Source organism: Melampsora larici-populina (assembly GCF_000204055.1).
Source record: "Melampsora larici-populina 98AG31 unplaced genomic scaffold MELLAscaffold_50, whole genome shotgun sequence".
Taxonomy (NCBI): Eukaryota; Fungi; Basidiomycota; class Pucciniomycetes; order Pucciniales; family Melampsoraceae; genus Melampsora; species Melampsora laricis-populina.
Genome location: NW_006768814.1, coordinates 200,367 through 269,694, shown reverse-complemented (window position 1 = coordinate 269,694; position 69,328 = coordinate 200,367). Strand labels below are relative to the sequence as shown.

The following is a 69,328-nucleotide window of genomic DNA, read 5'->3' as shown; positions in this document are numbered from 1 at the left end:
CACTGATGATGATTGGTCGTTTTTGAATTCATACTCTCTCCATTTCGAGGGCCAGAAGGAAGTTGTGAAAAAGCTGACGTTGTGGGCGATAAAACCTTTTTAAAACCCTTTGGTGATTCAGTCTCTGCAGTGCGAAAGTTTTGTTTTCTTGGATCGATTTCTCCCTCTGATGTGTCTTCTTCTTCTTCTTTGACTTTGGCAGTGGAGGTTGTGTTTGGAAGAACTAATGGAAGTGAGGATCCTCGAGATTGACTAGTGGTAATTTCAGCGTTCAAGTGATTTGTAGGGATCTCAGACTGTGTTGAAACTTCAGCTGATGGTGAAGCTGGATAAGGTTCGGGAGGAGTACGACTTCGAGAGCGCCGGAAAGGGGAAGAAGATACTACCGTCTTCCTACCCACAGCTTTGGTCACATCAATTTCACCAGGTTGAGGAGAAGAGGGCGGAGCGGGCGATTGCGATAAACCAGCACCTCCCATAAGTAGAGATGGCGAGAAGGGTGGGAAGTACATCGAGTTCTTCCTCAGCTGTTCAACTTTTGGTTCAGCAGACTCACCCGAAACCGCTTTGTTGTCCTTCAGCTGTGTTTCATCTGATACACTATGCAATACGGCGGCAGGAGCAGGAACCAGGAGGGGAACCTTTTCTGCTTCATGATCATCATGATGCTTCTGATCAATGTCCATAATTTCCGGCTCATCAGTCATCATTTTACGCGGCTGATCATCCTTCAACTCGGAGACTTGCACCAGCTTGCGCAAAGGTGAAGTTTGTTGTGCTCGTACTTCAGAAGGACTCTCTGAGTCGATATCCATCGCTTGCGATTGTTGTTGATCAGTGATAGATTGAGTTTCTGAACTCGAGGGTCGAGATTCGGCTAAACGTAGTCGGTATGCTGCAAGTGAAAGTCTAGGACGGCGTGCTTCAGCTCGAGTAGGGACCTCTGGTTCCGGTTCTGCCTTGGCTACTGAGTCTTGAATTGGCTCAAGCGGGATTGAGAATTGTTCCGGAGATTCTAAAAGCCGATCACTCATTGTTGGCTGATCGACCGGTAGATGATTTGACTCATTTGACGTTGAACCCGCTTCTTCGACTGGTTCATGTTTTCCAGTGCTGAGATGATTGGCCTCCTCAGATTGAGCCTGATGGGGTTGTACATGTCAATTAGTATCGGACATGACCCCAAATTTGAAATGTTTGTCAAACCGAAACTTACATGGTGAATGGCTACAGCCTCATTTGACAAAGAGTGTCCATCTTGGAACGCTTCAAACTCTCGATATTCTCCTTCTTCTTCTTCATAAGAACCGGATATCGACATGTTCTCAATTGTACTCCCATCCAAGTCATCTTCTAAGAGTGCAATGTCATGAGGGACTTCAGCTACAGCCTTTGAAAGATTCTCACTCGTGATTAAATCGGCTGTCGGAAGGAAATGATTTCATTAGTTTGTGGCCTCTGATCAAACGAACCAGCGACAAAAAGACATACTTGGTTTCTTCTCCTCCTTTTCCAATTGACTCGTACTATCATTGACACCGAGTTCCGGTGCTTCAAGCGATTTTTGAATCATTTCCATCAAAGGCGTTGATTTCACCTCGTTTGGTACATCGACTTCCATCGAAGGCGCCTCTTCCACTGTTGTTGATACAATCGTGTCCACCAATGTCGTCTTTTCCTCTTTGTGTTCTTCAACTTTTTCTTCTTCTCTCATCCTATCATCCTTTTTGAGAACAGATGCAACTAATTCAAGTTTTCGAGGTGAAAGTGGTAAGAGTGGTTGATTGGGTTGATTATGTGGTAAAAGAGGTGGTAGACTAGAAAGAGGTGGTGGAGGTGGCTGTGAAAGCTTTCGACGTGTAGAATCAATCTCATTCGGTTTTGAGAATTTCAAGATTGGACTAGTTACCGTTCGGTTGCTATTGCTCAAAGGCTCTTGTACTCTTCGTGATCTGTAATCTTTGAGACTAATGCGCTTGGGTGGAGGTGGCTTCGGAACAAATGTCGGTTCCAGTTTGGGCTCTTCTGGTTCCAGTTGGGGCACCGGATTTTGCGCCGGCTCTGAATCTTCCGTGGGCACTGGCACTGGCACAGGTTCTGGTTGCGGTGCTGATAGTGGTTGTGGCGTCAGTTGCATGGGTCCTGGTTTTGATACTGGCACTGGGGCTGCTTCGGATTTCGGTGACACCAAAGGTTGATCTACCTTCCGAGGGACAGCCTCTAGAGAAAAGACCCCCAATCGGATCAGCAATGCTCATCAAAGATTTATCGATCAAGTACAGTCACTCACCAGCAACAAATGTTGAAAGATCGGTTGGTATGGGTATATCAGATTCTGGTGCGGAAAAAGTTACAAAAAAAGCTGCTCAACAGATGTGAACTATATATTGATGAATGGATATGTTCTGTTGCTTACCGATACCAGACATCGACACATCTTCGTGAGCTGGAGCGTCATTGATTTCTAACAAATGGTCAATCAAAACAATCAGCTATAATCACACCCAAGCAGATCACGCGATAACTTACTACCAGACGAATCACCGGTGATGTTTGATGGATTTGACACTGAAGTGGATTTTGTCGTGCGTGATCCGATATTGATGTGTGACTTATTATCATCATCGTCTTCATCTCCCGATTGATTTGACATAGAAGAAGAAGAGGGTGTCGAGGAGATCCTGGGAGCGCTATGGGAATTGGTATTTGTATCTTTCGTGTTTTTATCGTCAGTTGGCGAGGAAGAAGATGCGGAAGAAAGGATTACTCTTCCTTTTCTTCTTTTTACTGGGGGATGGATGATCTTGGGTTCAACAACTACACGACTTGGTGGAGATGGTTTGTTAGCGATCACTTTGGGTGGCTTCGGACGTTTTCCCTTACTCAACGATAACAAATCTTCATCACTTGAGCCCAAGACAATTGTTGAGGCATCTGAAGCTATGCATACTTCAACTTCTGAGCTGGCTTGATCAAACACAATGTCCTCCTCTTCCTCGTCTTCTACTTTTACTTCTGACGAGTGGGCATGTCCATTTTGTTTACCTACTTGAGGGCTTTCACGTGATGACTCCTGAACCACACCAGTCAGATTCTCTCCATCATCATCATCCACGATCATCGCTGGCGACGGTGGCTGTGGCATTGGAGAGGGATCGATGGGAGAAGGATCGATAGGAGCTGCCGAGGCGAGATCTTCCATTGGCAATGGCAAACCTGATGCTGGGGCCTCATCCATGATGATATCGCGCCCTTCGACTTTTTCAGTCACATCGACTTCTTGATCGACGTTCAGGTCCCCGTTGGCTAACACAGGATTCAAGCTGTCGGTCACGGAAATAGTCAAGTCCATCCCATCAGTATCTACAGGATCGGGCTCGCCATGTCTATCGACTACGCTTTCTACCGGTTCTTGTTCCGCTAGGGCCATGACTACATCATCATCGATGATCTCCTCTTTGACTGGCTGATCTGAGCTGATTTCGGTTGACTGCAGACGATCATCTTCTACTCGGAGTTGAGTCGGATCCTCTTGGGGTGATGGTGGCGCCGGTGTTGGAGTTAGCCGAAGGATTGGTGAGTGTGATGTTGCTTGTTCCTCATCAAGGTCACCTTTCGATTCCGGAGGTAGTGCCGGTGGAGGAGAACCTGCAATCATTTCTTGAGATCTAACCATATCACTTGCGACCACCTCATCTTCCGGTTCAAGAACTCGATCTTCGGTTTGATTGTTGCTGCCATTGTTATCATCGACCGAACGCCGGTCACTAATCGTATCACTAACTCTTCTTAGCTTACTGATAGCTGGGATTGAATTATCACTACCGCTCCTAGCACGTTTGTTACCTTTCTCAGTGATTGCCAAATCGATCCCCAATCCCTGCTCTTGAATTGAAGGTTGAAAGTTCCACCAATTCCTTTTGAGACCAAGCAGTGGGCCTAGATCAATCTTGTGTTTCTTGATCCGATTCGGATGAGTGACGTTGAAGTTATAATTTGTGAACGAAGGATAGGGTTGCAATAACCTTCCAGATTTGTTTGTGACACCATTCTGATTGGGTTGTTCAAGGAAAGAGTTAAGTACAATCCTTAGTTTCTCTTCAAACGTGTACGGTTCTGACTTTTCCTTCAAGTTTGACATGCTCAGTAAACTTGACGATCGTTGTTGTTCTTCAACTTCAGATCGAACTGGAAAGATAGGTAGGCCAGCACTCAAGCAACCAATCTTCCACATCAAATTGAGTGCACAGCTTCTTTTTTTCTCACAACCACAGATCGTTAATCCAAACAAGGTAAGTGTGATCGAGGCCATCTTCGAACTCAAAATCTTCAGATCGGAACTGGACCAGGGTAAAAAGTGTGATGCAGTGCTGATGGGTGATCGCTGTGGTGATGATTGTAATTGGCTTTCGAATGTATTGGAATGATTCAACAATCTAGGAAGAAGGTGAATTGTATGATGATCGTCCCAATCCCAAGGCAAAACGATCTCTTCCCGTCTTGAAATATCAGCTGCTGCGAACACCCCAAAAGTGACTTCCCAGGGTAAATGCAAGTCGTGATCTGAATGACAACCACACACTAAGGTTAGTTCTGTAAAGGTGTAGAGCAGAGGAGAGAGACATGAAACTATTAACCTAGTATTTCAGGTATTAAATCGCGTCCGTCAGCCATCTCTACCTTATCAACATGATGATCCGAATGCTGTGAGGGTGAACGATTGGATGGCGTATTCGAGCTGGAGCGGTTTTCTTCTGATACTGAAGGATGAGGGGTCAGGATGATATTGATAAACGCATTGGGATGACAACCGCTCCGGATGAATCGATTTTCATTGCCATACTGTCGACTATCGATCACTAAACCATCATTAGGAGTAGCCGCCATAGAATCCGATCGAGTTGACTTGAAGAACTTCACATGTGGTTTGTTGCACCCTATATTCGAATACTGATTGCAAAGATCTGACGTGTATTTCTTGAAAGTTGTGATAGAGCCTTTGAGACAACCGATGAAAGTTCCTCTGGCAATCGGATGAGTTGAGAAGACGCCATGTGTGATCAAGCGAGGTAAAGCTGACGTGCTGGTAGTTGCAGCAGTGGCCGCAAATGTCGGATAAAAAGGATTCGTAGCAAATGTTGGAGCAAAGTTGGTCGAGGCTAGTGTTATGATCTTGACGTTAAGTTTCAATGGTGAGGGTAACTCAGGCATGGTTACTGGCATAAAATGAGACTGGTCAAAGGCATGGTGGTTAGCTCGAGATCCTTTATGGTTGGGTTCGGCTGACTTGGGAAAAGTGTTGGGAGCAGATGGTGGTACGTTGGACTCTGGTGGGTAAAGTTCAGAGACGAATTCCGTCCCCGTTCTACTGACTTCGGGAGATGCAGTGTCCTCACTCGTAGCAAAGTGATCGCTTCCCTCAGGCTCTAGGGTAGCATCATGCAACGAGTTGCGATGAGATGACATGTGTTGAGCGACAAGTTGGCTGATCAGACTCTTCACATCGGTATCGAAATAACGATCTTTCGCAGTTGGCGTAAATTCATGTCGCCATGCTTCATACCTTTCATCTAAATCAACTTGATTGGACACCGATCCACTAGGAAGTGGGTTATCATAATCTACCCCATTACCGAGACTATTTGCATTCGAGATAGAAATGGGCTCCAATGTAGCCTTGGAGACTTGAGGTCGAGACTGGTTGGATTTGGTGGACCTTCGGCCAGGCTTTCGAGCGGGGATCTCCCGAGGTGCCAGCATAGTGTCCTTTGAAGCATTTTCCATGAGGCCACATAGGCCCAGAGTATTGAGATTTGTCTCAGTTCCAGGCGCCGGTTGCGCAGGTAGTGAAGTAATGCCAGCCGAGGTTAGGGGGATGGTCGGATGACTCTTGCTAGTCTTGCGTGAAGTACTTTGAGCTGTCTTTTCATTTGTGTTCAGATGTTGTGAATCTTTAGCTTTATTTTTGGTACTAGAACTATGTGAGTTGATAGATGTGGCGAGTTCTGCTCGCGAATCGCTGACAGATGTACTACTTGGTGCTCGGCTCATGACCACCGCACTGATAATTGGGGAGGCAACCACTGTTGCGTTCTCGAATACGGTTGTTCGGTAATATCGCTCGTTGATGGTGTCGTCGTCATTGACAGTGACTTGAGAGCCCCGGGAACGATTGGAGGCCTCTCGAATGATCCGCTCTCGCTGCAGGCGTTCAGCCCGATGGGCCATACCAGCCAGTTCTTTCCGGCGATCCAGAGAAGGCTCGCACTGATCGCAGAAGTAGTGCTCCGGGACCTATGCATGATGAATAGAGATATAAGATACGACATCAAATATAGAAAAAGTAAAACTTACCTCTTCGAAAGGGATGCCTACACACACTGCGTGTTGCCATACCTCGCAGGTTTCACATTGTATAGTAAAACCATCATCTGTCGTCACTGAGCAAATGCAACGAATCACACCATCGTCAAAGCTTTCGGTGCTTGACTGTTGTTCTGGTGATGCGGAGGTTTCTGGCCCATCATCTTCTTCAGATTTTCTTCTGGATGAGGAAGGGCGAGGAACGGATGAATCTGCATTGAGATTTGATTCTTCTACCCGGTTTCGATCAGTAGGACAAAGGCGATAATGCGAGGCTGGTGCATGGCCACCACTGGGAAGTTCTGAAGAAGGGTTCTGGATATGACCCGAAAGCGAGGGTTTAACGTCAATTGCTGGCACAGAGTGTGGTGGAGATGGTCGGAGTGGCTGTGAGGCCGGGTGCTCGGTTTCAGGCTCAGGAGAATAAACGGGAGAAAGAGTATGGCGAACGTCCACCGATGTAGGTCGTTGAGGGTAATCCGATGGAGAGTGGGGTGGAGGAAGTTGTCGAGAGACGTGATTGAGCTGAGGCGAGGCAAGCGCTGTAGAACACGAACCGTTAAAAAACATCAGAGAATGAATACATGACATGAGAGCCCACGGAATACTTACGGCTCCGGTGATCCTGCCGAAAGGCGTGAGAGGATGGAGGTGGATGTGGATGATAGGGAGATGTTGCTTCGAATTGATGATATTGTGATTGGCTACGGACAATTTGTGGGGAGAACTCAGCTTGGGATTGTGTCAACTCTTGAGTGATCATGTGAGATAGTTGGGATGATGATGGATGTGAGCGATCATAAGGTTTTTGAATGGGGCGTGGAGGCGGCTCGTGGGAGTTGATTTGATTGTACGAACTGTGACGACGCCCAGGATCAGTGAACGGAGCTGGTTCTTGAGGTGCGTAAGCAGGATTAAGACGATGCTGTTGAGCCTCATAAGTTTGTTGAAGTTCACCCTGACGTCGAATGATATCAGCGTGCTTCTGTGCTGCTTCAGACTGACGGCGATTCTCAGGTGATGGCAATTCTGATTGTTGTGTCATACTGGCCGAGCGAGGGTGTGATTGAGATGCAGAGACTGGGCGAGATGGGTGAGACTGATGAGATTGTTCATTCTGTTGTCGAAGAATGTCTTGCTGAGTTTGATAATGCATTTGTAAATGATGACGTTGGGTGGAAGTGTGTTGGGATGGGGGGACATAGGCTGATGCTGGGTGGATTGGTTGAGTTGAACTGAGTTGCTGTCTCGGGGAATTATGTGGTTGAGATCTAGATTGATGGCGAAGAGCGTCCGTCCTTGGATCGTGAGGTGAGATGCGCTCTTGTTCCTGAAAATATCGAGTTCGGTTATTCTCTTGGAGTTGGGGATGAGATTGAGAATGAGATGGTGGATATTGAGCATATTCTTGTGAAGGCAGTCTTGAGTCTCGCTGGATGGGTGACAAGTCTTGTTCAAATTGAGCATGAGATGAACGAGGGGTGCGATGGTGCTGATGAGGGGCAGATGATAAAATCCCGGTCAGCTGCTGAGGACGTCGAGCAAAAGATTCAGATGGTGTGAGCTCATCATACGAGTAGTGAGCCTGTGAGGAGAAATGATAAGGAGGAACATCTTTCGAAGCTTGTGATAGATGATGTGGATGTGGGCGTACGGATTCAGGAATTTGAGAGTTGATAAGAGAAGGTGAATGAGGATTGTTTCGATCGGGATGATGACGATAAAGATGATTCGACGGCGGCGGAGGATAGAGCTGATTTTGAGCTTGAATGGGAGATGTTTGTAGATGAAGTTCTGAAGGATTGGGTGGTACGCGCCTAGGTTCAGGATGATGCAATCGAGGTAGATTGGATGATGAGCTTGCTACAGGACGATGATGATGATGTTGCTGCTGCTGTTGAGAATGCATTTGACTGGTATTTGAATCATATTGAGGTAGGTCTGGATGAGGGTGATGAAAAGATGGAGATTGAGTGATGTGAAGATGTGGATTGATTGAGGATCGAGATGGATGAGGTGGAGGTTGGGAGGGATAGTTTGAATGAGACGTAATGGGTGGTAATTCGGTTCGATTGAAATGAGTTGAAGGGGATTGAGATGGTAGATGAGGTTGAAGACGATGACGTTGAGTTGAATTCAAAGGTGTACCGGTACTACTACTCCTACTTGATGGTCTTGATTGAATAGAGTAATGTGGAGGAGGAAGAGGTAAAGGAGAAGTAGGACTTGGTTGATAAGCCGCTGGATTGTTAGAGGAGATGATGTTATTAGTTGTTATTATCGGTTGATGATGTGATCGATGATGAGAATGTGAGTGATGGTTGTTACTAAGTTGATGAATGATAGCATTCCTCGTGGTAGTTGTCGAGTTAGGTGGATTAAGTTCAGGATTGTTTCTGATTCTTGTTGTAGTTCTACTGTTATTTTCTTCATTCCTTGAAGCTGAGCCAATGATGGAATGTTGATGACGTTGATGCTGACGATGATCTGAAGGTTCTGACATCGATTCTCTCCTCCAGTGATGATAGTATTGAATGTGAGTCTGATAATCAATTTACTTCTTGAATTGGTTTTTGGTTTTTAATTTTGAAATCGATCGTTGAGTTCCTGATTTCTTAATCCAAAACCACCGTTCTGACGGGTTAATGACAATGATCGATTCTTGAAGTCTTCTTGCTTGGTTTCGTTCATTTCTTGAAATCACATCATCATCATCATCATCATCATCATCATCATCATCATCATCATCCTGTTTGATAAGCTTCTCTTGAGTCTAGACTGAAGTTAAGGTTGGTTTTTTTATTTTGAAAACTTTTGATTTGATTCGATTAGTTCTTGACTGTTTACCAATTGGTTCTGGTCTGTTCGCTAATCAGATTCGATTTGATTCGATTCTCTAATATATACACACCACTTGGCCATCAATTCACCAATCACAATTCACAATTCAAATCAATCAATCTTCGACTCTTCACTCTTCAATCACTTCACTTCTATTTTTCATCAAACAGACAAATCAAATCAAATCAAATCAAATCAAATCAAATCAAATCAAAAGCTCGTAATGTCAAACAAACTCACTGAACAAACCAGCAACGAAAAGAATAACATCATGGGAATCGTCAAATCAGGCTGATTCTATCGTATGTCACCGAATTGAATTTGACCATACAATTCTACTGACAGCTACTCTTCTATGACAAGATACAGTTCATTCAAATCTCAAATTCAACTTTCAACTTTCAGTTCAATCCTATTCAATCACCAAATCCACATTCAATACACATCAACTACAAACTTAGTCTATCACACAGTTTCACTAAAGTTCTTCTTCTTCCTCAATCTTGTTACAATTCACTCTTCTCATCAAAACAAATCATCAGGTCCTACAGTGGGTAAACCCGAGTACGTGTTCCGACCTGCCCTGCAAAATCAAATTTCACCTTTCGGGTCAATGTCGGGGCACTCAATTTGAATGTTTGAGACTGGCACCCAGACCATTGAAAAGGCATTGCTTTGATGAATCTAGGAATATGGTTTTGGAGACCAAAAATATGATTTTACTCTTTTAGAGGTTTGGATTTTCGGACCTAGGCCTCAATTAGGTACCTATCTAGCTACTTAGCGGCGCACTAGGCCTATAATTTAATGAATATGGCTGCTCAAGTGGCAAATAACAACCAAATTTGCTTTTTTTTCAAAAAAAACCAAAAGTTTTGCAGCCTAACACCACCCCTCAACCTTACTCTCCCGCCAAAAAAAGCAGAAAAAATGGCAAAAATTTCTCAAAAATTTCGGACCCAAACCTCTATGCGGACTGGCTTGGAACACGTACTCGGGTTTACCCACTGTATTCACGCTCACACCCGGCGCCTTTTTCGTGGCCGTGGCCGTGGCCAGGGCCATGGCCTGGTGTGGTGTGGCCCAATGTGGCCTTCCCTTTTAACAACTTCAAATTCAGCCTGAGCCCCGACCCGAAAAACGCGGGTAACGGCCTGCCCGCACCCCGAACCGATATCCAGTAGGCTCCCCCGCGCCCGAACCCTACCCGAACCGATCAAAACCCGGCTTCCAGAAGGCCCCCCGACCCCTATCCCGAATGCCTAAAACCCGCGGGAAGCCGGGGGTCCCCGCGGATAAGATCGGGGGTTTGAGGACTAGCCCCCCCCGCCCCCGAACCCTACGGGCCCCCCAATGTACTGGGATCCCAAAAAAGGTGACCGAACCCGCACCCCGAGGGTTCGGGGCTCGGGGAACCCTTGGGGTGTCGGTCTCGGGGCTCAGCCTGACTTCAAATCCCCATTTTAAGCCCCTACTCCCTGCTTAAGGTGATCTTTAGGGGGGCTTCAACTGGATTTGATGCTCTGTGAAGGCCATGAAGGGCTTGGGGTGAGGGCCACGGTGTGGCCTAAGCCCTGGCCCTTGCCACGGCCCCTCCAGGGCGCCTCGTGGCTTCGTGGCTTTGTGGCACCGGGTGTGAGCGTGAGGTCCTATACATACAAGATTCTCAAACAGAACATTGAAAGAGGATGTTAAGCTTGGCTAATTTTCAAAGACTTGAACTGATCAAAACCCAATGTGCAGGTAGAAAGGCCAAGAAAGAAAATGAACCCAAAATTTCAAAACATTAACAAGAGTATCACCACCAGGCAACGTCAAAACCGCATCACCAAAAATAGTGGTGGTGCGGCGGAAGCGATGCGGCACTGCACTACTCAGCCCGTGCTTTTCTTGTAGTGGGTGACTGCGCAGCCCTATTGGAAAAGCCCAGAATCCTATAGTGGTATATTCGCTGTGCTCGAGCTTTTTGATAGCGTGTCCACATGTACAGCGGTACACATAGTGGCCACTAGGTGTATTTGTATTTGGAATATAAATACATACACACCCCAACTAAACACACTGGCTGTTTTGAACCGGTCATCCCGGTCAAGGACACTCCCGTCCCTTTTGAATCAACTCACCTCATACCTGGACTCAATCCACCTCCCCCACCAACCACCTCATCACGCATGCTCACAATTCAGAACACCGACAAGTGGTTGACAAATTTTATAACAAATGAAAACCACAAGTTCAACTTCAAATGGGATCAGACATCAAGTCGGTGAGTATAGAGATTTCAGAAGGTATAAAGGATCAAGCCGATTGCTGATGATACCCTTCCTCTGGTTCTTTTTCATAACTTTGTTTTGATCACAGTGTCCTTCAATCTCATCAATTTAAGTCTTTCATCCACTTTCATTTCCTTTCAATCCAAATCATTAGCCAAATCTTTATGCAACCATCAACATCATCGAATACTGGTCAGAGCACTTCAAAAGTGACTGACCGGCCCATTCAATCAAATTCTCGTATCAGTCTTGCTCCGCCATCAACAGACCCATGTGTAGCTCCCTCAGCACGGTTGCTCCGGCCTAGGACCCCTGTTCGGACTCAGCCAGGATTTGTAATGGTCTCCAGTGACTCACAACGGGCACTTCAAGTGGAACCTCTCTCTCCTGGACTCCCCGACTCAGTCTTTTCTGAAATGAACGCCGCTGTCAAGACCGAGAACGACATACCAGCTTCACCATCGCCATCGAGCCGCAAGAACAACAAGAGGAAGACGACTCAAGATTCATCAGTCAAGACAGGCAAAAGGGCCCGTAAGACCCCTGTAAGCATCTCATCTCCACTTTTTAATCTCTGTCTTTATTCTTCATTTTAATTTTCCACTCAATAATCTATTTCCATCTTCATTTTCAGATTGAGACTGTACCCGATTGTATCAATCTCGATCAAGACTCTGAAGATGAAGTTATCCCCAGCAGGCCTCGTACTGGTATCAGGGCATCACAGCTAGCTCGAGTTCGAGAGCTGCTCAAGTATTTTCACTCTCCGATCTATCCACAAGGCCAGGTCAGATTGTCCTCAGTTTCTTTATTTATTTGTTAGGATTTCGAAATCATTGATTTCTTTTACTTTTCTCATCTTTAGACCTCTGGTGATCCGAGATTGTACAGGTGTAGGTGGTGTCGTGGTCGATTTCTTAAAGGAATGGCCAGCTACTACAACCTATACGGACACCGAGATGGATGTAAAGGTTGTCCAGCATGCCCCAGACAATCAGCAGCCTTGGCTGCTGGGATGGACCTCCCTCCCTCCTGGCAGGAACAGCAGGATGCATTGAATCGATCCTTGTCAGGAACTCTTGATGGATTTGTTTCTAAGGATAAGTTCAGTGTTGACCTCCTGAACCTTGTGTGTGTGATCTGGGTAGTCCGACACGCTTTACCATGGGCTCGTTTTCAAGACATTGCTCTGCGGGCTGCTTTCAGACTCTCAAATGTATCGGCAACTCTTAGATCGCCAGTGTGGGCCGCAAATACCGCCAAGCGTCTCCATTCTGGGATGCAAAACACGGTTCTACAAATGATCAAGGTTAGTCTTACTTTTTATCTCTTTACTATCTGCTTTTTACTCTACTCAATCATCTATATTGTTTTGCTTTTTTTCTCTCTTTTCATTAAAACCCTTCTGTAGAGCAACCGCAGCAAGTTCTGCTTGATTCACGATGGCTGGACAACACGCCGCAGCCGACACGCTTTTATTGGTATGAATGTGACTTTCATTGACAAGAACTGGGAGTTCAAGACGGTTCATCTGGCTCTCAAGTTGGCTGCTTGGAACCACGCCGGTGTTTTACTGGCCCGACCTGTGGCACGTTTCCTCATTAAGCACGGACTACATGATAAGATAAGTGTTCTTATTCAAATCTTTTTCTTCTAATTTTGCATCAAACGATCCTGACTTGTTTTGGTTATCTATACATGTTAGCTCAAACGACCGACTCGGGGTCAAACAACAAAACACTTGCTCTCGAGGTTCAAAAACTTTTCCTGGAGGCCGCCCCTAGCGTTGATTGGGACGCTGATCACTTGCATCTTTGCTGCTATGCTCACAAGCTAGCTTTGATGGTCAAGCATGGTCTTGCTTCTATCGGACTCGATCCCGGTCACACCAAACCTACTACTCAACCATTGTTCAATATCCCCACCCCCTCAATCACCTTGAACAATGGAACCGAAGACGTTGATATGGAGGAATCCGATTCTGAAGATTCGGAACATGGTAGCGAAGCGGAGGTTTGGGATTGTCAATCCAAGAGCAAATTGGAGGGTGGTCAAGATGATTTTTTCAACATTTCAAGTGCTTTACCAGGTACAAGTAGATCAAAGCCTGATCTTGTGGTTCAAGCGGTGAAGAAGGTGGGTTTATTTCATTCATTGCCTACCTGATGTCTGAGCTGACTTGAACTTCTTTAGGTTGATCGAGTCAGCCGCCTGATTGCTCGTCGTCCGTCTCGCCGTCTTGAGTTTTGTACTCGCGCCAAAGAATTGGGCAGGAAGATGCGCTGTCCAATTCTTGGTGTATCTAGCAAGTGGAATGGATTACACCAAAGCCGATTGATCATGGTTGAAGGGGCCGAGGTTAGCTTATTTCATCTTTTTTACAACTGTATCAGTGATTTTGAATTTTAACCATGGTTTTCACTTGCAGGTAATCAACCAGATGTTGGCCAATGATCAAGAGGGCTACTTTGACGAGATATCGATTTCTAAATCGGAATGGTTATGTGTCTCAGCTTTGACTGAGGTTATGGATGTGAGTCCTTTCCATCCATCTGATTCTACTGACTGAGTTTGAACTGATCGACTTTGATTTTCCAGGTCTTTGTTTCTGCTACATCGCGAGTTGAAGGTGATCACCCAACGGCAGCAATTGTTCTGCTGGATTATCATCGTGTCAAAAGTTCCCTCATGAAGTTAAGCGCAAATTCACCTTATACAAGTCTCAAGAAGATGATTTCGGTCATGCTCCATCGTCTGCAAGGATTTGAAGAAGAAGCTCTCCAATGTGATGCCGTCATCATGGCTACTCTCCTCAATCCACGACTTCGACTGAAATTTTTTGAGTTATATCATTCATCACATGTGGCTCGTGTCAAGAGAATCCTAGAAGAACAAGTGCAAAGTTATTCTGAAAAACACCAAGACTCTAACCCTGTCACTGCCACCTCGAATCAGCAAGACGTCACAGTAACCGATGATGATTACAATGTATTTGCTACACTACCCAAGGCTTCCGAGAATGATGCTTTTCAAGAGATTGAGGGTTATATGTCTGGAAAGTTTCCACTGACTGGTGGTCCAATTCTTTCGTGGTGGAGCGTAAGTTCTTCTTTTATTTCTTTTCCACTTCACTATCATCAAGTTTCTCATTCCCTCTTTGGTTTTAGGATAATGAGGGCGCCTTTCCTGTGCTTGCCATCATGGCTCGTGATTTCTTGGCTTGTCCAGCAACCACCTGCTCAGTTGAGAGGGTCTTTTCTGGAGCAGCTGACGTATGTGGGTCGGATCGATCAGCTCTATCAACTAGAACCATTGAGCGCTGCTCTTCATCACGGGAATGGATGAAGTCAGGAATTGAGGTACCTGGCGAATTCTCTCAAGGCTTAGAGTTGGTGCAAAAAATGGAGAACCAATGAAGTAATACTTCATTTTTAGTTTTTTAATCTCTTCATCTCACTTTTTCTTCTTTCCTTATTATCTTCCTTTTTTTTTAAACTTTTCCTTCTCTAGTTAGTGTTCACTTTCACCACTCTCCTTAATACAAGTTTGTCTTCATGTTGGTCTGATATTTGTGTCCTCTGCTTCAATAATCTCGTACTCAACTATTTAATTGTTCTTGTATATGTTTTCCACTTATTTTTTACATGCCTTTTAATAAAATTCTTTGTTCATATTAAAAAAAATACATGTGCACTATCATAGCGTTAGTGAGTCATTATCGCAGCGATTCGTAGTGACTGATACACACCACTACAAGGACTTCATAGCGAGTCTCGCATGTTAGTGGTGCGTAGCGGGCCTCCTAGATAGTGGTAAGTCTCACCACTATCCAGGGTACCTCATATAGCTGTGCATATCGTAGCGATTTCGACCTTGCACCAGGCCATGTAAATAACAAGATAAAGCTCATATTCATGTTGTGTAGGGAAAGATGCAAGCCGGCTGACCTTGTAAAGTGGCTGTATGGGCTACACTCTGGGCAAACCCCCCAATAGCACCAAAAGGGGAAGTATCATCCTAGGACCCAGGAATGCTCCTAGAGGGTTGTAATAGGAGCTTTCAGTCAGAATTTTTTTGCCAAACTTTTTAAAAAACAGACAAGTTTTTCAAATTTACAGTGTTTTTTCTGCAAATATACTGTCAACAGCATCCGTAACACCTTTTTAGGTGTCCTGATTTTTTCAAATTTAGTGTATATCTTGCAACATTGGACAACTTGTTGGACTGTAAAATACCATAAATTTCTTGACTTGAAACCCCCTAATGACAAGTGTTGGAATTTGGGACTGTATTTTACCTATGTTTGTGTCAAAGATGGTTGGAATTTGAGATGTTGGCCAACAGGGTTAGGTGCAATAGGGGGTTTCAAGTCAGAATTTTTTTGTGAAACTTTTTAAAAAACAGACAAGTCTTTTAAATTTTACGGTGGGTTTTTTTCTGCAAATATACAGCCAACAGCATTCGGGATGCCTAAAAAGGTGTCCTGATTTTTTTAAATTTACAGTATATTTTCAACATTTGGACAACTTGTTGGACTGTAAAATACCGTAAATTTCTTGACTTGAACCCCCCTAATATCTGGCAAAAATTTGGCATTTGTGGCCTAAGAGCACCCACTATGGTTGCGGTAACGAGGTGATTTATTGTAGCTTTACCGCTAAGTTACACACAGGTCCACTATGGGCCTGTTTTACACTTGCGGTCCCTACAACTGCATCAAATTTTGTGTTGCGCTTGTTCAAATCTACGAAAGCTTAAACCCTGCTTTATCGTAGGAACCAGGTAAAACAGACAGTAAATCATCCAATAGTGGATTTCATGTGGTTACCATTTTTGGTAAAACACTCATGATCAAATTTTGCGCTCAGGAACGCAAAATTTACGATAGATCACCCTCATGATAGTGGGTGCTCTAAAGGTTGGTTTTTGAATCAATTTTGGTTTGGGGACAGGTCAGCTAGGTCTCACTATGTGGATATAAATTGAAATAATGTGAAAAGAAAAGTTAAGTCATGAGATGTCACCTTAAAACTCTAGGAATATCACAACTGTTGCAATCAGAGTTTTCACAGCCTGGTTTTATTGCTGCTGCACCACCAGTGTATGCTCAAAGGCTATATGTAGCAGGTTTCATAAAGAAATTTTCAGGAACTCCATCTGGTGCTGCATGTTGGCATTGGTGGAAGATGCACATAAAGATCAATTTGGCAGGCTTTATCATGGACACCATCACAGCTCAAGCTTTGAACATGAAGCAATTTGTTGGCAAATTTCTTATCTCAATCGAAAACAAAGTGATTTTCTCCTTTTGCCAATGTTTCATGTGTCTCAGACATTCCATCTTGTACATACAATAGCTGCATATTCTTTCTTAAATCACGCTCTTTGTTGAACCACAGTCTCTATTAAATTACATACTTGGTATGAAAAAATGTTTTGCACAATAACCTCCCAATTTGATGCTTAATGTGAATTCTGATAATCAGCCAATTTGGCTTGTACTAGTAGTATGCCAGACCCAAGCTTGTGCATATCTGGGTCCAGATATGGCTGAATCCTGCCTAAACCATCCACCCCTATGAGGGGAGGTTTTGGTTGTGGTATACTATTACCACAACAGTGAGAAGGTTTCATGATGACCTTCTCCTCATCAAATGAACAGAATAGTTATCATACTATTCAAACTCATTACATAGCATAAAGATAAAAAACCTTTATTAGGTTACTACAACCTCTGCCTCATTTTGTCAAACTTAAATTTCAAGTCTTTGTTTAACTATAGTACAGTCGTTTTCAAAAAGGATGAAAAGACAATCACAAAAACTTGGTCATGTGGTCCGTGCGCGCGGCGGATGTTGCCGGAATGTGGGTGAATCCCAACAGCCATATATTGGCAATATTCTCATACAGTCTACAAATCTCGAACTGTAGCTTTATGATTGTTCGATATAGCCTGACTTTGAGGATCCTTTGAAAAGTTGATATTGTCGAACGGTATGGCAAAGAAGTATTGCAGCGGCTGAGGCGGTTCGAGCCTCGAAAGGGCCTCTGTTTTGCCGAGTTTTGGGGATGGCCTTAGGACAATTGATGTGAATGTGCTAACACCACAATCATCATCTAAAAATGGTTATTTTTGCTATACCTGAGCGGCAATAAACTGATGAAAACTTCCTCACAAGCAAAAACTTATGTCATTTGAAGATATGCCGAGACCGTAAAAGTAAAGACCACGCAGCCGTTTCGAACACGCTTCCCAAGCAGGACACGTTCGTCATGGCAGCGGCTTCTTGCCATAGTGCCATCAACAATATAACTACCAGGTCAAAACACCGAATTGAAGTTGTTTGTAAGGCCAAAAAAGCACTATGGGTGGGCTGTATTGGCGGTATGTGGCTGTCGGGATTCACCCACATTCCGGCAACATCCGCCGCGCGCACGGACCACATGACCAAGTTTTTGTGATTGTCTTTTCATCCTTTTTGAAAACGACTGTACTAACAGGGGTGTGGAGGTAGCCCAGGGATGGGTGCCTGGTTATAGCAATACTAGACTATTCCACTCAATCTGGGTCTGCCTTCTGTGGCAATTGTAATAAACCTGTGGGGTCTTCTCATCCAGGATGTGAGCAGGGAAAAAAGAAAAAGGGAGCTCTAAAAAAAGTTATAGCAATAAAGTCTTGTTTAAAAACAACCTAATTAGTTGGGGGATGTGAGTCTAGAGGTAAGGGAAGATGGGAGTGGCTGAAGTAAAGATTTTCACTTTGATCTCTTACCACAGAATCAAGTTTTGGGTAGTCCCAAACCAGTACCAACATCTGCCACATCTTGCTATCTCTAGTATCAGCAACAGGTCCCTCCCTCTTTAATGGACTGAGGGATATCGTTGTTAGCTTAGGGTCTCCTTTTATTGGATGTGACAAAAAACATCAGAATCTTGTTGTTTTTTGGGATCTGACCAGAGTTGCAAACAAAAACATTGCAATTTACATTATAACCCTCAATAGGGGAATTTCTGGGACATATTGGCCTGCCTTACTCTTGTTTTGGAACAATTATACAAGATATCTCCCTCAATTTCTTTCACCTTCACAAATTGGAAAATCATTGTGTTCAACCTGTGTTCAAACAGCCACAGTCTTTTTGACCTCTGGCTAAATTTTTAATACAGGATATGACCTGTTCAATAGCCAATGTATGTACAGACAACCAAAAGCATCTTATTGCCACACCAATGGTGGAGATGATCTAACATCCATTATTCTTTTACAGATCAAACCCAAAGGATTGGGCTTGGATGGCATAGTTGAGCAGTTATTATTCTCATTCTGACCATGGTACCAATGTACTTGAGGCCCAGCCATCCACCCCCAGACACAACTAAATCACTTGCTCCTTGCAAAGCCTCAAGCAAGGAACTTTCCCCTAAAGAGAGATCCTTGGCCTGAGAAGTGAGCTGTACCATGCCAAAAATCAATGTTCACCTTAATGTTTGAGTGGCTCAATAAAATCCCAATAAAAATGACAATATATGATAGCCAAAACCTACCACATGTGTTTGAAATTCAAGTACCTTCATTGTAGCACTAGTGTGACTACTACTTTTGGGTGATCTGCAGGTGGTCTTTTTCACCTGTTTCTGAGTGGTGACCCCACTTGAAGCCTGTATGTTCTGGAAATGGGTGAAAAGGTCAAATCATGAATCACCCAATGGGAAATACAAGGGAGCTTCAAGCTTGAGCACATAAATGAGATAATGATCCACCAAGGATCAAAGAAATGTACAGTAGTTTTGAAGATGTTTGTCACAATTTTTTGTTACACTAGGGGCCCAAGCTTTATGGTTGAGAATTTTTAACTACAATTGGATGGCAATCTAGAGATTCTCCAAATCAAACTGAGCCAATACAGCATCAACCCTGGATACTGCGTACAGGTAGCATACTTTCCCAATCCCTCCTTACTTTTTTTTGAAGCTGGTTTTGCTTTGTCACCACTTTTGATTGAAAACACCCAACCACCTGGCTTGGGCCCCTGCTTGACAAAACATTTGTGTCAAGCGTTTTTAAACCCACTGTATTGATTTTTGATCAAATACAGTGCACTTCCCATGCCAAATATTTCTTTGAAATATTGACACAATTACAGAATTGATCATACAAAAGCATTAGAGTCCATGAAGTGTACATAACAAGATTTGTGGCTTTAACTCATTTCAATTCCTGATTGCTAGTATAGCACCCTCAGACCCTTCAATCCACTTAGAGAAAATACCAAGCTTTCAAAGTTTCCAGATCTTACAATCTTGTGAAACCATGCAGAACAGGATAACTAGGTATGTCACATGCACACAAGATGCACAAAGACAAAGGCTTTCCCATAGCACACATCTTGGTGCCATATCTGGTTTCAACAGAAGTGCAAAATTGTGTTTGATTTCAAAGTCCAAGAGCTTCTGAACTCTATATTGGGGTGTGTTTGGGAGTCACATACAGATATCTCAGTCATTGAAGATGGTATGACAACAAAATTTTGTGTGTTTAAAAGCACTGGCAATCATGTACCTTTTGTGATGCAGAAAACTGTTTTAACCTGCCTTAACACATGGTAAATTCTCAAAGTAAAAGGCTGGAGCTGGTATGGTTGCATGTATGTAGATAGCTTGTCTTCGCGCTTCAGACATACCTCATTTGTTGGTACAAAAAATATGTACACTTGACAATGTGGCTGTAAAGCCTTTTAAATACCCTAGGATGAAACATAGATTGAAATATGATAAAGCTGAAACTTTGGCAGGTTAGGAGAAGTCACTCCATTGTTTGTTGTTGATCACATCCCAGCCCACGCAAGGATTCATTCCAAAATTTAAGCAAGATAACATGGCCCTCAGTATATCAGTATACACACAAGCCTCAATCTGAATGATTGGCTTCCCCTTTCCTGTGGTCATCACTTACCCAGCCAGCCTGATAGTTGGCTTGATGACCAATCCACACATCAAATCTCTGGAGTCTGAGTACCCAATGTCATTCATATCCTCCTTAGTAATTTTACTTCCTTATCAAGGTTTGATTTTTGAAACTAGTGATTGGAAGTCTGATTTTACCATAGGTCTCTGGGTGTTTCAAAAGTATTACTTGGCGGAAGAAGTCACTCCATCCAGGTTGGTAATGGTACACCAGAGGCTCCACATATTGCATCATGTTTGCCAAAAGGAGTGTCAATTTCATGGATGACTCCAACTTACAAAGATGGGCAATCTACAAGTGCTTGGAAATTGGACTCCTAGTTTCACAGGATGCAAAGAATAACCAAGGGACATTCATGTCATTTACAAATTTGACACTGCAGTGAAACAAATCAAATTCACTACTTGTAGGAAACCTCCTGTCTTCTGTTTGGAACATGATAGTCTATGCAGTGATTGTTTTATAAGGGAGAGATCTGTAACTCTATTCAAATCATTTTTCAATAATTGGTCTTGAACAGAAGCAGACCAAATTAATTGTTTTATAGGATTGCATTGTGTCTTCTACTTTGAAATTATGGGTCACCCCTTCTGATAGGGACCATGCATCTTGAAATGTATCATAACTGGTCGTGACGTAACCTCCGCACTCGGGATTGGAGAAACAGTTTGCCGCTTTAAAATCCCACCCTACGTCCCTTGTGAGATGGAAACGGCTGGTAACGAGGCAGCTGCTTGGTTTCTCGATAAAATAGGCATACCTTCTTTGTACCTCAAAGAGTCCAAACCGCCTGCTTGCTCTGGCACGTTCGACGTAGAGTCTCGCTCGATGTCTACTTGACGTAGGAAAGCTATCGCCTCTTGATTGCCGCCATTAACCAAACCTGCGAGTATTTCCCTGACTTCGTCTGAATGTTCAGAACCACCTTCTATCATCAGAGTTTCCAATTCGATCTGCCGGAGAAGTTTCATTTCTTCGGAACTCAGTCTGGTGTCGTGTAGAGGGCGTGCGGCCACACGAGTAGCGTGTTCGATAAGAGCTCTGCGCTGTAGATTGATTTCTTGAAGTGTTTTGTATTCGGAAACTTTGAGCTTCTGTGGGTAGAATTTGGGTCCAATCCAGGCTGATCCTCCGGCCTTCGCTATGAAGTCTGTAGTGAGCTGTTTTATGCTAGTCCATTCTCCGAGTATTGGCCTATTGAGGCCTCTCAGATACTCGAGGTGGTTCTTCTCTGCTTCAAATTGATCTGGTGGAAATATTTGATCAAGAAACTAAGCTGCTTGAATTCTTGCTAACTTTTGAACGCGAGTCATAAAGTAAAGAATGAGAGAAAATCAACAAAAATCAATCTTACAATTAATCTTGGCCCAGATCCTTTCGGAGTTTGGTGCTTTTGGTGCTTGTTCTCGAAGTCTGGTGAAAGCCGAGAAAGAAAGGCGAGGCGGGATCTTCGCAGTTGATAAGGTCTCAGGGATCTCCGTTTCTGGCGTAGGCGCGTGTTGCTCGTTCAGGGAGGACAGCTTGCGTTCTAGGGGGTCGAGATACGGTCCCAGTTCTGGGTCTCCAAGTTCCAATTTGAACAAATGGTTCAAAATCGCAATTTTAGAGTCGATGTCTCTTTTTAGTCCTCCATTCTCTGAGAGGTGGTCCAATTCCTCTTGGAGGGTGCTTTGGAGTTTTTGGTACAACTGCGGAAGCCTTTCTTGCGAGATATAGTTTTTCACCTCTGGACTCAGTCCAAGGATGTTTGTGGAGCGTTGTCTTGTGGTGCTCATATCGGCCAGTGTCGCGGCCAGACCCTCAGTGTCTACCCAATCAGCTTTCCACCTGACAGCCCCAGCGAGGACCTCTTCATAAGCCGCATATGCTGATGATAAACAAATACAATACTAAGTAAGCTTTAAGGGCAAGAGCATCTTCCAACTTGTGATGGTTCTGCCTTTTGCAATAGAGTTGATCAAGAGGGCTCACCAAGATTCCAATCGTCTCTTATTTTTGGAAAGAAGCCCATCAGAGCTTTTCCTTCCAAGCGGCGCAAGTTGAGCGCTGCGGAGGTCTTCCATGACTTGGGTGGTGCTAAAGTTTGAGTGATTCTGGATTCTTCGGAAGTTCGACTAGCATCAGATGCTGGTGACGTTCCAGTTGAGGGCATGTGATGACCGGTAGCAAGAAGGCAGCCATCCATACTTCGCCGACAAGGCTGAGGATGTGAGAATCTTGCTCCAGATGTCTCTATCGTAGACGTCACAGCGCTCACATCTCGGGTCCCAGCAATCCCTGAGGAGCTATCATAGGCGGAATCAAAAACGGCTCCAGGCGAAGGTGCAATGGTTGTATGAAGTGAAAAAAGCCACATAGAGCTATATATCATAGAGCGCAGGAGCACATTGGTGCTGGTGATCATGGTGATGAGTAAATGAGCGTGTAATGAATGATTGTGAGATGTTAAACAGTTAAGAGACTTCGAACTTCAAAAGGAGCGATCAGAAACTACGGCAAGTTTAGGACGGTCAAGAGGATTTTATGTCTCACCTGGACCGCCTGGAAATCGAGCTTTGGCCGTTCTTAACGAGAAATATGTTTTTCCGAGCATCCCTTGACGGAACTTGAAGTTAAACGTTTCGGCTTGTGTTGGTCCCCGACAAGTCCTGCCTGAGGGCGGAGACTCATGTAACCGGGAAGAGATGAGACCTTTGGAAAACATAGCGTGTGGGGCGGAGGGCTCCACAGCGGACACTGAAGGTTATCATACCATTCAACTGATGTAGGTGATATTTTTTAAGATCAACTTCGCGCGATACGGCCAAAGGTCTGACCTTCAAAGGAAAAAGGAGAATGTCGATTGCCAATGCGGGCATGAAACACCTAGCATAAGAGAAAAGGTGAAAGCAACAAGTAGTCAGACTTTCCTTCATTCTTGAGATCACAAAGGCTCGTTGAAACAGCTGTCTGGAGCAAACAACAGACATGTCTTCCCATTATCTCTACACTTTCAAAACCATCTTGATTCCACACTGCAGTTCCTGCGCCCACCCTGTTTGTTCATTTACGCTGAATCTGTCATAGCTAAGAGGGAGCTTCTTTGATGCATGTGAGACCATATAATTAGACAAAAGATTGATGAAAAGTTTTATGTATCAGATGATGTTGAAACACACTCAGATAGTCTGTTGATGCACAAGTGACTATTTGGAAAGAGTGTGGAGTTTTTTAGACGCATGGTGCAACTGCAGAGATGAGTTGCCGGTCACATGTTTGCACACACACATGGTCAGAGACATCTTGAATGATTAGTTGTTACAGAAGGGGTACGTTTCGAGTTTTTCTGGGTGACATAGTCAGCTCGAGCTTTAGCTTCTGGTCATATGAGGAATGTGCTAAACCACTTGATACCAGTGCATCATGGACTGATGGGACTAAAATCAGGGAACAAATCTTTCATGTTTTGAATGATGGACGGAGCTTGCCCGTCGAATTATTGGATCCTGAATATATCAAGAAGAATATCTTTTTGAGAGTTTTATAGTTGCACAGATTGTTTGATTCAAAGGATATGTTCTTCCAAGCCCTATCGTCTATGGTCATGATATGCCCATTGCTCTGGAACTTTGAATTGGTCAGAAAAAAGGTAGACGAATCAAATAAAAGTCAGCAAAAACTATCATAGACGCAACTTGAGAAAGAGAGAAAAAGAAAGCAAGAAGAGGTGTAAGTATCAGAACGTTTGAGAAGCAAAACCATTAAGATTTTGTATGACCGGTTTTTTTAGTCAAGAAGCATTCAAACAGAAATTGTTTCAAGTTTAATGCGTTCATCTGGCCCCGGCAGTAGCATCATTAAGGGACTGGAAAGGTTAGGGAAGGCAAGAAAGCTGTTTCTTACCAAGTTCGTATGGTCAATTCCAGGTTGATCAATGGAACTTCGCAATTTGTCAGATCAGATGAGATTGCAGAGGTCACGGCAGGTGCTTTGCGCAAATCGCGAGGTGAAAGAGGTTGGTACTCGGTACAAGCATATGTGCTGTCATGATCCCTATACCGGGTACCCACTCCGAACTTGTGCACAAAGGTTTGAGAAAAATCACCAAGACTGAAACAAACAAAACGCGATTGCGAAGCAACTCGATCGATCATGCCCCCTGCTGCAAGACCTCATTCTCATCTTACTCATAGACACATCGGACCAGCATCGACACCATTCATCGATGCCTCTCTATCACGTTCCGCTTCTCCAGACCGAACTGCTCAAAAACGACTATCATCCGGAGACAACCTCACACTTCAGCCTGACGAGATATATGACAAGACTGAGGGTCCTCCTAGGTCTGGTGATATCCATCAAGAACAAGTATCTAACGAACCCTCACAGGCTGCACCACTCCCCTCGATGATGACTGTGGGGATCTTATTACTAATCACCTCTGCGACTCTATGGATTTTCGGATTCTGCATACTTTTAACTCCTCCTAACGGCCGATCATCTTCATCTTCATCATCTACATCAAACTGGATCGAAAAATTCTCGACTGATAATCATTACAAATATCTTTTCCCACTTCAGTTTACACTTGGATTGGTATTTGTGATTGTTAATTGGGGCGGGTTGAAGATCTTTCGTCATTCTTGATTGCGGATCTGGTCTCAAAAATCTGGAACAAAGCTTGATCTTCGATAAGCCTCTGAGAATCCGAGATGAAGGGATTGGATACCCGTCTTTTTCCGGATTACTAAAATGTATTCATATCCTTAGTATGGTTACCCGCAATGTGTGTAAACTGAATTTTGTTTTTATTGAATTCCCGGCTTTATCACAGTAAATATTTTTGATGTGTAATTTTTTCCCATCCAGCCCTCATCTTGGAGTGCTCTGTCAGTAGTCATCTCCCCGAAAAGTTGTCGTATCCTTTACGGATCATCACGTTCTTTTGAAGTGCAATCAACGCAGGTAGATAATGCAATTTGGATCCTCTATATCAATCTCTCTCCGCCTTGAAATCCATTGCAGCTTACATGATGTTATGTGACTTTTCCCCACATCCCAAGGCTTATCATATAATTATTCCACCCCCTGTGATCTTTCAAGCCAATCATACAATCTTGGAAAAAAGTCTTCCTGAAAACCTTGAGTAGAGGACGTTTGTTTTTTGAAGGTTGGAAGTCAGGGTAGAGTGTGGATGCAATTGTGAGAGTAAATTCATGAAAGTAAGTTTCCATTGATTGATGTTTTACCTTGATCTCTGTTTCCTCCCATCAAAGATCTACCTATGCGTTTTCAGAATAAGATGCCCAGAAATTGAATATCTTGCAACAGCATCATAATTGTCAGCAGATACATTGATGAGTGGTGATTGTTCGGTAAACTCATGGGTAGTTGAGATCTTGGGGGCCACTGTGCTCAATTGACCTCACATCTTGATGCCAAAAGTGCAGTCAACTTTTATTTTTGTCAAGTTACTTCTAGACTCTCACATCTTCATGCCTGGTTTTCACCTGCCTTGACATCAATACATTGTTGAATTTCATGAAGGAGTAAGTGACCCCAGGTCTTTGGAAATAAAACTTTCACCTTGACTTAGAAATGAATGCATCTTCATGGTCTTACCATGAGCAATATGATCTAAGGCAAATTGCAACACAGGCCACCAGCAGCTGATGGCCTCAATTCAGCCTTATGCAACATTCTTGTTCTCTTTGACTTCATATACTTTTACAGATGAGATCTGGTGTGATGTCAGAGTGAAATAAGATAGTATCAACCACATATGTCTACAATGCAGTTAACACATGTCTGGTAACCAAATTTTCTGAAGAGCAAAGCTTACATTCAAAACTTGAGGGTTGAAATGTCACAAATGTATGCGCGTTAAACTTGTTTAGATCCGAATTTGACCGATCTGTACCGATCAACCCGATCAGTTTGTGATTGGGGATAGCTTTCGGGTAGTGGCAAGCTATCTGATTCGAGTATTTTGTAAATCGATTGAGGAGAGAGTCAACTGAAGTGAAAAAGGCTCATTGACCGATCAACAACTCAAGAACACTTCAAACTCAAACATAACTTCCCTTTTCTCATCATGGCACCTACTGCAGCGGTCAATGTGAGTCAATCTTACTTTCGAATCTCACTCTAGAAAATATGACTGGATCAAGCTCCCTAAAGTCATTTTTGAGCTCAACTCATCATGAAGAACGAAAGCTTACTCTCATTCGAAAACCTTCGTAATGAAATCCGTGATTATTCTTGGTACTGCGACTAACCCTACAACTTGTTTGTTTTTTCTTGGATTTCTTGTAGGTGTTTCGGTATTCGGCTTTGACTTTTGGAGTACTTTATGGAATCCTACATCGAAGAACTTTACAATCTAGAGAAAACAGTCATCGATACTCAGAGGAAGTTCATAAAAGGGAAGCATGGGTAGATCAAGCTAAACAAGCTTGGCAACGACGTCAACTACAAACTTCTGGTCAATCAAGTGGTAAGTCTTCTATTGGATCTGTCTCTGTTCTGTGCATAAGAAACTCATTTTGATCATTCCGATCATAGCCGTCACAGATCCCGATAGTCCATTGTTCGACCTTGAAGTCTTCTTAACTCAGCTATCTACAACTAATCCATGAAACAAAACACCTTAAAACAACTCAAATAAGAAAAAAGACTGAAAACTTTTTTTTAATCACCTAAACTTTTTTTCTTTGACTTGTGTTTTATTCTTCTTTGATTCACTCGAATTTACCAAGTTCAAACTTATATAAACTATTTCGTAGAAAAAATTGCTTTCGTTGCAATACGCTGGTACCTTCTTGTTTTTGTATTCCTGGCTTTAAGCTCGATCATAAACAACTGCTGCGCTTCGATCGTCATGTATAGAGCAACAAGAATGAATGAATCAAGCAAAGAAAACACCGCTATCACCTACCGGTCACGATTATTTTTGGTTTCTTAAATGACGAAGATTCATTTCTCATTAAAAAGAGCCTCGGGGTTGAGGAATAGCACATTCCCTGCTGACGGAGAGGGTTCGAATTGTGAACATATGCCAACGAAATCGAAAAAGTTTTCATTCGGTGAGCGTAATTCCAACAAGCCAAACGCTGCAGAGTCCAACAGCAAAAGCCACTGTTGAGAAGTTCATGAGCGTGTTCTGAATGTCCAGTCTCATTAGCAGCTTCTTGAAGTAATTTACAAGCTTGGTAGTGGTAGGCCATGAGTGGTTCAGCCTCAGGGGCCTGCATTGTCCCCACCATTTTCCAAGTCCACCCTTTCTCAATTTGCCTCATGCGCTAGCACATTCACCTGACCAGGCCGTATGGATTTTTTTTGGTTATATAAACCGATGAAGGAACATCTCGTACGTGGCGCTATTTCCACTTTGCAGAATCCTGAGTCAACTTTGTAAGGTGGCAAGTATGTATACTCCGTATTGCTTGGATGATGTGTATGATTGTTTACCTGGCTCAGCTTGATTAAAGACAATCATGGTCATGCATGGACACGGATTGTATGCGATCACTGAGCTTCATCATTTAAGAGAAGCATGAAGCAAGGATGTATGTTGCTTCAGGCCATTTCATCTGAAATCAGAGACCTCCCTAGGGAAGAAAAAATGTTCTTCGTGAATTCAAGGGGGCCATCATCACAGGAATATTGTACATTTGCAACGCTTGCTTCAAAATACAATGCCATATTAACAAACACGCTGCTCTGCAAAAACACACAAATGAACAAATCAACAAATCAAGTAATCACCAAATTTAAACTCTTCCAAGACACAAAGCCAAATCAAGGATGTGTCGATACTGCCGCTAAAGGTACATCCACACCGCAAGATTCATCTTGCTCCTCCGCTTCGTCATTATCAGCTCCAAAGTAAAAATCCCACATTGCTTCCAACTTTGTCCATTTAGCCTTCGTCTCACCCGACTCAACAACCTGCTGCTGTTGCTGCATTTCCTCTGCCTTGATTATCCCGATCCCATCGATACAAAGGTCACCTTCATTGTTTGGGATGCTCTCTAACTCCAGTTCCAGAGCATCCTCGTCGATCGTAGGGGCGAGTGAGAGTAAGTTGGATACATCAGATCGTTTAAGCGTCTGGCCCATTGCTGCAAAGCGCACATATTCTCGAAAGAGAAGCTCTTTTAAGTATAGGAATGGTTTAGGTAAGACCCGTAATCGAGAACAAAGGGCCAATTCCGAACAATGTAACAGTTGCTGTGATGCAGACGTTGCCAGACTCAAAGGAAGAGGAGCTAAACAAATAATGGTGGGTAGTGAGATGAGCAAAGTCTGCTCATCGTGAGGGGCACTCTTGGGGATTGAGGAGATAGCTTACTGAGTTTTTTGTAAGTTTTGCTGGTGAATCCGGGCGTTCCTTCACGACTTCCTGACGCGAGCTCGTCATAGAAGGGTGCAGACCCGCTCGCTCTGTTTTTGGTGCGACCGTTTGAGCGCTCTACCCCACCAAATTCTCGGATTTTGTTCGAGATCTGTAATGAAGGTCGCCCATGGTTTACATATTTCGTAATCAAACTCCTCTGGAATGTTGGATAAGGTGAACATACCCTAGATTGTTTCTCCTTGTCGAACCTCTCTGCCTCTGCGAGGGTCGTGATGCCCATCCGCCGATATTCTTGCAGTTCAGCTATTCGCTTCCGAAGTGACATCTCGTCTGATAAAGCGCATCCCATTAGTCTTACGCCCAACTTTCGACACGTATCGTTCGGGAAAGAAGAAATGACTAAGGGAACATACATATCAGTCCCTCTTGAAACCTTTCGTGATCGAGAGCAGTCTGTAACCGAGCAAACGGCTTAATTCTTGTTACCAAATCTCTAACATCTCTAGCCATTTTCTTTTCTGTAGCTTGAATCTGGTCGTGTGAAAGATTGTGTGATTCAGTCTCATTGAAAAGTCATGTTGTTTGATCAAATGTCTTACCTTTTTGGTTTCCAAAAGATTTCGATCAAACACAACCGCTTTTGCTTCTAATCGTTTATCATATCTTTCATTATAGATATCCAGTATTGTCAACTTTAGCTCCAAGTCATCATCATTCTCATCGTGTATGGGCGGTGCGGCTTCTTCCTCAGTTTCAGTTTCTTCTTCGACTTTCTTCACTTCCTTTTCTTTTCCTTTGGGTTTAGGTTGTGGGCCAGATGGGGTGGGTTGGGTGGCTTCCTCGGATGATGAATGCATTGTGGACTCTATGGGAGGTAAAACGGTAGCTTCAAGATTGGACTCATCCCCAACAGTCTCTACGATGTCTTCCAAGGGGTTCACAGTTTCGTCCTTTCTCTGAGTTACTTTGCCTGCTCCCGTTCCAAGTCCTCTTTTCTGCTTGACATCAGCTGAGCCGCCTCCTTCTGTCGTAGAATGGCATTCCGAAGCGCTGTTGATACCCTCAACGGGAGCAGATTCATCATCGAGTCCTCCTGGGTCTTGAACAGGATCTGGGGCTCTCTCTGGTTGCGAATCGCCACCGAAGCGGTAAACCCTACCGAAAGATAGGTCTTTGATCGAATTTTCAGCGTCGTTTTCCCATTCTGTCTCAAAGTCGAGGCGACCAGGCATGAAACCAGCGATCTCGTGGTTGGAAGGACCCGATGCCAAAGGTTTCGGTGGCGGCGGCTCTATTGCATAGGTGTCAACTCTCTCGCCTGGCGTTTCCTCGTCAAAAAGCCAAAAGGCTGATCCAGCCAAACTCACGAAAAGGACGAGCTTGTACTTCTTCTAGCCTCTGTTTTTTTCGCGCTTGAAACTCGTCTTGATCGATGTTAATCCTGGCATCCATGAGCTGACAATCACGAAGGTTATTAATCATCTCGGAGTCGAAATATCAAATCTCGCCTCTTCGTTCAATGAAATAGGACTTACCGGAAGAGGATAGTCATCGCAGTCGATGAAGACCTCGATATAGTGCTTTTCGACTTCTTCCTTCGTGCGACCATTCCCAACATGATCTGCGATATCAGCCCAATTTCCTAGACCGTATGTTTGACAAGCTTCTATGAGTAATAGCTCCCTGAAAAGCAGATGATTCGTTCGTTGTGATTGATTATCGCAAAATCGAATTGAAAGTTTAGAGTCTTAATGTAGCATGTCATTTTTGTTTGATCGGTTTGCTTACTCGTCCGCGCCCCAATCTTCAGTAAAGATGGGTGTTGAATATTGTTCCTGTAAGTAAATAAGATTCGAGGATTAGCCAACCCATTTCTTAAGCATGATTTGAATCTATTGTAGTTCATATATCTCTTTTTGAAGCTTACCACTACTCGATAATCATGCCAAGCTTTATGTCGCCCAACTTCTTTACCTTCACAAAAACATTGAGCGCAAAGATCGAAATTTTCACAAACTAAAGTTGAAGTGACTTGATTTTGACCTGAAATAGTATTAGTTTGAGTTTGTTGTTGATGTGCACATCGAATCTTAACGCTATGAGAAATATCGGCTGAACAACCGTCACAAGTGTATTTGACACCAGCCGTATCATCTAGCCTCACGTATCCGTTTTTGGTTTGATAAATGACCGTTGTGGTATAATTAGCAAATCGATGGGTCCAGGCAATGTTGAACGCGTAGTGATCACCCACTTGAGTTTGTCTCGTTTTCTCGACTTGATGCTTTACGCTTTGTGACAGTCATCTTGAGGAAGGATTGGAACTCTTATGTTGTAATTATTGAGCATCAAGCTTATCTGATCGACTCTTCAGATGGCCTGACGGTTTAGATAAAGACTTCATCGAGGGACAATTCTTCCCGCTTCACCACTCACTCATCGGTACCGATAATGACAAAGTACCGTTCTACTCACCCTAGCCCGGCTCTTGAACACTCGAGTCGGGTCGTGTATAAAGAGCCATGAGCTCACTGCTCAGCCAGGCTCAGCCAGGCCCAGAAATGATTGGGCATGGACTCTGGAATCTTGAAGAGAACTTCTTTCCATGTAGTCCATGTATCAGCAGGGGATATGAACTCACAAAGGATGGGAAATATGGAGCTTAATCCCTTTCTCTGAGCACCGGTGCTTTGAGAGCCCTCTATGTCTTCCTCTGCAAAGCTTCTGAAGAGCAACAACCTGTCGTCATTAAGTCCATGATCCACGGGCAGTTTTCCCACCAATCTACGTTTTAAAGGCAACTTATTTGAGTTGTAGACCCATATTCCTTACACTACGTCGGCTGAACTTGGCCCTAGCGCTAATTGAAAACGACTTGAGATTTGAGAAAAAATGGTAGCGTTGTCCATAGCGAAGGCTGGAAGGCAACCTTGGGATCGGTCGTAATAGAAATGAAACGAGGTTGGTGAGAATGAATGCTCCATGTTAGTGTTAAAGCTCTATGTAACCAGGTAAAGTCAGTTTTGAGAACCTTGCCGTCCTCGGATCCTATAACTCTCTAGGGTCTCTATGCATATAGTTAGGCAACAAGACATCAAAGTGCTCTGGAATCAGGAGGGTGTTTACGTTTGTCTGAATAAATAGGGAACTTATCCTATCAAGATGAAGAAAGGTTGAACAATTGGTACTATAATAAACGTTCAATACTACTAAGCACTAGGGGCTCATCTCTTTGCATCTGTTTCAAAGTTTCCTTTGTGAACTGTTCGCTTAGATCTCGAGGATCTTTTATACAACTAAAGTTGAGCGTCATTTTGCGTGATCCACTTGTAAGACTTTTCCTATGAATATCCTTCTCCACAATCATCCTGTGGGCTTCGTAGGTTTCATTGAAGACCATCAAGCTCTTGTGCGTCTGTCCCTTCTAGCATCCAATTGATAGACATATCCTCAAATTATTCCACCTTCTCCAAAGAAATTTCGAAAATCACCTCCAGACTCGGATCGTCAGTTCAAGATTGTAGGACCGACTTCAAGATTACCACGAGATAGCCAGATTGCTTGAATTTGATAGGAACTTGTGAATAGCATGTCGAGATCTATCAGGATCAAGTGCTTGCTCGTGATCGATGTAGCCTTCTTCTTGGTCGAGCTCATCGGTCAGTCTCTGACTTTGCTTTTGGCTATATTCCATTTGCTCATGTCCCTTCTCAACCTTTTTTGCCAGTTGGTCATTGGGTCGGAAGTTTAGCTCTCGTTGCAGATAGCTTTCACGTACGTCTCTCGCCAATCCTGATAGATCCCTCGTATACTGATATTTTTCCACCTTACTCACCGCCACAGATGCTCAATGATGGTGAGTTTCAATCATCATTCAAATCTGCCTAAACCTCTAAGCCCAATCAGAGTTGCTTTTTTGCAGTCTTTTCTCTTCTCGTGGCATTATATACTATCAAACTCGCTCGACGAATGAAAAGTGAAAAATACTCATATGGTTGGCAGCGCGCCGAGATATTAGGTGAGCTTCTTTGAATCTCAAATTCGAGACCATCCGTTCATAATCATTGACGTGAAATTATGGCTGTTTCAAGGTGCACTTGTCAATAGTGTCTTCCTTCTGGCGCTTGCATTTTCAATTTTGCTTCAAGCTATCCAAAAGGCAATCGAACCTGCTGGTATGTAGTTTTTGAAATGGAGTAATTGAATATTGAGGTAACTGACAATCTCTTATTTATTTTCATTCACTCAGAGGTTCAAAATCCCAAATTAGTTGTGATTGTTGGGAGCTTGGGATTGGCTTTCAATATCCTTGGACTCGCTTTATTCCACGGTACGCCTTTTGATCTCAGCTTTTAGTCTTCATCAACATTTTTGTTGATCTTTCCCTACGTCATTATATCAGAGCATGGCCATTCTCACGGAGGTGCTGGTCATACCCATTCATATCCACCTATCAAGGAAAAGGCTGTTACCGACGGCGAAACTTTCCAGGTAGACTCTCCTGTTGAAATTACCGGGCAGTCTTCAAGGATTGTTGCTACATCACCCACGCCCGTAACATCGTCATCCGACATGGCATCCCGGCCGCAATTGTCCGCTCCTGAAGAGACCTTAAGGGAACAATCGAGCTCAAATACCCCGCTAGACGAAGTTGGTATCCATTCTTCACATGCAGAAAATAATCCTATCCGGGCAACTGATTTACCAGAATTCCAGTCAGAGTACCCTCATATCCAAACCCCAACTTCTAGTCAACCTATTCACACAGAACTGAATCAGCATGAATCTCATCCGAATTCTACTATGGATCAACATCAGACTCATACCTCTCATTCACATATGAATATGCATGCTGTCTTTCTACACGTTCTTGGTGATGCTCTAGGGAATGTTGGAGTGATATTAAGTGGATTACTCATTTGGTTCGTACCGGTGGTACATGAATCTGGAAGAATAACTCACAATCGTTGGGTGCTCTATGTGGATCCGGTTGTTACATTGATCATCTCAATCTTCATCTTCTGTTCGGCCCTTCCTTTAGGTGAGCAATTCATAACAACAAATCCTTTCCCTACTTTTACAAGCGGGCAAACACAACCTAATGGAATGTGCGATTGGGATTCTTAGTCAGATCTGCGAGCTTCATTTTATTACAAGGTACACCAACGAATGTGGACACGAGTGAAGTCCGGAAATCAATACAATCTATCGATGGAGTACTACAAGTTCATGGTCAATTCTGTCTCTTCTTCATGTAGCCTGTTTTTCTACCCTGACAGATTGATTTACTGTTCGTAGAGCTCCATATTTGGAGCTTATCCGAATCTAAATCAGTCGCATCTGTTCACGTCTTGATAAAAAGTCATGATGAATTCACTCGAGTTAGTTCTCAAATTAGAAAACGTCTTCACAAATTTGGAATTCATTCAAGGTAAACATTGAAGAGATCCTTTATAATATCACAATCGTCCATTCCATACATATATCTGTCGTTTTCATTTACTGAACATTCCCTTGTTTCCGTGGCCTTGAGCAGTACAATTCAGCCAGAGGTCTTGTTGGATGATCAAATCGAGACTTTACGTACCAAGCTCTCACCTAAAACACCTACCTTTGATAATGTTTCCCCGTCCAGTTTCAAACAAAAATTCAAATCAATCTTCCCTTCCCAAAAGGAGTCTAAAGAGATCAAATCAAGTTCTGTGATTGATGTGAGTCTCAGGGTACGTTTTCTTATATGTTCTCCAGTAGCTGATTGTGAGACGTTTGATTTAGATAAATGAAGATGATGGGTGTCTAATTCAATGTGAAGAGTCGTGTGAACAAGAGGCCTGCTGTCCACCCGGGACAACCTTGCCAGCAGCACTCAACGTTTAGTACTGTCAGATCAAAACACTCTTGTTTCAAAATTGATTGTAGCGGGTCTCCAATCCCTTTTATTCATTTTAATCAGAATTGCATCGTTATTTTTGAGGGTTAATGATTGTTGAATCCATCCTATGTTTATTTGATGACTCTTTCTTGTGTTACAGTCCTAGTTTGGTTTTCCTAAGCGTGTATCAGTATGTTGAATTCGATGAATTGTTTGTCTCATGCGAGAACAGGAATGTAGTAGTCAAAATACACGACCAAGTCAAAAGTTTATAAATAGTTCATCCTTATGAATCTTGACCAGCTTGCAATCAACATTTTTTTGGCCGAGTGACTTAAAGTAGCTGCAACACCACCCATCAAGAAACAAAGTGAATTGTGGTTTGGTTCGAAAGCCAAAGGTCTTGATTGTTGCGATGTACTTGAATGAATGATGTGGGATTCTTGCAATTGCCCGCATTGCAATGGTATAATTTTTTTTCTGCCCATCTGGTAATGAGAAAGTTGTTTTTTGATGAGACGCTAGATTTCGGTCACATCTCCATCGTTCCTGGAAACAATCCAATGAGTTTAGTTTTGAGTCTTTGTTGATGTTAATCAACCAAGACTTGATCATTTGATAAGGTCTGAGCACAATGTCGAGCAGAATTCTTGATTAACTTTTAGCCATCTTTGAGCTGCCGTTATTTGCAGGACTATCATTTGAGTCCGGTTCATGCGCTACAAAGCCAAAAGTTCACCGTGCATCAGAAAAGACTTATGCGCGTATTAATGAATTCGACCGGTGAAGGTCATGCAAACGTGTCCTCAATCACTCAAAAGGACCTCTGCCTGGTGATGAAGGATAACAGACTCATCCTTCAAACCTCACACCTTGGCTTGTGCACCTTTCGTACACTCACAAACTTCTTGCTCGGCGTCTTTGCGCTCTTACTTTTGCACTCTCACCTCGAACCATTTCCTCCAATATCTGCTCTTCGCAACGCTCTAAAAATCTTTTCCTGCGCTACTTCATCCCTTAAGCCCTGAAAACATACCTCTCATCCCCATCACCAGCCGAACGTTCACCGCTCAAAGATGTCCTTTAATGCACAATTTAATCCGGATATGTTCCTTGAACCCCAGTACCACCAACCGTAAGTTGTCCGTCCCTTGTTACCTGACCATGATCAGCCAATCTTTCATCTGAAGGGAGGAGAAGAGGCATGACTTGAATTCCCGTAACACGAGTTGTATTTTCACCGTCCCCCGTCACTCACAACACAATCACTGAGGTCGTGTTAAGTTATTGATATATTGTCTTCTTTTCTTCTGGGCTCTTAGTCTTCTGAGTGGGCTGTCTGATCACACGCAATCTCAGCGTTCTTCCATTGGAAGTCAAGGTTCATCAGAGTTGGCCACCTTGGATTATTTACCTTTGTCCGACTACATGCTAGCATCGCCATCTCAAAATCTCTACCCAACCCAGCCTACTCAGTCTAATTGGGAACCTTCAACTTCCGACAATCTCTTGAACACCGAGGCTTGGACCAATTCCTTCAACTTGATTGGCTTCAATCCATCGGACCTTATGGAAAGCACTTTTCAGGATTTAAACAATCCTGTTGGACCTCTAGAGGTTGAGCATCATCAACTTCCGTCAGTCGAAGATTATTCGAATACTGTGTCATTGCCAACCGAACAAGTAAAAGAAAGCCCGGCCCCTACGAGTGTGAAACGGAAAAGGTCTGCGAGCTACGAAAGCGCCGACGAGAGATCGCCAAACTCGCCAAATGCTGCCAAGATATTCGCATGCGTACTAGATGCTGAATGTTTTGAGAAATTCAGTCGTGTCGAACACCTGGCTCGACATGAGAGGTGTGTTATCTTGTTTGCAATGTGACCTTGCATACGTTCTGAATTTGTTTGGTTCATCTTTTATAGGAAGCATACAAAGGAGAAACCATTTGAATGCCATTGCCTCAAGGCATTCACTCGCTTAGACAATTGGAGGTGAGAGCTATTTAACTTGTAGACGTGATCACAAGTTCTTTCCTTTACTGATGAAGTCTTCATTCTTTTCTAATTAGGCAACACAAGAACACTGTCCATAAACATCTTGTTGTGGAAAATGCCAAGACTGAAAAAAGTCTAGTAGAGGTTCAAAAAGAATTGAGAAGGATGAACAAGTTGAGAAAAGCAACGATAATGGCTGCAACCAAACAAGCGAAACTGGATGCCATGAAGCAAGCTGAACGCGAACACGAATGTCAACCCAAAGCTAAGAAGCCTTCTCTGGCACCTCTAGTCTTCAGCGGTCCATCAACAGAACGGGTTCAGGAAAAGTCTCCTGTTACAATCCAATCAACTCCTTTGGTACCATCGGCTGTCGGAGGAAACCAATCGTCAACGTTAAACAATTCGAATACCACTACTGATTACTCTAGTATCTTTACCGGTTCAACGATGCCATCTTCCGACGTTGGTTTCAGGAATTCAGACTTTACACCTCATCACGCCAACTCTTCTTCTCTAAGTGACTTTTCGACTAGTCCATTCACAACTCCAATGGACATAAGTCGTGTGATTCCATTTGGGGATATGTCACAATCTCTTTCACATTCTGCTCCTCCGTTTACCAATTTCCAAACTTTATTAGAACCCTTCAGTTTCTTCTCCAATTCACCAGACCCTACTTCTTTTCCTCCTTTAGTTCAACCTTTTCTATCTCAAAGTTCTATGATGCCTTTGACCGGAGATGAGCTGCCTAATGTAGCTTACCAATCAACTTCAAACTCTGGACTTTTGAATCAATTTCAGCTTGTGGAATATAATTATCCTTATGATACAATAAACTTGAATACTCCACTTTATCCTTCATCTTTATCATCTTTTCCTAGTTTACCTGTAAGTTATTTAAATCAAGGATCTAATTTGTAAATGAGTTTCTCTCCTATCAGCTTTATTTTAGTCACTTCTGAAACTATTATCATTATTTTGTATAATTCTCAATTAAATCATTTATGATCTTGGATCCAAGTAAAGCAATCCTTGGTTTTCTCTGTTTTCTTGTTTTTTTTCGTCATTCATAAATCTCTTGTATTACGCAATCAAAGTTATCACTTTCTGTTCATGGTATGTTGTCACAGACTGCATTGACCCAATAAATGAAAGACATTCAGAATCTTATTCATGAAGGGTGATTATTTTGAAGAGTCTTTGAATTTCTTTGAGCGAGTTGTTGCGATATGTTCAGAATCTTTCAGAATACATTGCTTCTGTTTACACTAAGATGTATGCGGCGTGAGTTTTGGAAAATTACCCGATTCGAGTTGGTGGAATGTCAATGGAGATGCTATATTGTGTGTTTTGGATGAGAGAGTGAAGGAAGGTTCTTCCAGTACCCCTCGCTGGATCACGATTTGCCTTTCTTCATCCCTTTTTACATACTGATTCTCACAAGTCTTTGATTGTCTGGACAGCTTGGCAGAACGTTAGAAGGTACCTGAACATTGGCATCGTACCGAGCTCAAGAGTCAAGAGCTCAGCATCAGATTCAGTACACACAAGTCCCACCTCAAATACACAAGTCGCGATTTGAACCAATTGACTATCATCCTACAGTCATGCCACCAGCTACGAGTCATTCTCTCTCACAATTGATAACCTTTGAACTTCAAAAACCGTGTGGAACGCGTCAGTAAACTTCACTTTGACTTTCATCGACTCTTTTCGTAATCTGATTCGATGATGGTTTGTTTGAATATGTATGAATAGCCACAGAACCAGTGGTCTGCTTGATTTGTTTGGATAAGTTCAAGTTGAAGGTCGAATGTATCGTTCTTCCATGCGCTCATCTCTTTCATGCTGAATGTATCTTTAAATGGTTTAATCGAAATGATGCTTGTCCTAATTGGTGAGTCAGAGTGGTACTGCATGAAAAGTACTTTGATCAACATTTTTACAATCCACGGTCAATTCTAACTCTTTTTTTCATGTTTCTTGCGATTTTATCGAATCATCAGTCGGCACCGACTACCACGAGGCTCATCTTCTTCCTCTTCAATCTCTCGAGAGCCCTTGTCAACAGCAGGACGCGTAGCCAATAATCCGAATGGGTCATTATCAGAGGAGGTTCCGAACCGTTTTACAAGTGAAGATACCGACTCGGAGGATGAATCATCTTCATCCTCTTCTTCAAGCTCTTCATCATCAAGCTCTTTGCAATCATCAAATTCATCATCCTCTAGGTCATTATCAGTCAGACGCTCGACATCGTCCTTAAGTTTGACATCTTCTTCAGGGCCATCATCGTCCTCAAGCTCATCATCAGTCCGACACTCAACATCGTCCTCAAGTTCGAGATCGCTTTCAGGCTCATCATCGTCCTCGAGGTCATCATCTATCTCACGCGGGGCATCTTCCTCACGTTCGAGATCGCCTTCAGGCTCATCATTATCCTCAAGTTCATCATCATTCTCAAATTCATCATTATCCTCAAGCTCTGCGTTTTCCTCAAGCTCTGCATTTTCATCAAGCTCCGGGTCGTCATGATGTTAACTTCTTCTGTTCATACGATTTCATAGCTCAACATCAAGATCAGCCCGTTCTTCGAATAGGAATACTGCTGCGACACGAGCAAGGTGTTTAAGGCAAAGCTTGACATTTCAAAGACTAAAAACATCGTCAGTCATATTAATGACCGAGGAAGGGATACAGGATCTTCCACCCTACTCAACTTTGTCCGCAAGCTTCTAAGCAATACCCCTAACTGGGTTTGAAATTCGGATTTATTTCTGCACCAAGGAAAAACTGAGAAATTGGATTTTATCTTGCCCACGTGAAGCGATACCTGGTTGTTCATAATAAGTATGTAGCATTGAGATGATTTAGAAACTGTAATCAGATCTTGTATGTATGCTTGGTTCTATCTTATAGCTGGAATTGAAATATGTAATCATCTTATCTTTGAGAGTTGAGTGCTTGGTACTTTGATTACATTTGAGAACGATCAGCATAGAGTGAGCTTGAAATATTGTAACTTGAATGTTTTTTATTTGAAGAACTGAAACTTGAGGAGAACATAGAGTGAGATATGGGAGATTGAGATTGTCAAGTGTGAAGCTTACTGCTTGGGTTTGTGAAGTGTGTGTGTGTGTAGCAGTAGTAGTAAGATCGGTTTGAAGTTCTTGATTTGATTTTTGATTTTAACATTTTCTCAATTCTTCAAGACTACTACATAACTATTTCATCCCAAGACCTTCATTCCGATTCATGATTCAAAGGTGAATGTCAATCAATCAAATCATTCAAAGATGGATCGATCCATGGCACCAAGGCCTATTGAGGTCATCTTACTAGACTTGAAATCAAAGTGAGTACCAACTTGCCCTCAAATCCTTATCGAACTACAATATAATCTAATCATCCTGTTCTATTCTTGATCAGATCCGATGAGACTCGTTCTAGAGCTGCTTACGAGGTTCAGCAATTCGTATGCCACGGTCATTACTCAACACCATCAAACTGGGAACTGATTCGGATGAAATCGTTGATTACTTCAAATCTCTCTTCTATTAGGTCCTTACCTCCTCAAGAGGTGTTACCGGAGATTCTTTTACAAAGGTCTACAATGAAGTTAGCGGGAGAATTCAAATCGCAGTCTCCTCAAATGATATGAACGAAAAATTAGGGGCACTTCAAGCCATGGGTACTTCCGTAATATCAATCATCAAGCCTAAAGTCATCATTACTTATGCTTTCATCTTTTGCTTTCATCTTTTGAACGATTGAAATTTATAGATAGACTCATTGATATCATGGGAGATGACACCTCAAGAGCCTATAAGCTAGTATCCTATGTTCAAAAAGTGCTTCCGTGCGCTGATCCGTTAGTGATGACCTACGCAGCCAAGATTTTCGGCACGTTCTTCAACGCCTCAGCTCAATTAGATCGCTCTACTGATCTTCTATCACATATTAAAAAAGGACAAAACAAAACTAACCATCTTCTTGGCTCGGTCTTGTGCTATTTGTTTGTTTAGCTCGGTTATGTACCAAGGGTGGAAGTCTGATGCTTGATATTATTCGCAAACAATTGGTTCGGGTCATCGAATGGCTACAAGGAGAACGAAAAGAAGAACGACGTTATGCAGCTGTCTTACTGCTTCGATGCTTAGTCCGAGGTGTCGCTAGCAGTGTGATATACGATGCTTTGCCTGATTTGCTAGATAACCTTTGGACGGCAATGCGTGACCCAAAAGTAGCCATTCGGGAGATCTCATCTGACGCTCTGGCTGGATTACTTTATTGCGCTTCATCTCGCGAAAGTACAACACGGGATGAGTGCTATCTTATGGTCTTACAACAAGTTCAAAAGGGCTTCAAGCAAGGAACATCCGACTCCATACATGGCAGTCTGCTAGGAGTAAAAGAGTTGGTCGTCGAGGCTGGACCTGTGAGTAGGATCTTCAACTTTGAATATACAGTGGCATGCATTGAGAAAATCAACCTGGACAGTTCATGCGATCGCGGTATCAAGAAGTCTGTGATCAAGTTTTGACTTACCGCGAACATCGAGAGGCGTTGGTCCGACGGGCAGTGGTGGAACTGATCCCAACTCTAGCATCTTACAACGTCACTGAATTCACTTCTTCCTATCTCCATAAATGTATGGTTTATTTGATCGAACAATTGCGCAAAGATCGAGATCGGACGACTTCATTTTATGCGATTGGTCATGTAGCTTTGGCAGTCAAGCATCACATGCAATTGTATCTAGAGGCAATCTTGGCCTCAATCAAAGAAGCTCTTGTGAACCGAGGAAAGAAGAATAGTCCTTCAGAGGGTTCCATCTTTCAGTGTATCAGTATGTGTGCATCCGCCGTTGGACAAGCCATGACAAAACATATGCACGAATTGTTGGAATTGATGTTTGCCAACGGACTGACTGATGCTTTGAGAGAAGCCTTAGTGGACTTGGCCCATCATATACCGCCTCTTTTGCCAATCATACAAGGTTTGATACATGCGTTAACTTTTTTTACCTCATCATACGGTCTCTAACATGATTGATTGGGGCAATATAGATAAGTTGTTAGACTTGATCGCCCTCACACTTTCGGGCGAGAAATTCAAGCCGCCTGGAACACCGATGAACTGGAGGGCTACGAACGTAACTGATCTTAGCGTACGTGATCGCTCTCGTTGAACTTTCAAAGGATTTTGCTCACATGGTTGAAAACTTGTGTTACAGGCTATTGAACCAGACCGACCTACAGTAACACTGGCTCTGAACACGTTAGGTTCCTTCCCTTTCCAAGGCCATCGATTGAACGAGTTTGTCAGAGATATTGTGATCCGATACGTGGACGATGAATCTGCAGATGTTCGACAAGCCGCGTCGGCGGCCTGCGCTCAACTACTTGCTCGGGATCCAATCATTCACCAAACATCTGCGCATGCCTTCAAGCTAGTCTCAGATGTACTTACGAAATTATTATCAGTGGTCATTGCGGACCCAGTACCTTCGATTAGACAGTCAACCTTACAGGCATTGGAGCAGAAGTTTGATCGTTTTTTGGCCCAACCGAACAATATCAAACAGCTTTTTATTGCTATGAATGACGAGGTACACGTGATTCGTGAATCGGCGATCAAAACGATTGGTAGATTGACAAAGCGAAATCCAGCTTATATCATGCCCAACCTACGTAAAACTCTCATCCTACTCTTGACTGATTTAGAATATTCGAATGATATTCGAAGGAAAGAGGAAAGCTCGACACTTTTAGCACATCTGATCAGTTGCTCAAAGAGCCTCACAAAACCGTACGTTGCGCCAATCCTAAAGGTCCTGTTACCCAAGGCTCGAGATCCCAATCCAGCGGTCGCTTCTGCGATCATGATTGCACTTGGAGAGTTAGCCCGTGTCGGAGGGTCGGATGTCATTACCCAGTCTCCCACTATCATGGAACTCATTATGGACACACTACGCGACCTCTCATCTTCTGGGAAACGAGAAGCAGCCCTCAGAACTTTAGGACAGCTTTGCTCAAATACGGGTTATGTTATTGATCCCTATTTCGATCAACCGACCTTACTTCCTATCATCACATCCATTTTGAAGAGCGAGGGTTCGAGTCATGTCCGTAGGGAAGCCCTGCGAGTCTTGGGCATCCTAGGCGCTCTGGATCCATATCGAAATAACAGTGATGTTGAACAGCTCGGGGCCAGTGGTCTCGGAATCGGCTCCCCTGTTGATGCTGCACCTATTCTCACGGATCCCTCCCATCCCGATCAAATCAACTCTTCGAATGAGCACTACTACCCCACTGTTGCATTCTCAGCTCTCCTCTCGATTCTCAGCAATTCCAGCTTAGCCCACCATCATGCCGCTGTTGTACAAGCCATCATTTACATCTTTCGATCATTACGTTTAAAGTGTGTAGGCTTTTTACCCAAAGTGATACCTGCTTATTTGAGTGCTATGCGACTCTGTAGCGTTGCCCTTCAGGAATACTACTTCCAGCAACTTGGTTACCTCATTCATATGGTCAAGCATCATATCCGTTCACATTTACCGGACATCATGTCATTGATCCACGACTTTTGGCACTTGAATACCACCACCACTACTACGGCAAGTGCCTTGATCGGGGCGACTGCCACTGTTGGTACAAGTAATAGCAGCCTCAACGTTAGTAGTGCAGCTGTAGCTAATGGTATCAGCGGCGCTGGTACCGTGGTTGTCAACGAAAATGGAATTGTGACCGTCACCCGGCCCAGTGGATCTACTTTGCAAACCGTGATTGTTGAACTGATTGATTCAATCGCTATTGCTCTTGAGAGTGAATTTAGAACATATCTACCTACTCTGCTTCCACTTCTGATCGATTCGTTTGACTACAGTAATACAGGAAGTATCATGAGCTCTATCGCATTGGCAGGTACGGTCGGACCTGCATCGGAATCAGCGTCCAATTATTTAGAGAAGAAATACCAGACCTTGCATCACATCTTGAAGGCTTTTCAAACCTTTGGAAATAATTTGGAAGACTACGTTCAACTTGTACTGCCGTGTTTAATTAAGACGATTGAAAAACCCGAATTACCTCTGAGTCTACGCAAAACGGCAATTGTCACTTTGAATATGCTCAGTAAGAAGATCAATTTAATCGATCAGGTTTCAAGAGTCATTCATCCACTCATACGAGTGATCAATGTTGGGAATAATGAGTTACGGGCGGCTGCGATGGATGCAGTCAGCAGCGTGATGATCCAAATAGGCCCGGACTTTGTCATATTCCTGTCGACTATCAACCATGTACGTAAGACTTCTTTTGCTCGACGTGTTTACCAACCATGCCCCATGACTATCTTTCTGAAGATCAATTAAGCTTTGCCTCAAATTCTTAGGCTTTGGTTCAAGCTCGATACACACATCCACTCTATGAGTCACTGGTCGTCAAGCTTTTGAAGGGCGAAGCATTGCCAGATCCTAGTTTCACGGAGCCTTCCCAGATCCCCAGTGACGAGTCCGTGATTGCAGCAGATGCAGGGCAGAATAAATTCCAGGTCAATCAACAAAACCTCAAATCCGCCTGGGAAACATCAACCGTCAAGAAGCCAAAAGCTGAAGATTGGAAGGAATGGATCAAGAGACTATCAGTACAGCTTTTGCAATCGTCACCAAGTCATAGCTTGAGGGCATGTGCCAATCTGTCTGGGGTCTATCATCCACTTGCGAGAGAGTTATTTAATGCGGCATTTGTGTCATGTTGGACTGAGCTATACTCACAATACCAGGTCGGTGTTTCTGTCCCATTGAATGATGTACAGCGTTCTGATATTCAGCTTTGTCTCCCGGGTGAAACTTTTAGGAGGAGCTAGTGAATGCCATCCAAACCGCTCTATCGTCCCCTACCATTCCCCCCGAGATCACTCAGACTCTGCTCAATCTCGCGGAGTTCATGGAGCATGACGAGAAGGTTCTACCCATTCGTATCAGCACGTTGGGGATGTATGCGCAAAAGTGCCACGCGTTTGCCAAAGCGCTACATTACAAGGAGATCGAGGCTTTCACGGAACCGACAGCTGACACTCTTGACAGCTTGATTCTCATCAATCAACATCTACAACAGCCTGATTCGGCACAAGGTGTCTTGACAATGGCCCAACAGCGGTTTGGGATGGAGATTAGGGAAGAATGGTTTGAAGAGCTTGAGCGATGGGAAGACGCTCTAAATAGTTATACTCGACGACTTGAAGAAGATCCGAAATCAATTGACTCGATCTTGGGTGGGATGCGATGCTTACATGCTCTAGGTGAATGGGAATCACTGTCAGAGATGGCACAGGAGCATTGGGAAAACTCGAGTAATGAGATTAAACGAACGATGGCACCTTTGGCTGCAGCTGCTGCATGGGGTCTAGCACAATGGGATAACATGGATAATTATATCAACGTACTCAAGTCGGACTCGGCAGAAAAAGCTTGGTTCAAGTCTATTTTGTCGATTCACCGAGGACAACATTCAGTAGCACAACGACTCATCAATAAAGCCCGTGATACCTTGGACACTGAAGTGTCTACCTTACTCGGTGAAAGTTACAGTAGAGCATATGTGTAAGTTTTCATACGACGAATTACACAGACACGCTTCTGTTCATCTTGCCTCTGATCTGACACTGTTCTTCCATGCGCTTCACGAAGCTTGGTGGTGCGAGTCCAGATGCTTTCGGAGTTGGAAGAGATCATTGCTTATAAAGAGTGCAAAGACGACGACCCAACCAAACAGTTACAAATTCAACAAACTTGGATGAAACGACTCAAAGGTTGTCAAAGGGATGTTGAAGTTTGGCAACGAATTCTCAAAGTTCGAGCATTAGTTTTAACACCTAGAGAGGATGTTGGGATGTGGATCAAGTTTGCGGGTCTTTGTCGTAAGTCGGGCCGATTAGGATTGGCGGAGAAGACATTGAATTCATTGATGAGTGAAGATACGAGTAATGGATTGGAATCTGTGAGTCTGTTTTGAGATTAGGTTTTGTGATTCAATTTAGTTCTGAACCTATTCCGTGTCTGTATTTTGTTTAGCGAGGTCCACCGCTTGTGATCTACTCGCATATCAAATACATGTGGGGATCAGGTGCTAAACAAGACAGCTTGATGTATCTGAAGGACTTCACCTTCCGATTAGGTGAAGACGTATTTGATCATAATCGTGCTATGGCACAAAGTGGAAATGATGACTTTGAGCAACAGACTAGAATGATCGAACATAAGCGATTGTTGTCGAGATGTCACCTCAAGTTGGGTGAATGGCAATCACAATTACAAGAAGATTGGAGTTCGGTGAGTCGATTGTTTCCCCCACTGACATCCATCGTAGACCCTCATTGATGATTCATTTGTGAACTTGTAGTCCGCCGTGGTCGACATCCTCGAATCTTATAAGCTATCTTCAGAGCTTGATCCGGAGTGGTACAAAGCTTGGCACGCGTGGGCCTTGGCTAATTCAAAGGTTGCTTCGCATTATGAACGGAATCAGGATGCTAGTTCGGTACCGGTCGAGATTGTGCAGTATCATCTCGTACCTGCTGTCCATGGTAGGTCAAAGTCATATAAACATATCGTATTTCGTTCATCGATGACTGACTTCTCTGGATTCAATTATCCAGCATTTTTCAAGTCAATTGCGCTCTCGCCTGGCAATGCTCTTCAAGACATCCTACGTTTGTTGGGGATCTGGTTCAAGTATGGTGATCACCAAGTAGTGGCCAATGCTATTCAAGATGGATTTGGAAATGTGTCCATCGATACATGGCTTGAGGTGGTGCCGCAGGTATGCTCTCAACTTCTTTTGATCAATCTTAGCAGTCTATTCTAATGCTTTTTTGTGTATGATTTAGTTGATCGCTCGAATACACGCACCAAGTGCAAACGTTCGACGGCTTATTCACAACATTCTTTGCGAAGTTGGTAAAGCTCACCCTCAAGCATTGGTATACCCTCTTGTAGTGGCTTCTAAATACCCCAATGAACCAAGACGTAGGGCAGCAATTGACATCATCGCTAAGATGAAGATGCATAGTGCACTTCTCATCGAACAGGTAAGGCGTTTCTCCATAATCAACATCTTGGATATTCATGACTCTCTTGAGTTGACGTTTCAACATTCATCTTAGGCACTTCTTGTCAGTAGCGAGCTCGTACGTGCGGCTATTCTTTGGCCTGAGATGTGGTCTGAAGGACTAGAAGAAGCTTCGAGGCTATTCTACGGTGATCACAACATCGATGCTATGTTTGCTACATTAGAGCCATTGCATGATATGTTGGAAAAGGTCGGTTTTTGAAATGGTGCACGACTCTTGACGGTGAGATCCTAATTTTATATTTCTAAACACTAGGGTCCCGAAACCATTCGCGAGTCTCATTTTGCAGCAACCTATGGGCATGATTTGATGGAAGCTCGAGCGTGTTGTAGGCGTTATCGTGAACGCGGTGATGTGAATGATCTCAATCAAGCTTGGGATCTGTACTATCAGGTAAGTGTTGAATGTATTGGATCAGTTGATCATGAGGAAATGCTTTGCTCACCATTCCTCCTACCGTCTGGTTCATGAAGGTCTTCCGAAGAATATCCAAATTGCTTTCAGCAACGCATATGTTGGATATGCAAACTGTATCCCCACCACTTTTGGAGGCTCGGGATCTGGAGATCGCTGTACCAGGTCAGTAAGGTGTAACCCAACTTCTCGACGTAGCCTACGTTATTTATGTGGCCCATATCACATAGGTACATATCGAAGCGGAAAACCGGTCATCACAATATCACACATTGCACCGATATGTAAGATCATGGGCTCCAAACAAAGACCAAGAGAGTTATCAATCGTCGGTAGCGAGGGACGATGTTATAGGTTCTTATTGAAAGGTCATGAAGATCTACGTCAGGATGAGCGTGTGATGCAACTGTTTGGATTGATCAATACCCTTTTATCAAAAGACCCCGAGACGTTCAAGCGTCATTTGAATATCCGTCGATATGCTGTGATTCCCTTGGCTCCTAATTCTGGTTTACTAGCTTGGATTGAGAATACAGATACGTTACATGTGTTGATCAAGTTGAGTCAATCGTTTGTACAATTTGGACTTCATTGGCTTTTTACTCAAAACGTGTATCTCTTTTCGTGCCGCTTGACAGGAGTTATCGAGAGGGACGTAAAATCCTTCTCAATATAGAAGCTAGACTGATGCAACAGATGGCGATTGATCATGAACGGCTATGTTTGACTCAGAAAGTTGAAGTATTTGAGTATGCGATGGATAATACCACTGGTCAAGATCTTTATCGAGTGTTATGGCTAAAGAGTCGAAATTCAGAAGCTTGGTTGGATCGTCGGATCAATTATTCACGATCATTGGCTGTAATGTCGATGGTGGGACGTGAGCACAACTGCCTTTTTGTGATTTGAAGGTCCTTTGATAACTGATCATGATTGTGATGATAGACGTACTTGGGCTTGGAGATCGACATCCTTCGAATCTGTTGCTGGATAGACTTACAGGGATGATCATTCATGTCGATTTTGGTGATTGTTTCGAAGTGGCGATGACACGAGAAGTCTGTTTCCCCTAGATTTTGATTCACGTTTGATCTTCATTGACTGACAGCCCTTCATGATCGGTATTGCAATCTTTGAGTAGAAATGGCCCGAAAGGATACCGTTTAGGTTGACTCGAATGTTAGTACAAGCGATGGAAATCAGTGGGGTTGAAGGTACTTACCGAATCACAAGTGAGAACACAATGAGAGTGATGAGATCAAATAAGGAGAGTATTATGGCTGTACTGGAGGCTTTTGTACATGATCCATTGATCAATTGGAGATTGGTCAAGGGTGGTCGACAATTAGATGAACGAGAGGGTGGTGCTAACACAGGTACGAGCTTTCAGATGTTTCTTGATCAAATCTTCTTCCTTGAAGCCTATTGATTGATGTTAACCATCGATTTTGATATGGTGTAGAGGGTGGGCCACGGATGCGAAGGCCAAGAGAAGTGGAAACCAATCTGTATGATACTGTTCAGGCCGAAGTATTGAATGATAAAGCCCTAATGGTCGTCAACCGAGTAGAGCAAAAACTAACAGGTAAGTTAGATGATTCCTCTTACATCGCACACGCCTTTCTCGTCGTGAAAGATAAGGTGATTGATGATATGACTATGATTTCTTTGTGGCGTGTGGTTATCAGGCCGGGATTTCAAGCCTAACGAAGAGTTGAGTGTCGCTGATCAAGTCAATAAGTTGATTCAAAAAGCTGTATCAGCCGAGAACCTGGCACAATGCTTTACTGGATGGTGTCCATTCTGGGTGAGTATTGAGAATCCTACTCGGCTTTTGATGCTATGTTGCAAGTATTGATGAGATGTATCTTTTTTGATGGGATATAGTGAACAATGTGAACTCAGGATTGAGATTCATCTTGCACTAATAAATATGTGAATCATTGCTCAACTGTCTATGACAATCTCTTTGTTGATGTATTATATTCTTCTACTGTATACATAATTGTCTTTGTCAACTCAGTATATCGTTTCTGATTTCAATATGAGATATCCTACGCAACTACAATATAAACAAATCAATATATATATGTTCCTTTTGGGGGTTAATGAGTTTGAACAAGTTGATTGGGGTTGGTTGAGCTTGGGTTTGTATGTAAATTGTTTATATCCTTTGAAAGTTTGGTCATAGGATCATTGTGATAGGAAATCTATTTTTGTTTTGTTTTCGATTAATCTTGTTTTAGGAATTGCATGACGAAATGATTCGGAGTACACATGTTTATTTTCTCCATTGCGTCCAATTGGTATTGAGTTACGGATCAAAACTTATTCTTGTCACTGTCCAATGTTGAGTTATCCTGAAGATACCATCAAGCACCCAGCGTCATTGAAGCAAAATAGTGACTTCTAAAGTGGGCAAAAGGTAAAAAGAAATGCCTCAACAGTGAGTCGAACACTGGACCTTTTGCTGCCATACTAGGCAAACGCTCTACCACTGAGCTACTAAGGCAGGTTGTCAAGCAGACCGAATGTGTGGCTTCGTACGTATACAGAGCGCTAAATAATCTCGTTTTCCCTGTGCTAATCCTATATGTCAGCTATCATCTTTGGCATTCCATATACATAAATGTTAACCTTTCATTCTTTATATACATGACAGCTCCACATTTACGATAGCTCCTTAGAGATTCTTAGGACTAACCATCCCAGATACTTCTTGGAAGCCATCTCACTCTGTAATTGAAGTCTGATAACCATTGGTTCAAGAAACTCACCAAACAAAGTTTTTGTACCACTCATACAGTCGTTCTCAGAAATGTTGGAAAAATGCAAAATCTCGAGCTGAGCTCGGGGTCCGTGCGCTGAGCAGTGACACGCAGATACAAACACTGACAAAAACTTTGATTTTGACAGGTATCTCAAGATGAAAATTTGTTTACTTTCCATCATACCTCGATGACCACACACCTATCTTGCCAATGGCCAGGCTAACGGACCAATCTCTTCAGAAAAATGGTGAAAACATATGATTTCATGGTTAAGGGATTGTAACACGAGCTGAGGATCAGAGGAAGGATGGCATGGAGAGGACACAAGGGAGTTGAGGTTGGTGAAAGGGACACTGATCTCCACTCGACAGCTGCCATGACTTTTCCGTGACACATGTCATGAAAAAGTCACCTCCTCGGGACCACGACCTCAGCTCAAGATGTTGGATTTTTCCAACATTTCTGAGAACAACTGTACCTTAGTCCGAAAAAAAGCCACAAGACCTGTCTTGAGGGTCTTGGAGTCTTACAGGGGGAGCACGGTGTGAAGCCGAGAGAAAATACTTGATTTTCCTCGGGTACTTTTCCAGGGGTCTAGTAGCCACAGGTGTGGATAAGTACACATAGATTTACAAATAAACTTTTGTTTTTTGTTTGCCTCAACTTGCGCCATATAGTGCAATAGTGCACTACCTTAGCAGTTTAGCGCGCTATATAGCGGTTGCCTCTATAGTGCACTATATGGCGGATATCGGAGCAATTTTCTTGCTCCGATACCTTGTGAGATAATTTTCCATAGCGGGTAGCAATTGAATTGCGCTGTGTTGGATAGCTCAAACTCCGCATCGCACTGAAAATAGGTCAAATTTCAGTGCATTGCGGAGTGGTTCTGGTATTGCTCTGGTTTCCTGGATTTTTGTTAAGCTTAACAAAGCCCCTCAAGTAGACCAGGTATTGAGCTATTGAATTCCAATTCATAGTTGTGATAATTGACTGAACATTGTTGGTCTTTGTGGAAAAAGAATATTTAGCTTTGATCAGAGGTCTTTTAGACACTGTTGGATCTGAGATTGATCCAATTATATTGATTCAAGGAATCCAAAACAGATTGGAGATTGAAGGTTTGAAAAAATCCATCATCAAAATGCTTCATGATTTTAATTTACAGGTCTTTTTGTTTTACTTTTCTACTACCTTCTTGATCATTTCTGGATCTTTGCAGTGGCTGATTTTGGGATGCGTTGCTCAGATCTCATTTATTGAAGAGTGTTGATCAATTCTGGTGGATGATTGTCTACATTTATCCAGGTGTTTTCCTTGTTATAATGAAAAGCTTGAATATCATACTTAGCTTGAATTTTTTCTTTCTTCACATCGCACAACCGTGCAGGAGTGTGAATAGTGTGGATTATAGTAAGATGAATCAGTTGGAGAAACACAATTATTGAATGAAACCTCAGTCATGTTTTTTGTAGACACATTCCATGCTTGGTGTGCATTTGAAAAAGAAACAACGATGGCAGCATTAGTAGAAGGTAGGATGAGAAAAGGTATGATCAAGTCTGAATTTGAACAAACTGTTACCTCAATGTCTGAAGATGATGTAGGTTGTTGGATTTGTGGTAAACCTTTGGAGAAGAAAAAGACCGGAAATGTTTTGCTCTGAAGTTTGGATTGTGGTTTTCTTTTTTGATGGGTTCTTGCTTTGAATCATTGTGTGAAGTTGGTTTTGTTTGTATTGAGTTGAGTTGTGAGATCAGGAGGAGGTATATATTTGGTAGTTCTTAACTTGTGAGATGACCATTTGCTAATTGATTCATTTGAAGTACCTTCCTATGAGGGATACATGTAAAGTGCACAACTTGAGTGAAAGATGAGATACAGCCATTGTGAGAACTATTGGTAAGTTTTGAGGTGATGGGCGTCGCCAAGTTTTAACTAGAGTTTAATATTTGGTCCAAAACTCAGTTTTTTTCGATCTCACAGGCCTAAACCTTGTTTTGGCCCCAGCAATATGCTTCTATCTCACGGTACTCATGGTCCAAAAAGATTTTTTTCTAGTTTTTGCCAGTTTTGAACTAAATCTCGACACAACACAAAATAAAAAAAGTTACCGTTAGTTCTCACAACGGCTGTACTCGTGGGTAGCTTGAGAAACTACATAGTGATATGGCTTGACTTTTGTAAGAGGATGCTGAAGCCTTTGGAGTAATGGCGTTTGGAGATTTCTTATAGATGAATGATCACACTTTGACATTCATCACCCAAACATAATGCTTGAGGGAGATGTATGGACGACTCAATGACAAGACTGTCCATATAAATCTTTACTAGCATCAAGAATGATTGGTAGATATGATTGTAGGAATTGATAGTTTAGAGATAACTAATCACTTGCCGGCTAAAATCTAACAAAATATGCTTATCCAGCGAGTTATTCTGCATAACAATGAGCCCTATTTCATGCCGATCAAGTCTGCATAGTTTTTGCTCCATAGTTTTTGAGATACATAGGTCGCCAAAGGAATTTCAATTTGCAGGCGAATAAGAGCTTACCAAGAAGTCTTTCCTACGGTTCTATGGGCAAAGGCAAAGGAAGGAATTGGAAAACTAATAGTGAAATCGTCGTTGACGTACTCAGATTCAGACAACTTTAGTCAAAGACCATCAATTGATGTGATTCAGAAGCTCCCGGCCAGAAGAGACCGTCCGACAAGTATGTAGTCAGAATCCATGATGACAATTGTCTGCGAACACCACCAGTTGTATAGAGTTGTAATATGTGAAAGAAACTGGCATGAGAGCCACAGCTGCCATATGCATCATCGTATTCAGACAGGCATATACAAACAAAAAAGAACAAGTATTCGCAGTACGTGATAGGCGGAGTTCTTACATCCTGATCGCAGGCGAGCCTCTAAGAAAGCTACCGTTGGCTATAAGTTCGATTAACATGATGTTGTGACATTCGTACTGTCTATCAACATCTTTGACCTGAGCTCTTTTTGCCCTTGAACAGGGATCCAAGCTCTATCGATCTGATAAGCCATGATGTCAGGGCTCAAGTTTTGGGACGTATTGATTGTTTGATATACGTGATAAACTATAAACTCACTCCGTGACATTGATTGAGGAGAAACTTGTAGACCGCTTCTACGCTCGCTACAGGGCTGATTTAATTGGAGATGATGTGAACGCTGGGTGAGGACACGCTTATAAGATATTGCCTGGTGATCAACTGGAATTGACTTACGTGGGTACAAAGCTACCTCCTTCTTCACCAGAATACAACTCAACCTGTATGAAACACACATCACCGTGGATCAGCACATACTTCAGTACCACGGCGTGATTTACCACTCACCAAACAGCCACCACATTGATGAATTTCTTTCTCGCCTTGAAACGCGTAGGTATTTCCCGATTTTGACAGTTGGTTATATGCTCTACATGTGTAACGTAGCATTGAATTTGAGGTTAAAGAAAAGGACAAAACAAGAGTCCAATATTAAAACTAGCATGATGATCGGGGTCTATGAGGACCCCGGTATGCTCATATAAGGGGTAGTCTACTCAAAATATATCTTTTGAGCTGCCGCGGGGTTGCGCTTCATGGGTTTATACAAAGCTCACATGGATTCTGCCCAAATCTTATGTCCGTTATCACCTTTATTGCCTACCTTTCCAGCATTTGACAGGTGCTTGTAAAGGCTTGTACAGGCTTGTACATTGTGTAATGGCAGCTGCAACTTGGACTCTGGAGAGCGAGGCCATGCGAAATGCTAAAGTTCATCCCACTAGAGGAGTAGAGGCTGGAGAAAGCTAGCTTGACAAGGGATTAAAACTATCTGAAAGGCATGCCCATATTCTTACTTTCTTGTTAACCAGTACATTCCTCGCGCTTGAATCGAACGATGTCAACACCGGCACATGGAACCTCTACCGTTTCAACATCGCAAACTCCTCGCCCTCGCACTGCCAAAGAAAAATTGTCTGCTGAGCGAGCTGCCAAGAAAGATGCAAAAAAGCGAGGAGCTTGCCCTTTGAAAACAGACGATGGTCAAATCTGCCCAGAATGTGTCTTTAACAAGGATGGACCCGACCAACGGTTACAATGCCACTGCGGAAAACTGGTCAAGATGATGCGAGGCAGGATTCAGGATGCCAAATCACATTGGGACTCGGGTAGGTGATCAGTTGATAGAGCATGAGATCGACTTTGTCTAGCTTTTCTAGATTTTCCTTCATTGTCGCTTCAATAATACCAACATTCTTGTCCATTTGTTTTTATCATCTCCCAATAGAAATTTGTAAGGAAGCGACAGCAAGACTTCGCCGGGCTGTAGATCGACCAACAACCTTGAACGGTTTGGCTGATCAGCCACAGATTTTCGAGGTCCGGTGTGCAGGCCTGACTGATGAGACATGGCGGCGACCAGGTCATCAACCTATATCGACTTGTATCAAGCACTCTTGCACGGCGTATCATGGATACCCACCAAGATTTACTGTTAGTCTCCGACTGTTCAACACCTCACTAGAGAGCGCTCTGTCAGATAGCCAGAAAAATCAGCTGCAAGAAGAGCTTTTGTCGCTATCGACATGGATCATTAGACGCGATGGACATCAGGGTTCAATTCATTCGACCAAATGTACACAAAGAGTTTTGACTCTCGATTCCGGGGCCGTCGAGGTCTGCAACCCTTGCGAGCAGATCAAAAAGTTACCATCATTGAGCAAAGCAATTAGTCGTGGCTACGCAACAGAAGATACTCTCAGATTTGTTTCGCAAATGTTCATGAATGGGGGTTCATTTCATGACCTTCTTTTAAAATATACCGAGTTAAGAATGTTATTCCAGTCCCTTGAACGAGCAACACGAGCTGGCGACCTAGAATTTTGGACAATGTTCTCTGTGCATGCCCGGGCTGGACTATTCAAGGATCTGCCAGTGTTTCGAGGGGTAGCAGAGGGTGTTAGTATTCGTGCTGAACGGGAATCCCACGGCCGAAGCACACGTGGAATGCCTTTCAATGAGTACCTTGATAATATGCTTACAACTGCTGGCGCATACTCCAAAGGGGCTCTTGAACTATTTCGGGCCAATCTCTGTGGACGCTCATCTCGCGGCTTCCGGTTACTACGTCAGCGTATTGGTGCACGGATGCTGGACAAATTTCACATTAACAATGTTCTCCCTGTCGTCACTTGGCTTGAGCGATACGGATACAGTGGGCCACTCTCAGCCGGGACAGACCAGACAGTATGCGTGAAGGCTCTGCGTTACAATGATGGCTGCTTGGTGGGTCTTGAAGGCGGCGATATTGAGGTTGTTGATCTTGAACACCTGAAAAATTTAGTAGAAGAAGCAGCTGAAGGAGATCATCTGTGCAAAAAGGTCAGCCTTCCGTCATTTGTATCTTTCATTGTACAATCTCTAAAAACCCAACTTGCTTCTTAGATTCGAGCATACACATTACAAGTCCCACTTCCAAATGTCCCTACCTTTGTGGTAGCTTTAATATCTAGTCGCGAGGACGAGTCCGCCGAAGACATCAAGGCTCAGCACCTCGAGTTCATCAATCTACTTGACACCGTTGGAATTCCACTCATCTCATTAGGATCTGATGGCGCTGCATCAGAAGTTTTAGCACAAGAGCTACTTGTTGATTCGGCCACAGAATATTTGGAGTTCTCAGCTCCCAATCATAAAGTCGAAATACATGTTCCACTTCTAGGGGCCTCCAAACGTCCGGTTGTATTAGTGCAAGATCCTAAGCATGCTCGGAAGACAGCTTCAAACCAACTACTTTCTGGGGCTCGTTTCTTAGCATTTGGACGTTTCAATGTTAATCTCGACCAGCTTCTCATCTTACTTAAAACTGAAGAGTGCCCGCTGGGCTACAAGGATGTATTAAACACAGACAAGCAAGATGATGGCCGTGCTTACCGAACCTTCAATGAGCATACTTTCAAGGCTGCTTGTGCAGTTCCAGAATGCATTGGTCTAGTATTGTACCTCTACATATTTGGAGAGCTTGTTGATTCTTGGTTGAATCAGACCATGCCACACCGAGATAGAATTGTTTCATGTTACACTGCTGTCTTTTTTGTTCGCAAGTGGAAGGCATATCTACTTAGACGTCAGAAGGAACCTGGAAGCTTCATGAATCTAGCCTCCAACTGTATCTCACATCAAAGCATCCGAATTTTTGAACAGCTTGGCGAAAGTCTCTTGGGACTCATCATTTCTCACCGCGACCGATACCCTACTCACCCATTAATGCCGTGGAAACATGGAACTGAATGCTGTGAGCATATATTTGGTTGGATGCGAGTGATTTCACCTACTTTCACTGTATTGGACGCAAGGCAGATGATGCCAAAGATATTTGCTGTCATAAAGAGTGTCATGAGTGGGCATATCACACTGCCCAGCAGTGAGAATCTGCATTCAGGCAAGTATTTCATCAGATCTTCTTGTATCATGATCTTTGATGAAGCTGATCAGGGATTCAAAATAGGCTATGATGATGATTTCTCATATGACAACACACACGATTATAGTTTTATTCTCAGTCAGTATCCAACCAACGACGACATACACGAGCTTCTTGGGGTTGCAGAATCTCGGGCACAAGAATTAGCTGCCTTTGCTGGCATGACTACAGAAAATATGGTGGTACCAGTTGGTGAAGACATGTCAAAGCAGACCTTTGGAGAACACGAGCTTGATATATCTGTATCAATACACAAACGATCTCACTTAAGCTACCCCTTTGAAAAAGAAACAATCAGTGTCGAAGAGGCATTAGAAACTGCCGCCGGATTGATGGTGAGTTCAGACAAGGCACACAGTTTGGACACTTGTCTACGGGGTGGAGTATGAGCGAAAGGTGTGAGTGAAAGCGTACAGAATACATAAGGACATAACCGTTATGTATTCGAACCAAGAGAAGCTTGAGTTCCCAATACAGGAAAATCTTCAAGCTTCTCAGTACGCGACTCAAACCTTGTAGCTCATAGACTCGATTTGATCACACTCAGAATTTCGACAATTCAAACGGCATAAAATTCATTTATTTCAAACTAGAAGACGAAGAAACAAAGCAAAACAGAGTAGATCAAATGGCGTCAAACAGCAACAACAAGCTTTTTCCGGAAACCGACGACCCGAGAAAGAAGTTAAGAGCCTTCAGTAGACAACCGACAGCTCCGCCAGAAAATCAACAGCAACAAGAGAAACAGATGAGCAAGAAGAAACATGAGAAGATGCAACCAGTTATAGAACAGAATCCCAAACGGATTATAGTGAAAGGCTATGGTGGAAGTGGAAATCAAAAGGAAGGTCAGAAGACAGGAAATCAACAAGGTAGAAACAAGAAGGACGGTCAACAAGAAGAACCAATGACGAACTCATTGAACACCGACCAGACTACTTTGACAGGACTGACTACGATAGCGGAAAATCCACCTACCGGGCAAAGCCAAAACACAACTAATGAAGCAAACCGAACAATTGATCAACAAGATCTAGAAAGTGATAGCTCGTTAGAATACGTAGGAAGTTATCAACATCCAGAAGAGTCAAGTGATGAAGAAACCTCATGGGTGAAAATGAAGGAGGTAAAGAGAGAGCCGGAAAGTAGTCCTAAGGAAGGAAGGAAGTTACTCACCGGATTAGTATCCAGCCCTTCAATGAGAAAAGGTGAGATAAGAAACCCAAAATTTAAAACTATCCTATACCTTTCTCCATTATTCTTTCCCTTTCCCTTTGGAGTATGAGCTGCTGTGGTTTCTCTTGAAGTTATGCTATTAGCAGACAGGGCAACCTTATCCCAATTCGTAATCTTCATATACGCGCGAAGCAAGCTTCATATTCTTCATAGCCACGCGAAGACACGCTGTAACCTGACAAAAGTAAAACAGAGTCAGAGGCCCTATAAAGGCTAGTCAAAATATGACAATTAAAACCCTCACCCTATACCGGTGGGAAGGCCCCAAACGCAATAATATAAAGTCCCAATAAAGGACTAGGGCACGAAGAGTCTTCCACGTTTACCACGTTATACCCAACAGACCTTCTTGTATTTTGATAAACCAATCAGTAAACTTGGGAAAGCAAGAAGAGATACTTACCAAGCCCTCCTGTAACACTTTCTTCAGGGAAGCAACGAGAAACCAGACAACCGACACCTGGGCCTTCGAGAAGCCAAGCGGCTGCCCTGTTAGAAATAAGGGAGGCACTCGACAAAGAAGACTACGGGAAACATGCCGAACTAATGACAGCGTACCTGTTACGGTATAATCCGGAGAAGATTCAAGTCCTTGCAAGCGAAACAGAGCAAGCACCTCAACTGAGAGAGGCACCTACAGCCCGAGCCGCCAATCCTAACCCCCAAACCGCACAACCTAGTGCACAAGTTCCCTTAAAAACAAACCCAACGGTACATCCTTTGCCGAAGACCTCTTCAAAGTCAGAAAAGGCAAAACCTTCCAGCGCAGTGAAGAACATACCCAAGGGTAGACCGATGTCGGACGAAGAAGACGAAGTAGAGTGTCAAAAGGAAGGAAGAGGAGGAGGATTTGTCAAGAACGGAATAGAGTTTGTGGATGGTCAAGTCCCTAGTCACCACATGGCACAACTGACAGTGTTCTGGGACAATCGAATCCGAAAGTTTAAAGGATACGTGCCGGTGTCGATGTTCAATCAGGCCTGGTTATATGCCAATGCGCAAGTAGAAGGCAAGAAAGCATCAAAGAAGAAAAAGAAGGATAACGACTCCGACTCGGAAGAAGAGACTTACGAAGGACTGGTCTACCCAAACGAACTACGTCTATCGTACGGCGACTGGATAACTTGCTTTAATCTTATGCTAGATTACCTAAGACGATGGTTTGACTTCAAAAAGCTCGCCAATAAGTTTGAAGGCCATAAGCGCAACGTCGAAAATATCAAAGCAGAAAATGACGATAATTGGATGATTGCATTACGGTACGACATCTTGCTAAGGCGACAGATATGGACAATCAGAGTAGAAGGTGGAAAAGTAGGAGATCCATCAGTACAACAGAAAAAGCTAGAAGAACAAGCCAGACGTACTGTCGATAAGTTCCGGGAGTGGGATTGCCACGACAACCCATATGCAAAATGAGGAAGAAGACAGGATCAGATTCCGAAACTAGCTAAAACGGCGGAAAAAGAGAGAGGTGAATTCGAGAAACAAGAAACAAAGGAAGATTCGTCAAAATCGATGAAAGAAGAAAGTTCTTACTCCAATTCAAGAGGAAATGGTAGAGGAGGATTCCGCGGCAGAAGAGGCAGAGGCCGGGGAAGAGGTAATGGCCGACATTCGAATTACTACCCAGATCATGACCGAGACAATGATAGAGAGTTGAGCTACTGATTCCGAGGTGGAGGAGACAGGTGGTCTCCAGGAAGAGATGACCGGTCAAAGTCACCAGTGAGACGGGCACGATCTCCAAGACGTTACGAACGAGATGACCAAAGAGACTGCGAAGAACTAAAGAAACTCGAGTCACCAAATGGTGATTCTTAGAATGCCAGTAATTGGGCGTTAGTCTTAACGGTTCTGAACACCGAAGACAAAAAATAATCACACCTTAGAATGCCAGTAATCGGGCGTTAGTCTTAACGGTTCTGAACACCAAAGAAGAAAAATAATCACACCTAACAGAGGTGAAAGAAAACAACAAAGGTACGCCACTTTGTTCCTCAGTGAACTGATAAGATATTATTTCATATAATGATGTTCTAACCTTAGAATGCCAGTAATCGGGCGTTAGTCTTAACGGTTCTGAACACCGAAGACAAAAAATAATCACACCTAACAGAGGTGAAAGAAAACAACAAAGGTCTGAAGAGAAAAGAGAGAGATAGATATAAAAATAGATCAACAACTGTTCATTCGGATTTGAAGAAGAAATCAGTATGAATCCACTTACACGCCACTTTGTTCCTCAGTGAACTGATGAGGAGAAAGTGGCGATCGTGGATGAATGGGACTATTTAAATGTGATACAGGGATTGGTTAGGTTTGAGTTTAAGTTTAAGTTTGAGATTTAAGTTTTGAATTCAGTATGTGATCTTAAATAAGTTGTAAGTAGTTTGGCGGGTTTGACTACATAGGTTGTATTCTAACAGAGACGATCACAGAGGTGATAGAAGAGATGATTATCGGAACGGCGGTAGAATGCCCTCAAACCATTCGAAGTCTCATAATAAAGGAGACGCTACGAGCTCTAAGCGGAAGTGAGTTTCAAACAGAATAAGTTTCGTCATGCTCGAAATAAAAAGCCACAAAGGCACAATTCTTGTCCTCCTTGACCCAAACCAAGTGACTGGGTCGGTCTGAACCTAAAGACACAAAGAACAAGACCGTACCGTGAGAATGTGAGAACTTACAAATGCCTACGCCTCTTGCCCTTGCCACAGTGATTACAGAGATATGTATCAATTCCAAACTAGCCGCTACTCTTCAAGCGTAGAGTCCAGATGCCCTAGCTTGTCGAGCGAAGAATGGTCTTCAGCGGATGAGGATTATCTAAGCACGAGAAGTGACGACTATGAGATGAAAGAATATGTGTCAAGTTCAGAGAGCGAACACGGAGAAGAAAAAATCCGCGTAGATGACAAGTCACTAGAAGAAGTAGAGGCACGGAAAAGAAGTCTGCATGTCAGAAAGATTCACCGTCCAGAAGACCAGAGACCTTGGCCTTGTAGGGTGAGGTGCGAGATGAATGTGAGGGAATGGAGGAAACAACTTCAGTCAGCTGGAATCTTGAAGAAGTACCTCGACGTGATAGATGGTTTTGAGTTTGGATTTCCCCAAGGGATCCCGGATCACAGGATCAAGAAACTACGATGGTACACTCCGGACAATCACGAATCGGCTTCAGAAGTCAAACAGAAGATAAGAAATACGCTTGAGAAAGAAAGACATGAAGGACGAATATATGGACCGTTCACTCACGATCAAGTGTCAAGATGGTTCCCCTTCTTCCGCTCGAGCCCAATGGGTAGCACCATCAATGGGGATGGAACATTCAGGGTAATCCACGATCTGTCGTATCCAAAAGGAAAAAAAGAAGAAAATCCCATCAGTCAATTCATTTGTGAATAAAAAGCACTTCAAGACAACTTGGGACGATTTCCAAACTGTGGTTAGATTCTTCAAGGAACACCCAGGAGAATGGCTTTTGGCGATTTTCGATTGGGAGAAGGCTTACCGCCAAATCCCAACAGATCCAGATCAGTGGCCGTACTTAATCCTGAAAGACTTCGAAGGGGGATTGTGGATTGATACTAGAGTCGCGTTTGGAGGGGTAGCAGGATGTGGAATTTTCGGACGTCCGGCAGATGCATGGAAGGAGCTGGTCGAAATAAAATTGTCAATACCCAAAGTATTCCGCTGGGTGGACGATAATTTGCTACTAAAAAGGCCGGAATCCAAAGTCATGATGAAGCAAGTGGTGGACCTTAGCAATTGGCTAGGAGTGAAGACAAACGAAACAAAGTATCATGATTTCAATGAAGAACAAAAATTTGTAGGATTTATATGGAACGGAAGGACGCACACCGTAAGGTTACCACCTGAAAAACTAGAAGCCAGAAGAGAAGCAACAAAGAAAATGTTACAGACTTTGGAACCGATAACCTTTAAAGAGTTCGAATGCTTTGTTGGACAACTATGCCACCTGATCCTCATACTGCCGCACATGAAACCGTATATGAGATCCTTACATCATTACAAGAAATCGTGGGGAAATCACTGGATCAAGAAAAGATTGTCAGAAGAAGTCAAAGAAGATTTGGAGCACTGGGTCAGAACGTTACACACCTTTGATAACCTTAGAATGTTACCGGACAAGACACCAATTGAAGTAAAATGGTATGGAGATGCGTCGACTTCTTTCGGCCTTGGTTTGAAAGTAGGATCGTCATGGGCTATGTTTCGACTTCTAGAAGGTTGGGAAACGTACCAATTGAAGCCTACAGAAACCGCGAGAAAGATCGCATGGGCTGAAACAGTAATCATTCGGTTAGGACTGATAATGGTGAAGGAGAAATACGAAACAGAAGGGAAAAGGTTTATCGTACATACGGATAACACTACGACCGAAGGGGTAGTTCAAAACAGAAAGTCCAAAGATCGAACGGTAAATGAGGAGTGGAAAATCATTCAAAATCTACTCACCGTTTACCAGTGCAACATAAAAGAAAGAAGAGTTACCTCAGAAGACAATCCTGCCGACGCTCTTTCAAGAGGAGACAACTCGGACGAGAACCTAAATAACCAACTCTACGTTCCCCTTCCTAGTGATCTACACGGCTTACTGTACCAAGAATTCGGTAGATATGGACCGAGAAACCGGAAAGACTAAACATCCAAAAGTCAAGAAACCCCCGAACCTAGACGAGTTAAAAAGAGGTCCAAGAGGGGTAATATCAGTGTCAGAAGAAAAAAATATAGAGCATGTGATGGGGGGAGGATGGACAGAAGATACAATGAAATTATACAATGCGGGAATTAAAAAGTTTGTGAAATTTAATGAGAGCGAAGGAAGGAGACGAGAGCAATGCCTACCAGCAACAAAGAAGATGGTTTACGATTTCGTTATATGGGCGAGCGAAAGGAAAGAACCTGAGGAAACTTCAGAACATGCGATTAAATCCGATACAATCAGGAAGTACCTGGTAGGCCTAAAAACTTGGCACAAGATACACCAGCAAGACTTTCCAAAAATAGATGAAGACATGTTGAAAGTGATACTGAGAGCATCAAAAAAGTACGAATCAGAAAACAAAAAGCATAAGTCAGAAGGAAAAGAAAGTAGTCAAACCTCAAACGAGAAACAACCAGTCCTAGTATCACATCTAGAACAAGTAATAGAAGAGATGAAAGACAGTGGAAATAGAGCAACAGCTATCGTAGCAGTCGTCCTTGTAGCATTTTGGGGCCTAGCCCGGCTAGGGGAACTAGTATCGGATAAACCAGAAAAGGAGTACCAAAGTTGAGAGACTTACAGATGGTAAAAGAAAGTGATAATTTAGAGTTAGCAATACATGAAGCGAAGACAGCAAAAGTAAATGAAGTGCAATACCTGGTACTGAAGAAACAGCCAACTTTATTAGATCCCGTGAAAGCCTTGAGGACTAACGTCAAAGTGAACAGAATCACAGAGGATGACCCACTATTTTCATATGTGAGAGATGGTCAAAGATGGCTACTGTCAAAATCTGAAGTAATGAAAACAGTGACGGATATATGGAGAAGAAAAGGTTCCGAAGGCCCAACAGGCCACTCCTTCAGGGTCGGAGGAGCGTCCTTACTAAGTTTTCACGGATCGTCAGTAGACGCTATAAAGGCTCAGGGTAGATGGGTCGGGAATTTGTATAAACGCTACATAAAGCCGTATGACAAGAATATGAAGAAAGAGACCATCAAAACGTTACGTAGATTGAGAAATTCAATTGAACCTTAAAACATGATGTACATACATGATTTACATTGAATTTGATCGCAGCACATAATTTACATTAAAGATGATCCACAGGTCGAGTCGAATAAATTATTGCATGAATGAATGTGTAAGACCTACGGTCATTACACAGACATAACTCACCAATCACTTAAATATTAACACTTATACTTAAAATGATTTCTCATATATATTATTGTTCTCAATTCTACGCTTGGTTCCTTAGCGATTCGGGACTGACTTCCCACCCCTTATCCTTCGGAACCAGGTAAGCGTTCATATTCTTTCTAGTGTTATCATTCTTTTCTTTTGATGCTTGTAGAGTGTTAGAGCGATTCGGGACTGACTTCCCACCCCTTATCCTTCGGAACCAGTCTCCTATACTGGGTATTCCGTTGATTTGAAATATAAGTCTCTCGGGTTCTAGAAACCTGTCCCGCTGTGTGTTCCACGGCGCTCTCTTTGTGCATTCCCGGTGAAGGTTCTAAGGAACCTTACACTTTTTTTTTCTCAAACCCACGAGACACAAAACGCTAGGATACTACAGTTCGCTTTCGATTGAATCGAATGACTACTCCGCAATTCAACTATACACTTAATTCAGTTGAAACCTTAACTCTACTCAATTCGATCGACACAGTCTAATCAACTGTCCAACACCTAAGCCTTCTGATACAAGGAAGACCTCGGCAATCTTGCCAAAACTTTTTCTATTTTGCATGAATACTAGACAATCACACCAGCCAGACCAACCCGGTTCAAATACCGACTTGCCAGACCCCGAAGCTATTTTGAAAGCCGGCCGAAGAGAACAAAAACTTGCCGGAAAACGAAGCGCATCGCCAGCCTCTACTGCCAGCCCAGACTCATTTTTGCCAGGAGACCTGACTAAAACTGCTACACCTTTGCCTTTAACACCATCACGCATTCGCACTGACAAATTCCCGCCATCTCGCCCATTGATTACTCCATTCCCCAAGTTGGCACCGATGGCGAGCAATTCCGACGCGTCGACCAGTCGAGACCCACCTATGGGAGACTTGGTTCGAACAATTTTGGAGTCCCAAATCACTGGAGACAAGCGCGTGAAACTACTTGAAGAAATGGTGTTGAAACTCGCCGCCTTGCAGACTGGACCCTCGACCAAGACGAAACCAGATATTCCTCGGCCTGAAGGCGCCATCGACTTGACGAAATTTCGTACTGCTGATGGACCGGTCTTCAAGGGCCCTTATCATGACATCGAAGGTTTTCTCACTTGGTTCTCGTCCTTGAAGACGTTCTTCAGAACAAAAGGTGTTGTTCTCGACAGTGATCGTATCACACTGACGGGAAGCTTCCTGGCTGAATCGAACGCTCATGCTTTCTATGAAGGGGGGTATGACCGCTTCATCAAAGGAACTTGGCAAGAGTTCATCCAATGCTTGTTCGCCGCGTCATTACCCAGCGATTGGATGGATCGACTATATGAGAGAGCGCAACATTTACGCATGTCCGTATACGAAGACTTCAGAAGCTATAGTACTCGTGCACGAAACGTTCAGAATCTAATCAACTTTGATGAAGTGAAATTAAATGACTATCAATTAGCAAAATTTGTTGAATACGGAATGTTGGAGGAGCTGAAGACATCGGTTAAATTATGGGGTTACATTCGTCAAGAGAAGGATTTTACATATCATGAATTCGAAGGAAAATGTGAAACTCTTTACGACTCGCTTGTGGCGTCGCGTGTAATTGTCAAGAAGTCTCGTAGTGCGCCTCAGTCAGCCCCTTCAGCCTTCTATCGACCTCCGGCAGTCAGAGCTCAAAATCCGAGATTGACCGATGAGGAATTTGCTTGGAAGATCGACTCTTATCGTGATCTTTTAGGCAAATGTCATTTTTGCAAGGGATACTGTGGTAGCGAGTATAAGGCATGCAAAGGACCTTATGTCAGAGAGAAGGTTGTTTTTCCACCGGGGTATGTGGCGCCTCCGAAACCAGCCAATTACGTACCACCCAAAGCTAGATCATCGCCTCCTGCAACAACACCAGCAGCAGGACGTGCAACTCAACCACCTGCAGGTCGCCCTATAACTTACGCGCGCGCGGCGGCGGCCTCAGAATTCCCTGAGTTAGACCAAGCATCTGTAGCCGCACTTCAAGCTTTAGACGAAGAACTTGGGAATAGTGAGACTGAAGGGTGCGTCTCTTCGGAAAAGACTCCTCGTGTGATACTCGAGCTCATGTGCAATGGGAAGCGGTTACGAGCACTAGCTGACCCTGGCGCTGAAATCAATCTTATGACAGGTGATGCTGCCGACCGACTTCAACTTGTACGAAGGAAGCTGGTACGACCAACGCACCTCAGTCTAGCGGTGACAACAGATTCTCCTGCCCCGATACTTACTCATTTCACTACCGCCGATTTGATTGACGAACCATCGGGTAGACGATTTGACCGCTCATACTTCAAGATAGGGGATGTGGGGGGAGAGTTTGATGTCATACTGGGAACACCTTTTTTTAATATCTTTCAATTTTCAGTATCTATTAATCAACGTGCGATTGTTTGTGAAAGGAGTGGAATGAAGATAATTGATTTCAGAGCCTTAGAAGAGATGAAAGAGCGAGTGAGAATCATGAATGTGCCGCGCATCCGCGAACCGGTAGTGGAAAAGGAAGAGAGATGGGAGAGAGAAGTGAGCAGACGTGAAGCCGTGGGATCCTTATCAGGATCTGTGAGTGACTTAGTAAGAGAAGAGCAAGGTGAAGTTTTGGAGAAGATGTTGCTTGAGGAGTTCAAAGATTTATTCCCTGTGGACATACCAGCGGTCTCAGAGGAAGCTGAGGAGGAAGGGCTATTTTTTGATGGATCTTTCCCTGAACGTATGCAGAATGCCAGCTCAAAAATTCGTCACAAGATTGTTCTGAAGGACCCTGACGCAACAATCAAAGAGAAGCAATATAATTATCCACTCAAACATCGGAACGCCTGGCGTAAGCTGATTGATCAACACCTTAAAGCCGGAAGAATCAGGCGTTCGACTAGTCAATATGCATCACCAAGCTTGATTATTCCAAAAAAGGACCCTACCGAACTTCCGAGATGGGTATGCGATTACCGAGTCTTGAATAGTCTGACCATGAGGGACCATTCATCATTGCCTAATGTGGACGCGTTGGTCAGATTAGTAGCCACTGGCAAATTTTTTTCAATCATTGATTTAACAAATGCATTTTTTCAAACCCGGATGCGAGAAGCAGATATTCCGCTGACAGCAGTACATACACCTTGGGGTCTATACGAGTGGTGTGTTATGCCCATGGGTCTGACGAATGCACCCAGCACTCACCAAGGAAGACTAGAAGAGGCGCTTGGAGATTTATTACACTCAATATGTGTCGTGTACCTAGATGATATTGTGGTTTTTTCGAATACTGAAGAGGAACACATTGAAAATACTCGACGCGTTCTCCAAAGACTACGGGAGGCAAATCTTTACTGCAGTCGCAAGAAGACTAAATTGTTCAGGAGGGAAATTAAGTTTTTGGGGCATTGGATTTCAGGAGAGGGTATTAGAGTGGATGACGAGAAAGTTGAACAGGTGGTGAATTGGAAAACACCAAAATCATCAAGAGGCGTCAAGAAATTTCTGGGAACAGTCCAATGGATGAAAAAATTTATATGGGGACTTCAAAATTACGTTAACAAGCTAACTCCGTTGACCAGTAGCAAGCTGGATCCGTCTAAATTCAAATGGACTGAGGCAGAAGATAGTGCTTTCAATAACATTAAGAAGCTTATGACATCACTGCCAAACCTCAAGACCATCGATTTCGATTCTGACGATCCCTTGTGGCTTTTCACCGACGCAAGTGGTTCAGGTCTGGGTGCGGCGTTGTTTCAAGGTAAAGAATGGAAGCTTGCATCTCCAGTAGCGTATGAATCACGTCAGATGACCCCGGCCGAGCGTAATTACCCTGTGCATGAACAGGAGTTGTTGGCAGTCGTACATGCACTTCAGAAATGGCGAATGTTGTTGCTTGGGATGAAAGTGAATGTGATGAGTGATCACCATTCATTAACATACCTCTTGAAGCAACGGACATTAAGCCGTCGACAAGCCAGGTGGATCGAGCTTCTCGCAGATTTTGACGTCGAGTTTAAATACATCAAAGGCGAAGAAAACTCAGTTGCGGGCGCTTTATCAAGGAAGGAAATCGAGGAAGAGGATGTGACAGCGTTAGGAGTCGAGTGTGTGGCATCGTTAGTCGAAGCAGGACCGACACTTTCACCTAGTGTAAAAAGACGCATTCAAGCAGGCTATGTTAACGATGCATTTCACAAAGCTCTAGTGTCAGTACTGCCTCTACGAGATGAATGTGTGGTACTGGACGGTCTGCTATACATTGAAGATCGGTTGTATGTTCCACCTGTGGAGGATCTAAGGCTGGAGTTGATGGAGGAAGCCCACAGTAGGTTGGGGCATCTGGGGTACTTGAAGACGGTGGTGGACCTGCGTCGCGACTTCTTTTGGCCACGAATGGCAAAGGATATCGAACGGTTCACACGCTCATGTGATACATGCCAGAGAATCAAGAGTGCTACGAAAGCACCTACGGGTAAGATGTTGACACCCAGCATTCCACACACCCCGCTCGAGTGCTTGGCGATTGACTTTGTAGGACCACTTCCAAAGATCAATAGCTACAACATGATCTTGACCGTGACATGTAGGCTATCAGGATTCACCAAACTGATTTCCTGTAACCAGACGGACACTGCCGAAAAGACAGCATCTAGGCTTTTTACCAATTGGATCGGGTCATTTGGACCTCCGCTATCAATCATCAGTGATCGCGATAAAACTTGGACATCGGCATTCTGGAAGGCCCTCATGAAACGTTTAGGCACCCATTTCCATATGTCAACGGCGTTCCACCCCCAAGCCGACGGTCGAAGCGAGCGCACCAACCGGACAGTCGGACAGATATTACGAACCTTTACATCCAAGAGGCAAAGCAAGTGGCTCGAGTCCTTACCGGCAGTTGAATATGCAATCAACGGTGCAATAAATGTATCGACAGGAAAATCTCCTTTCGAACTCGTCCTCGGCAGACCTCAACGTCCTTTATCAGCAGTGAAACCAGACGAGAACGACCCACCGGCAATCAAAAAGTGGTTCAATTTTCGGGAGGATGCTTGGGCTAATGCCAAGGACACCTTGTGGACCAGCCGAGTGCAACAAGCTGTACAACACAACAAAAAGGTACGGGCAGCGGCGCCTCTGGAAGTAGACTCTTGGGTTCTGCTGGATTCAGGTGACTGGAGCGGTAGACACGTGGGCGGAGCCAGCAAACTGCGCGAGAAGTTTGAAGGCCCGTATCGGGTGGTCAAATCATTCAACCACGGTCAAGACGTCGAACTTGACCTTCCAACAGGAGATCGACGTCATCCGGTTTTTCACATCTCAAAAGTCAAACCGTACGTCGAGCGTGAAAGCAGTGGGAGTGCGTCGTGAGGGAAAGGAAAGCAAAAGTAAGTTCCTCCCAAAGTATGCACCGCCAGGGCCTACTACTCCTAAATATCCTTGTCAAGAGAAAACATACCTCGGCCACTCTGTGAGCACAACTTCTTTGAATTCTCTTGTTGTTAGGAACCTCTTGGACAATGGCAACGGACAAAAGAAGAGTGGGCAGTGTTTCCTCAAGATCAAGATCAATATTAATTCACCTCAAGATTCACATATTAATTATCCTCAAGTTCAAAAAAATTATCAACTCATAATTTTATTTTGTTTCATGTTTTTTTTCTTTTCTTTTCTTTTCTTCTCCTTGCTTTTCTTTTCTTTTTTTTTGTGCTTTTTTT

General features: G+C 43.4%; 10 protein-coding genes across 10 annotated transcripts; 7 read left to right on the top strand and 3 right to left on the bottom strand.

Annotated features, from left to right (window-relative positions):
* Positions 1–28: 28 nt before the first annotated feature.
* Positions 29–7,519, bottom strand: MELLADRAFT_67145 (uncharacterized protein; the record flags this gene model as incomplete). Its single annotated transcript, XM_007415311.1, has 10 exons — positions 29–73; positions 96–1,142; positions 1,217–1,422; positions 1,492–2,220; positions 2,291–2,335; positions 2,417–2,464; positions 2,530–4,593; positions 4,638–6,294; positions 6,355–6,905; positions 6,976–7,519. The coding sequence occupies 10 exons, from the start codon at positions 7,517–7,519 to the stop codon at positions 29–31; spliced, it is 6,936 nt and encodes a 2,311-aa protein (XP_007415373.1).
* Positions 7,520–20,934: 13,415 nt separating this feature from the next.
* On the bottom strand, positions 20,935–22,846 carry MELLADRAFT_111072 (uncharacterized protein; the record flags this gene model as incomplete). Its single annotated transcript, XM_007415310.1, has 4 exons — positions 20,935–21,131; positions 21,203–21,688; positions 21,797–22,309; positions 22,414–22,846. The coding sequence occupies 4 exons, from the start codon at positions 22,844–22,846 to the stop codon at positions 20,935–20,937; spliced, it is 1,629 nt and encodes a 542-aa protein (XP_007415372.1).
* Positions 22,847–24,573: 1,727 nt separating this feature from the next.
* Positions 24,574–25,760, top strand: MELLADRAFT_111071 (uncharacterized protein; the record flags this gene model as incomplete). The annotated part of the gene is made up of 5 exons (XM_007415396.1): positions 24,574–25,043; positions 25,102–25,207; positions 25,291–25,310; positions 25,592–25,643; positions 25,698–25,760. The coding sequence occupies 5 exons, from the start codon at positions 24,574–24,576 to the stop codon at positions 25,758–25,760; spliced, it is 711 nt and encodes a 236-aa protein (XP_007415458.1).
* A 755-nt stretch (positions 25,761–26,515) lies between these two features.
* Positions 26,516–27,059, top strand: MELLADRAFT_92549 (uncharacterized protein; the record flags this gene model as incomplete). The annotated part of the gene is made up of 3 exons (XM_007415397.1): positions 26,516–26,539; positions 26,737–26,917; positions 26,986–27,059. The coding sequence occupies 3 exons, from the start codon at positions 26,516–26,518 to the stop codon at positions 27,057–27,059; spliced, it is 279 nt and encodes a 92-aa protein (XP_007415459.1).
* Positions 27,060–28,691: 1,632 nt separating this feature from the next.
* MELLADRAFT_39211 (uncharacterized protein) lies at positions 28,692–30,923 on the bottom strand (the record flags this gene model as incomplete). The annotated part of the gene is made up of 8 exons (XM_007415309.1): positions 28,692–29,110; positions 29,194–29,311; positions 29,380–29,526; positions 29,935–30,108; positions 30,167–30,262; positions 30,316–30,463; positions 30,569–30,615; positions 30,708–30,923. Coding segments are annotated over 8 exons (1,365 nt in total), but the record flags the coding sequence as incomplete, so codon positions are not given.
* Positions 30,924–32,369: 1,446 nt separating this feature from the next.
* Positions 32,370–34,215, top strand: MELLADRAFT_39227 (uncharacterized protein; the record flags this gene model as incomplete). The annotated part of the gene is made up of 10 exons (XM_007415398.1): positions 32,370–32,439; positions 32,508–32,554; positions 32,624–32,636; positions 32,703–32,798; positions 32,872–32,955; positions 33,030–33,110; positions 33,183–33,247; positions 33,389–33,821; positions 33,908–34,012; positions 34,079–34,215. 10 exons carry the CDS (start codon positions 32,370–32,372, stop codon positions 34,213–34,215), a joined length of 1,131 nt encoding a protein of 376 aa, XP_007415460.1.
* A 1,513-nt stretch (positions 34,216–35,728) lies between these two features.
* Positions 35,729–37,570, top strand: MELLADRAFT_67140 (uncharacterized protein; the record flags this gene model as incomplete). The annotated part of the gene is made up of 4 exons (XM_007415399.1): positions 35,729–35,787; positions 35,975–36,508; positions 36,575–36,643; positions 36,721–37,570. 4 exons carry the CDS (start codon positions 35,729–35,731, stop codon positions 37,568–37,570), a joined length of 1,512 nt encoding a protein of 503 aa, XP_007415461.1.
* A 1,351-nt stretch (positions 37,571–38,921) lies between these two features.
* On the top strand, positions 38,922–39,164 carry MELLADRAFT_30421 (uncharacterized protein; the record flags this gene model as incomplete). Its single annotated transcript, XM_007415400.1, has 1 exon — positions 38,922–39,164. A coding segment is annotated over one exon (243 nt), but the record flags the coding sequence as incomplete, so codon positions are not given.
* Positions 39,165–39,945: 781 nt separating this feature from the next.
* Positions 39,946–49,433, top strand: MELLADRAFT_117828 (uncharacterized protein; the record flags this gene model as incomplete). The annotated part of the gene is made up of 24 exons (XM_007415401.1): positions 39,946–40,004; positions 40,079–40,124; positions 40,211–40,340; positions 40,675–41,087; positions 41,150–41,648; positions 41,719–41,819; positions 41,886–43,955; positions 44,048–44,437; positions 44,512–45,257; positions 45,345–45,654; positions 45,729–45,986; positions 46,057–46,240; positions 46,313–46,476; positions 46,544–46,744; positions 46,820–46,975; positions 47,042–47,179; positions 47,260–47,365; positions 47,431–47,770; positions 47,839–48,080; positions 48,146–48,258; positions 48,342–48,576; positions 48,663–48,785; positions 48,889–49,007; positions 49,088–49,433. 24 exons carry the CDS (start codon positions 39,946–39,948, stop codon positions 49,088–49,090), a joined length of 7,146 nt encoding a protein of 2,381 aa, XP_007415463.1.
* A 7,666-nt stretch (positions 49,434–57,099) lies between these two features.
* MELLADRAFT_111065 (uncharacterized protein) lies at positions 57,100–60,214 on the top strand (the record flags this gene model as incomplete). Its single annotated transcript, XM_007415402.1, has 3 exons — positions 57,100–57,679; positions 58,138–59,036; positions 60,185–60,214. The coding sequence occupies 3 exons, from the start codon at positions 57,100–57,102 to the stop codon at positions 60,212–60,214; spliced, it is 1,509 nt and encodes a 502-aa protein (XP_007415464.1).
* Positions 60,215–69,328: the final 9,114 nt, after the last annotated feature.